At 42.2% G+C, this 60,948-nt stretch overlaps 1 protein-coding gene across 5 annotated transcripts; it reads right to left on the bottom strand.

Moving 5' to 3' along the window:
• Nucleotides 1–4,937: 4,937 nt before the first annotated feature.
• On the bottom strand, nucleotides 4,938–16,397 carry LOC101160871 (NLR family CARD domain-containing protein 3). 5 transcript variants are annotated; one of them, XM_011492862.3, is made up of 10 exons: nucleotides 16,311–16,397; nucleotides 16,082–16,144; nucleotides 14,508–14,627; nucleotides 13,232–13,351; nucleotides 10,913–10,983; nucleotides 9,026–10,814; nucleotides 8,438–8,611; nucleotides 7,584–7,757; nucleotides 5,659–5,811; nucleotides 4,938–5,319 (listed from the first exon to the last, which is right to left on the bottom strand). In XM_011492862.3, the coding sequence occupies exons 1-10, from the start codon at nucleotides 16,349–16,351 to the stop codon at nucleotides 5,289–5,291; spliced, it is 2,736 nt and encodes a 911-aa protein (XP_011491164.1). In that variant the 5' UTR covers nucleotides 16,352–16,397; the 3' UTR covers nucleotides 4,938–5,288. The 5 variants fall into 5 exon arrangements, with proteins under 5 accessions (XP_011491164.1, XP_020555670.1, XP_023819316.1 ...); XM_020700011.2 differs by having other exon boundaries at nucleotides 9,026–10,811; XM_023963548.1 differs by lacking the exon at nucleotides 16,311–16,397 and adding an exon at nucleotides 14,734–14,846.
• Nucleotides 16,398–60,948: the final 44,551 nt, after the last annotated feature.

Here is a 60,948-nt window from a genome sequence, read left to right as displayed (position 1 = left end):
CGATCTAGAGAAACTGAATGCCTGCATCAGAGACATCAAGACCTGGATGACAATTAATTACCGCCTCTTGAACCCAGAAAAAACTGAGGTCATTATACTTGGTCCTAAAAACCTCAGAGATGCTCTGTCTGCTCAGATAGTCTCCCTGGATGGCATAAGTATAGCCCCCAATTCCACAGTTAGAAACCTCTGGGTTTTATTTGACCAGGATTTATCACTTAAGGCTCACATATCTCAGGTGTGTAGAACTGCATTTTTTGACCTGCAGAATATTGCTCAGATCAGAAATATACTTTCTAAGAGTGATGCTGAAAAACTCATCCATGCATTTGTTACGTCTAGACTGGATTACTGTAACTCTTTGTTAGCAGCGTGTCCTAAGAGTTCCTTAAGAAGTCTCCAGCTTGTTCAGAACACAGCAGCTAGATTGTTAGCAGGAACTAGCAGAAGAGATCACATCACTCCTGTGTTAGTTTCACTCCATTGGATCCCAGTTAATTCTAGAATCCTGTTCAAAATCCTCCTGGTAACCTTAACCCTTGTGCTATCCTAGACACTTTAACATTGGGAGTTGGGTCATCTAGACCCACTAGACAGTGCTCTGAACCTTTTTTCTTCAATGATTTGTGATCTTCACTGGTGTCCATGGATTACATGAAATCTTTCCACCTTTATCCACCTTTGTCATGGTAGGGAGAACACATAAATGTAAGGGTGGGGTCATAGGATAGCACAAGGGTTACGGCATGACATGGTATGACCCTATCTTGTATCAAAGACCTCATAGTGCCTTACCACCCAAACAGAACACTTCGCGCCCTAAATGCAGGACTGCTTGTGGTTCCTAGAATTAGTCAAAGTACGGTTGGAGGTAGAGCGTTTAGCCACCAAGACCCTGTTTTATGGAATAAACTCCCAGCTCATGTAAGAGAGGCCGACTCAGTTTCTACATTCAAAGTTAGACTGAAAACATTCCTCTTTGGACAGGCTTATTGTCAGACTAGTTAGTATTCAGATAATATTTAACTTAATGTTAATGTGTTTACATTAAACTTAATAACAATAACAATTTGTTTTTAGTAGGCTGCTTGAAGTTGAAGTTGGGGTAACTATGGTGAACTGAGGTTCTGTCCTCTTTTCTCATCTACTTCTACCCTTCCTCTCTTCTCTATTCTTGATCATTATTCATCATTTAGTTCCCTCTGTTTGGTGCAGTGATTCATGTATTGTCCCTCTTTCCCTCTCCCCTCCTGGGGAGTGGGAGTGCTTCCAGACTCCAGTTGGCTCATCCGTGCTCCTGTACCTGACCGAGTACCTCGTCTCTGCTCCTGCTCCTACACCTAGTTCAATTTAGTATTTTCCCATTGAACTCTTTGTATTCATGATCCTTTTGAGTTCATGTTTTACTTCGAAGCCCATCGAGACGACTGTTGTTGTGAATTTGGGCTATATAAATAAAATTGAATTGAATTGAATCGACAGTATCATGCAGTTGCTGCAGATTTGTCGGCTTAACATTCCTGATGCCAATCTCCTGTTCCACTACATCCTGAAGGTGAACTATTGGGTTGAGATCTGGTGACTGTGGAGGCTAGTGGAGTCCACAAACTTATTGTCATATTCTAGAAACCAATCTGAGATGATTCCAGCTTTATGACATGGTGCCTGATCCTGCTGGAAGTAGCATCAGAAGATGGTAATACAGAGATGGACATGGTCAGCAACGATAGTCAAGTAGGCTGTGGCGTTGGAAACATTCTCACTTGGTACTAAAAGACCCAAAGTCTGCCTAGAAAATATGCCCCACACCATGACACCACCACCACCAGCCTGATACAAGGCAGGATGGATCCATGCTTTGATGTGGTTTATGCCAAATTCTGACCCTAACATCTGGATGTGGCAGCAGAAATGGAGACTCATCAGACCAGACAATGTTTTTCCATCTTCTATGGTCCAGTTTTGGTGAGTCTGAGTGAATTGTAGCCTCAGTTTCCTGTTCTTAGCTGACAGCAGTGACACCCGGTGTGGTCTTCTGCTGCTGTAGTCCATCTGCATCCAGGTTGGACGTGTTGTGTGTTCAGAGATGCTCTTCTGCAGACCTCGGTTGGAACCTGTGGTTCTTCTATAGGTTGGAACCAGTCTGGTCATTTCTGTCCACAGAACTGCAGCTCACTGAATATTTTCTGTTTTCAGACCATTCTCTGTAAACCCTAGAGATGGTTGTGGTTGAAAATCCCAGTAGATCAACAGTTTCTGAAATACTCAGACCAGCCCGTCTGGCACCAACAACCACGTTCAAAGTCACTTCAATCACCATTCTTCTCCATTCTGATGATCAATTCAATTCAATTCGATTCAATTCAATTTTATTTGTATAGCCCAAAATCACAACAACAGTCGTCTCGATGGGCTTCGAAGTAAACATGAACTCAAAAGGATCACGAATACAAAGAGTTCAACAGGAAAATAATAAAATGAACTAACTAAACTGACCAAACTAAAACTGTCATCCCTGCCCTTAGACCCCCCTTCACGGTAAGGAAAAACTCCTAAAAAAACGGATTCCGGAAAAAACGAAGAAACCTCAGGGTTATCCACATGAAGGAGGGATCCTCCCCCAGGACGGACAGGCGATTTACCAGAACTCATAGAGAAGAATTAACTTATCTAAATCTACAATTACATCGATAAAGTCCAGCAGACGAGCTTCATCCAGCCGTGGTTGGGGGGACAGTCAGGGGCGCGAGTCGAGCCGGAGACAGGAACCACAGCCAGGTGTAGGAGCGGGAGCAGAGACGAGGTAAACGGTCAGGAACAGGAGCATGGATGAGCCAACTGGAGTCTGGAGGGAAAGAGGGACAATACATGAATCGCACTGCACCAAACAACATGATCGCTTTGAACTGCAGCTGATCATCTGGACCATGTCTACATGACTAAATCCATTGATTGGCTGCCATGTCATTGGCTGATTTTGGAAATTTGCATTAACAAGTAGTTGGAGAGGTGTGCCTAATAAATGGTAAATGCTGTATACTTATATAGCGCTTTTCTACCTACAAGGCCCAAAGCGCTTTACAGCCACTGACCCATTCACCCAGTCCCACACATTAATAAAGTGGCCAGTGAGAATTTATGTTTACATGCACACCACATGCAATATCATTAACAGAAATATTTAACTTGTCTTAAATTGATTCTGCATGAAATGATTAAGTTATATTTTTGACCAACAACATTCAAATAAAATGCAAAAAAATGGCTGAGATTCAGTTGTTTTTTTATTTATTTTTATGTAACAAACTACAACAGTTTATTAACAGTCATAAAACCACAATAATATACAGGTCATACATCCTCTAAAGCGAATCCTTATTGCACTCAAGGTGTTATAAACTGGATTGTTTGAAAGTAAATTGTATAGATTGACTTTGGCCCTAATTTTTCTTTTTTTCTAGAACAGGAGTTTCTAAAATTAGAACATTTGTGTGTATGGAACCATAGTCACTGAATCAAAACTAAACTAAACTACATTAGTTGTAACAAACGTTACCAGAAAATATCTTATTTTTGGCAAAAATTTGTTGATAAAAGACTGTAATTAACATTTATAACAAAACAATAAGTCTACAAGAGGATTCAGTAAACTAATAAATTCCTCTTTTTTTTAAAGTTTTGTTAAAATCTAAAAATAAATATCGCTATTATTCTTCCATTTTCTATTACAGTGCTCTCTCTTAAATAAAACAGTAGAAACTTAACCCATATGTACCATCACATTTTTGTATGGTTTTACATTTAATGTTTTAATCATTTAGTAATTTGAGGAAAAATCCTGAATTTATAAAACTTGTACTTTCATGCTGGGAAACATGAAGCTAGAAGAGGTAGAAGAAGAAAACGGCAAGACTGATATTACTGTGCACTTTAAAATAGCTGGCTCTATAAAAGGACATTTCATTCATTTATTTTCTTAACTGTTTTTCCCTTTTGGGGTCATGGGGCTGCTGGAGCCTATCCTGGCCACTTGTGGGCGAAGGCAGGGGACAACCTGGACAGGTCACCAGTCTGTTGCAGGGTAGAATGTCCACAAACACACATCCATGCATGCACGGGGAGAACATGCAAACTCCACACAGAAAGGTCCCCTGTTGATGTTGTTTTTTCATGTCCCCCAGCCAGGACTTGAACCGGAGGCCTTCTTGCTGTGAGGCAAGAGCGCTAACCACTGCGCCACCGTGCAGCCCTAAAAGGACATTTGATGAGACCAAATGGGGCCACTAGAGGCTCCTATGTTCTCTATTCTAACAGAGAAAGACCCAGACTAGCAGTCTAAGTCAGCAGTTGGACTCTGCTGAAGTTCCCTTTAGTCAGAGATGCAGTTCATTATTCATGAAATATCTCATCACGGCTAAGAGGTAACAGTTTTGAAAGCCTCAGAACTTGGTTTCTGTTGGCAGATTATCCCTCCTGTTGGCCTCCTTAAGCAGTGATCTCCAGCTGGTTTGTACCGGAGTGTAAAGTAGCCAAAAGGTGAGATTAACGGATGAAGCAGACAGCTTTTGTACTAACTGTGCCCGAGCACCCATTGCATGGAGGAATTTTTTGGAATGTCGCATTTTTGGCAAGTTTAGGCGCACATGTTTTTGCCCTTTACAGTCTTTGACGTTTCCAAAGTTGACGTTTTTTTCCCCGCACTTTAAGGCGAACTAGTTGTTCACCTTTCAGCGTATCCCGTCAGAGCCTTTTCTTTATTCAGAAAATGTTGCTTCGTCTAATAATCTGAAACTAATAGGTTGAGATTTAGCGTAGTCACAGTAAAGTTTGTTTTAGCAGTTGTCAGTCTGTTTTGTGACGTGTTGCAAATACGGTTTGGAGGTACAGACATTAGGAATATGCCAACGTGGCGCCAAGTTTTCTTTATCATTTTTATATTTTACATTTTGCACTCGTTTTTTACTGGATAACCTGCTTTAAATCTCCTCACCTATGGAATTAACATTTTTAAGGCTCAGAATAAATTCAGTGATAAAAGTAAAACAAATGTTGAACAGACGGTTCATGAAAGGAAAAACCGCAGTTCACCACAACTCCAGAGAGTGGCACTGTAACACATTAACTGTACATGTGACAATTTTTGACAGTGAATTCGTTTACAGATCAGTTTGTAACGTAGTGTCATGAGTTATCCCCCTGTCCTCTGATCCTTCCATTGTTCTCCACCTCATGGAGAATGGTCCAGTGAGGACATCTCTGCAGAAAGGAGGCAACAAGCTGATCTTCCGTCAATCCGCTGACAATTGTTGAGACTGCCAGCTGCAAATATGGGATGGGAAAGTGAAATTAGTGTTTACTTAACATCAAGGGAAGCAGTTCAGCAAAAACATCCTCAGCTTCCTGTGAGATTTCGCATTAAATGAACACAACGTGTTCAAAGCTCCCACGCCTTCTCAGCTTCAACAGAGCTTCCTCTACAGATTTCACTCAGGAATGTTTCATTGCTGCTTAAACAGAAGAACTGGATTCTGATGCAGAACAAGTATTTTACTTCTATAACATCAAGTTCATGAGAAACAAAAAGGCTGTCTCAGTAAAAATGTTTCGAACAAACTCCTGCTCTCCCAAACACAGCCTGATGGTCTATCCTTTACTGACCTCAGGGTCTCCACTAAACCCCTGAGCTGCTGAGTGTCTTCCTCCTGCAGGTTGTTGAACCTCAGGTCCAGGTTTGTCAGATGGGATGGGTTGGACCTTAGAGCTGAGGCTAGAGCAGCACAGCTGATCTTTGACAAGCTGCATCCAGACAATCTGAAAATCCAAAGAGACCATTTAAAGAATGTTGCGTTTGTTGAATTAGTGTACATTTCAATCAAAGGGTTACATCATCATTATGTAAAAGAACAATACAATTTTGTTCTGCAGGTCTTTACTCAAGACACATAGGACACATGGAATGAAGAAGTGCCACAAGTGATGAATGTCTTCTACAAAACACACACAACGTCCTGGTGTGAGTGTCTGTCTATATGGCTCATTGGGGGGGGGGGTCATTAAGGGTGATGAATGATTAGTAATGAATCAATGACTTTATTTAAATGTAGGATTAACAGGAACATGTTAAAATGTGTTACTTTGACAAATAGAATGAATTAATGGTTGTTCAGTGCTCAACAGAAGTCCATAGGATTTAGATTTTTAGGGACCAAGGGGAACTTCCTGTTTGGCACACAGGGGGAGGGGCCACTCAGTCCAATCAATCAAATGATTTGAACTTGGCTGTCTGGTGCAGGTTTCAGAGAGGATACCCCACATACCATACAACCAGAAAAACATGCATGCTCTAGTGTAAAGCAAACTTTTACATCTTATGTCACACCAATCACATGGTGTCTGCTCATACAGTATAACGCTATTTTACTTTGTCCAGAGGGGCAATGTGGGGATCAGTGTCTTGCCAATAGACACTTTGACACATGGGCATGCATCCAGTTTGCCTGTCTCTGGTTTATTCTGCTTTGTGCGTCCTCACACGTGCTGAGGGCCACACAGGTTGTTGTGAAACATTGGGTTGGATAGCCAAAAAATGCAACTTCATGGTTGACTGTAACCCTTGTGCTATCCTAGGCACTTTAACATTGGGAGTTGGGTCATCTAGACCCACTAGACAGTACTCTGAACCTTTTTTCTTCAATGATTTGTGATATTCACTGGTGTCCATGGATTACATGAAATCTTTCCACCTTTATCCACCTTTGTCATGGTAGGTAGAACACATCAATGTAAGGGTGGGGTCATCTAAGATAGCACAAGGGTTAATGAACAAACAGCAGACTTCTGTTAATTCTTGTTTGGATTTAACAGGTAAAAAATGTAATTTTACAACACAGTTGACAAACTGTTGAGTAATAGACAAACGTAAAAAGATGTGTATGGTTGAAATCTCCAGACTTCATGGATATTTTAGCTTGTTGTGTTGCTAGAATCAGCCAGGTCAGGTGATGCTGGGACCAAGTACTTCCCAAGTTTCACATTACAGTCAGATGATCCACTCAGCGTGGCTTTTTCCTTTTTGTGCTCTGCCTTTTACATTCTGGTCTGCCAGTTCAAATGCTTGCCATGTGTTTTCAAAGACAAGGATGTGATAAACGTCCTGCTACAGACATAAAAAGTCTCAGTTAAGAGGACCTTCAGTTCCTCCGTTCTGATCTTCTTCATTCTCTAACCAGGGGGATAAACATTAACAACATTTAAAAATGAACACTTTATGTGTTGTTTCTCATCCAAAGACCAAACATAAGGTAGAAAGTACAAAATGGTAAATAGTGTATACGTGTACAGCACTTTACTGTGAGGCCCAAAGCGCCTTACAGTCACAGTCCCATCCACCCACCCACACACATTGATGCCAAACACTGGCGCCAGCCAATAATCACCAGGAACAATGTGGGGTTCAGTGTCTTGCCCAAGGACACTTCACCTTGGGCAGGCATTTCATAGGGGGGGCTAGTGTGTGTTCTGTGAAAACATCATTATGCTTACGATGCTCCTAAACATGTAAAAATAACAGCCACTGAACTGACCTCAAAGTCTTCAGTTTGCAGCTTGGATTCTTCAGCAATGTGCACAGCTGCCTGACTCCAGAATCCTGGAGCTTGTTGCAGCTCAGGTCCAATTCCACGAGATGTGATGGGTTGGAAATCAGCGCTGAGACAACAGTGGCACAGCTGTTCTCTGGCAGAAAGCATTTCTCAAAACTAAAGACACAAAAACACCGAAACTGCACTCATTATCAAGAACAGGGTAGATAAACCAACCAATGATTGCATGGAAAATAGAGATGGAAGAATACGGAAGCAGCAGTTGGGAATCATGCCAGGAAAGAGAGCTTATTCAAACATGTTTTTGGTGATGCTGAGACTTGGGACATAAGAAAGTCTAAAGATTGAGAAGGACATGTTGTAGTAATGTAACAAATGTGTGAGAGCTGTAAGTGTGACAGAGGAGTTCTAGGAGGACTAAAGGATAGGGCTTGAGCTCCTGCTTATTGCAGGACAGATGAGGATAAACGTGAATCTCTGGAGGCTTCAATTGAGAGAGGTAGAGATTGATTCTTGAAGAGAAATTAATATTAGCTGAAGAAGGCAGTATAGACATCTGTGAATAAAAGAGATCCGTGAGGATCAGGGAGGAGCGTAAATCTATGAAAGATAGCGGAGGCTGCAGCAGAAAAAAAACAGAAAATGCGGAGCTGAAGCTTGTCTTGAACCTGTGAGTAAAATGACTTGTAAGGCCTTTCATGACTAAATAGAAATGATCAAACATGTTTTATCATGTCAACAGAAATTAGGTTCAGTCATGACAACAAATAAGTACATACAGTTTCTCTTTTGTTGTTGCCACGTTGTGTATGGCAAAAAGCCCCCATTGTTTTTACCTTAGACTCTCCAGTCGACAGTTTGGACTCTTAAGTCCAGCAGACAGAATCTTCACTGTTGCCTCCTGCAGGTCATTCAAGGCCAGGTCCAGTTTTCTCAGATGGGATGGGTTGGACTTTAGAGCTGAAGCTACAATTTGACTGTGAGCCTTTGAGAGTTTACACCATGAAAGTCTGTAATGCAAACGCAAATCACATTATTTAGCATTTTGACTTCCAGGTGAATTTCTAATAAATTACCGCAGCTCAGCAGAAATGATGTACTAGAATACGACACAGGTTTGTTGAGTTTTGGCTAAAAACTGCATAATCATAGTTAAAAGTCAACTTGGAACACTTTTAAAGTAGAGCAAAAGATGATTTGAGATGGTCTTATTGACAAATAAAGAAGCTTACATCTTTACAGAATATAGTCTTCGTTTAGACAACAGAGGTTAAGGGTTTGGGGATGCTTTGAATGATTAGCACTACAGTTTAAACAAGGGGTTTCATGACATACTTTCATTACAAATTAGCTTTGGATGCTTAGACGGGTGATGCTGTAACAGATTTTTGTAGCTCTGTAAGGTAAATCCTTTACAAGCTCACCTGAACTTTCTGCAGTTCCTGATGGCGGGGATCAGTCTTAGTCGACCTGCATCTGTTGTGTTGAACTTGTTGAGGTCCAAATGGAGCTGAACTTCCTCTGATATCTGCAGCATGTAGGCCAGAGCTGAGCAGTGTATCTCTGAGAGTTTCCTTTCAGATCTGTCTTCCAACCTCAGGAACTCTTGAATCTCCCGATGAACTGTCATGTCCTTCATCTCCATCAAACAGTGGAAAATGTTGATGCTTCTTTCAGGACACATTTCACCAATGCTCATCTTCTTAAGGTTGCTTATGACTGACTGGACGGTCTCTGGACTGTTTTCTGTCTGACCCAGCAGGCTTCCTAAAAGTCTCTGATTGGACTCCACAGAGAGGCCATGAAGGAAGCGAAGAAACAGATCTAGGTGGCCAGTTTGACTCTGCAGGGATTTCTCCACGGCTCTGCTCAAAAACTCCTCCACAGATAAGTTGCACATTTGACCTTTCAGGAATTTCTCTACCTCCCCCTTCTTGTTGGTGTAACAATAAAACATGTAGACTGCAGCAAGAAATTCCTGAACACTTAGATGAACAAAGCTGTAGATTGGTTTCTGGAAGATCCCATTCTCTCTTTTAAAGATCTGTGTACAAACTCCTGAGTAGACAGAGACCTCCGTGACATCCAGACCACACTGCTCCAGGTCTTCTTGGTAGAACATGATGTTCCCTTTTTCTAGATGTTGAAATGCCAGCTTCCCCAGCTTCAGCAGAACTTCTCGGTCATCCTCTGTCAGCTCCTGCAGACTTGTCTCATGTTTCTGCTGGTACTTCTTCCTCTTGTTTAGCGTCTGAACCATCAGGAAGTGGGAATACATGTCAGTCAGCGTCTTAGGCAGTTCTCCTTTTTGCTCTGTGGTCTTCATGTGCTCCAGAACGACAGCAGAAATCCAGCAGAAGATGGGGACGACGCACATAATATAGAGGCTCCTGGAGCTCTTAATATGAGATATGATGGCGCTCGACACTCCTTCATCTTCAAACCTCTTCCTGAAGTACTCCTCTCTCTGGGAGTCATTGAAGCCTCGTACTTCTGTTAACCTGTCAATAGATGCTGGAGGAATCTTGTTGGCAGCTGCAGGTCTGGACGTTATCCAAACGAGGGCTGAAGGAAGCAAGTGTCCCTGGATGAGGTTTGTCAGTAGTGCATTGACAGATGACATCTGTGTTACATCAGACACCACCTGACAGTTGCTGAAGTCCAGAGAAAGTCGGCTTTCATCCAAACCGTCAAAGATAAACAGTAGTTTACAGACAGCCAGCTGCTCTGCACTGATCTTCCAGAATATTGGATAGAAAACTTGGATGAGTGAGAGGAGACTGTGCCGCTGATCTCTGATGAGGTTGAGCTCTCTGAATGAAAGCGGAATCACAGCACTGATGTCTTGGTTCTCCAAGCCCTCGGCCCAGTCCAGAGTGAACTTCTGCACTGAGAAGGTTTTTCCAATGCCTGCAACGCCGTTAGTCAGCACCACTCTGATGATTCCATGTTGGTCGGAAAAGGCTCTGAAGATACTGTGACACTTGATTGGAGTGTCATGGTGGGTGTTGATCTTGGAGACAGTTTCCAGCTGCCCCACCTCATGTTGGTTGATAACATCTTCCCTCTGTCCCTCTGTGATGTAGAGCTCAGTGTAGATCCTGTTCAGGGGTATTCCACTTCCTGTTTCATCAGTTCCTTGGGATACATGTTTGCTTCGGCTGCCTAAACTGATTTTATGCTCATTTAAAAGCTCCTGGAGACCAAAATCTGCTAAGAGACAGAGAGAAAAAAACAACCTTTTTCTGGTTCAAAGATACAGAAAGTGCAACACTTTTCAGAAATGTGTTCAAACAGATCCTCAGACTTACATTGAAGAGTTCTGCTCCACATGAATGTTTCAGCTCCAGTTTGTCTATTTTCTTCAAGACTTTTCCTTTTTCTGAAGACACGAAAAGAGAAATTGTAAAGAGAGCAACATCACAGCACAGAAAACGTTCTTGTGGTCATCGATGATCTGATGACCGAGGACATTGGACTATGTTGTCGGTACTTTCACTGCAAAATTAGGCCCCTTAGAAACAAGTCATACATTTTTAACCCTTTGGTAGATATTCTTTTAAAAAAATGCAAAAGAAAAAATGCCAGTGGGGTAAGAAAAATGGTCTTACCAATAATTTTTATTTTAAGAAAAAACAGTTTTTCTCAAACTAAGACTATTTTGTTATTTAAAAGCTTTCTGGACAAAAGAATTTAACTTGCAAAACAGAAAATAAGGCGATTTTTGATGAAAAAATGTATTGATTCCGTTTTTGCAGTGTTCAGATGTTAGTGCTGCATTTATAACAGTTGATCATGATTCTTGATAACAGAGGATAGATCTTGTAATTTTCATAACAAAAATTATCAATACTAGGATTATTCCAGTGTTTTAAGTCATTCAGTGGTGTAGAAAGTCATTCTGTGACCCAAGGTGAGTGGTTGCTTGGAGCTCTCCGAAACAATTGAATCGGTTAGTTCAAAAAGGGCCCAAGTCCACAATTTTTCAAAATAGAGATATTAAATGTTCTATGGTCTTCAAGGGAAAAGCTATCTGATTATGTGCAAAAGTCCCAAAAGTCTGTTGTGATGTATTGACTATGCTTGACATTTAAACTGCATTAAGTGCAAAATTCCTGGACTTGGGCCTCTCTTGCATGGGTTTAGCTTTATCTCATAGATGGCAGCACTAGTTATCCAATATGGCAGCACACCTGTTTAATTCAAGAAGGGCCCAAGTCCAGAGATTTTGGTTTGCTAGTCCTCTGAAATGATAAAAGTGAGGTGCTTCATATTATAAAATTTGTAAGCTATGAACTGGTGCTAAATCTGGTTAAAGTATTAATCATCTGGTGTAGGCTCCCTTTAAGCTATGCAATTAAAATCCTTTCCTGGAAAAACAAGCCTCTTGGACTTGGGCCCCTTTTGAACTAACCGATTCAATTGATTTAAAGTCCCACTCTGATCATCTTTAGATCTATCGTCAAAGTTTCCCAGTGGTCTTTTAAGTATAATTATGCTGTTTTTATCAAAAGAAAGACACTTTAAACTTTTTCCCATCGGCTTACAGCCCCTCACAACCCCAAGCTGGTATTGGCAGTGAAGCAAAGATAATGAGCAAGTTTTGAGCTATCTACAGTTTAAGAAAACAGAAACGTTCATGGATCTATTTGTCTGCAAGTGGATGCATCAGAAGGGAGCAGAGCTGGGAGTTTGTGGCCCGCAGATTCTGCAATCTTTTTCAAACAGGATTTTTTCGTCTGCTACTGATTTTCGACGATTTGAACAAAGAAATACTGAGAAATGCAATTTAAAGCTGAATTTTTCTTGATATATGTCCTCCATGGTTAAAAAAAATGCCACAATAATATTTGGACTTAGTTTTTTAAAGTTAAAAGACGTTTCACCTCTTATCCAAAAGGCTTTGTCAATTTTGAATTAGCTGGTAAAAGAGCTGGTTTATATGTGCTCATGTGGGAGGAGTCAGACCTGAAACTGGATGGTATTGTCAACTTAGCATACATGGTTTCGGGTGGTTAAGAGTCCTTTGTCCTCATTTGGGGGTTGGGGAGCCAGTGACTTCTCTTAATAAGAATGGTGGTCTCAGGTTGATTCTTCCATCTATCTACGGCAGTGCTCTGAAACCCAAACAAACCGAACCAGTTCCACCTGGGTCGTTAACAGCTGAAAGAGATGACCAGTTTGGGGAGGGAGTCACTGGCTCCCCGACCCAGCTGAGAACAAAGGACTCTTAACAACCCGAAACCATGTACTGTAGGCTAAGTTGACAATAGAATTGTCAACTTATTCAGAATTGACAAAGCCTTTTGGATAAGAGGTGAAACGTCTTCTAACTTTAAAAACTAAGTCTAGATGACAAACCCTAAACCTACTACTATGATGGAATCAACCTGGATGCATGAGAGTCTTCATAGACATGCTACAAGAATATGTTAAAAACACCAAAAACACAAATTTTCATGAAGTTGGTCTTCAAACATTGATCAATATAACAGTCTGAAAAAACTGAAATGGTTAATTTTGACACTTAAAACTGTTAAGTAATTTTTATAGCATCATGTCATGATATGTACTTTTTACATTTAGGGACTTTTGTGATGAAGACAATTGAAATTTACTGAGTTTCTTACTCTGTGTCTGGATCTCCAGGTTCTGAACAGAAGTCTGGAGGTTCTGGTTTGGACAAGTTGCTCCTCAGAGAAAGGCTGCTGGACACTGAAGAATGGTCCTTTTTTCTCAACTGTAGACTTCTACAAACACAAACAGAAGGCATAGTTTATTCTTTAAACATCAGGAGTTTTCTCAGAGTGGCTCTTATTTCCTGACTGTCAGAATGCTTACATCACACAGCAGATCAACCTTGGCAGGACTTGGCAGGAATTGTGTTTATTTCCAGGGTTGATTGATTTCTTTATTAATAAGCATTTTGTATTTGTATCCATTCTCTACATGCAGAAGTTGAGACAGCTCAGATGCAGACACCAAAAGCTTAGCTTTGGTGTTTTCCTTTGCTGTTCCTCATTTAGTAAATACAAACATTTCATATCTGCCTTTCTCTGTTTATTTTAGTGATGGCCATCGAACTGTATCACCGATGGTATTCATGATATAACAAGATCAGCTTTAAACTTACAGCTGCTTTTCTTCAAACTGCTGCTGCAAAGTGTTTTTCATGTGGCACAGGGCGGCTTTAGAAAGAAGGAACTGGTTTAAAAAAATGTTCTGTGACGTGGGTGTGGCACTTGATTTTTTTGTTCAGTAACCCTGGGGATCTTTAAAAAAATGTAAAACTAGTGATTTACTGCGTCCAAACCTCAGTAGTGATGGTGTGTTTTGAGAGGCCTTGCTTATGTAGATCAACAATCCAGCCACATTCAAGGAAATGCAGCTTTTTTTGGGATCAAGAAACTTTGACGGGATGATTACTTATGAGAAAATACAACTAAATGCAGATTTTGGCTGAAATTCTGTCCTTTAAGGGTTGTGGTCTTAAACTTTGGATAAGTAGAGGAACACTTCTTCTAATTTAAATAGTTATTTTCAATAAATTTGCAGCTAAAACAAAACAATTTTCTTTCTCCTCTTTCTTCCTTTTTGCATTTTAAAGCTGTATTTAAAACCTTGTTAAGGTCCAGCGCTAATAAAAGCAATATTTTGCATTTTTTTAACTGGTCTTAAGATTTTTGTTAATGAACTTAGAACAAGAAATCTAAAGACACACACACACAAAAGAGAATTCCCATCCAGTTTGTTGTTTCTTGAGACTAAAGCAAGACTCTGATAATCCTCCAGAGTTTCCTCTGCTGCAAAGTAAATGAGCCACATGAGAAAACGTCTGGTGAACATCTGACCAGCAGCCCTTTACCTTTAGCTTCAGTTCTATTTACGGAAGAAACGGGTTCTTACTGTGAGCGGGAGGGTCCACGATCAATACAGAAGTCTGGAGGTTCTGGTTTGGACAAGTTGCTCCTCAGAGAAAGGCTGCTGGACACTGAAGAATGGTCCTTTTTTCTCAACTGTAGACTTCTACAAACACAAACAGAAGGCATAGTTTCTTCTTTAAACATCAGGAGTTTCCTCCGAGTAGCTCTTATTTCCTGACAGTCTGTTTACTGAAGAAACTGGTTCTTACTGTGAGCGTGAGGGTCCAGATTCAGTACTGAAATCTGGAGGTTCTGGTTTGGACATGTCACTCCTCATGGACAAACAACTTGATCCAGAAGACGAGATGTCTTTTCTGAGCTGCTGGTTTCACACAGGTGGTGTAGCAGAGAGTTTTACACCGGATGCCCTTCCTGACACAGCTCTGTATAGCCCTCTTATGGCTACTGGGGCTGTAGTGTGAAGGGTCTTGCCCAAGGACCCACACTGGACAAAGCTCTTTGGGCCCCTGGGAATCAAACCCTGATTTTTCATGTGCCAGTCCTGCACTCAACAAACTAAGCTATCCAGCAGCTTAATCCTTATACAGAAGTGTTAGCCTTAAGTTTAGCGGAGTAATGATGAATCGATTAATGTTGAATCGATTTCTATTCCTACAACCAGATCAATCTGTCTGAGGCAAGTTGGTGATAAAATCGATCTACACCGTTAGAAAATCGATTAAAAATGAAATTAATTAATTATATCCTGGAAAATACCATTTGGATTGAGACATGGTAACTTTGTTTTACTATCATGTAAAAACGACCAAGTGTATTAGCGGACAACACACATGTGGTGTCATTAAAACTGATCCGTCCATCATTCAAGTCCAATGTGTGGACACACTTTTAATAAAGTCATGTGACCATCCAGTGTGCTAGAATGTTCTAAGAATGTCCCATTTGGATTCTTTGGATGTGATAAAAGAACAGTGGACTGAACTTTAGGAAACTAACATGTGAATGGATTTGACATTCATTCTAGTTTACTTGTTTGTTTGGACACAAGATTTCATTTCCACTTGATGATCTGGAAGAAATCCAAGAATCGGGAAAACTTCACTGTTCAATTTCTCTCTGAGTCTCACTGGTTGAAGTTTTGGATAAAGATGTCCTAAATCCATTTTAGATCAGTGAATCGGATTGTTCAGAATGAACCAATATTTTTTCCAGGGTTTATTGATTCCCTTTTAAATAAGCATTTTCTATTTGTATCCGTTCTCTATATGCAGAAGCTGAGACAGCTCAGATGCAGACCCCAAAAGCTTGGCTTTGGTGTTTTCCTTTGCTGTTGCTCAGTTAGTAAAGACAAACATTTCATATCTGCCTTTCTCTGTTTGTTTTATTTGATATCTGATTCATATACTAGGAGTTATGATAGGAGTGGAATCGTTGTTAAACTGAACCGTTACACACCTAGTTTCTTCACAATAGCAGTGACGTTGAAACCCTGAAACGCTGATGTGTCAAAGGTCAGTCTGATGAGGAGAGCTCTGCTTCCTCATCCTGTTATATGGGTTATCTTCACACCAGGTTGTGTCAGAAACAAACTCTTACTTTGGCTCTGAGGGTCCTGACTCAGGACTGACATCTGAAGGTCCAAGTCCATTCATGTTGGTTCTGAAAGAGACAAAGTGACAACGAGATCATGAAAAAGCCGGACTCATCATGACTCAGCAGAAACTCAACACAGACACAAAGCACATCTCTCTGAGACATTCTGTGGACAGTGACTTCTCTCAGACATTCTTACAGCAGAAAAAGACCAAAGTGAGACTGACTTTACCTTTGACGGCTGTGTTGTGGGTGAAAAAGGTCCAAGCTCATGTCTTTGTGTTGAGTCTGAAACTGCTGTCAGGAACCACCTGAACTGCTCCTCCCCTGTTTCCCATAACATGACAACAAGGAAACGGCTGTGCCTCCTGCAAACACGTCAGCCAACCAATCACAGGCAGACATGTTCCCAAACAAGGCCGTCTTTATGCACCTTTCTATGACAAACTGGTCCAACGACCCGTGACAAACAAAGCAGTGGAAACCAACCAATCCTCTACTCTTGTTTCATTACTGCAACAGTTTCTAAAGTTTAATCACAATAAAGTGAGTCCAAATTTATTGTCGAAAGATATCACAGAAACAAAATGTTTTTAAGGTGCTGAGATAAAACGGAATAAATAAAAAGCTAAACTAAATACAACAGAGACAAAACTGAAAGTCTTTTTGTGTTCACCTTTCCATCCCTTATAAGCGGATTCTGCAGGAAGTATCTCTACTTACCTTCTTCTCTAATGTCATTTTTTTCTAGTCGATCAGGTTAAACCACATTCAGTGCAGTTTAGTGCTGCACAGACCTTAAAGACGTCTATCAATGAGATCAAAAGCTGCTGTTTCTAATTGAGCAGGATCTGTCAGTCAAGACCAGATGTCTGCACCGTGAGGCTGCAGAGCTCCTCTGTCACTCTTTGGTTGAACAATTAAAAAAATTGTCTTTATTTTAAAACATAAACATATTTTTCAGACTATACAATGCATCAGGTGAAACAAATCAGTCAAATGAGTAAAAATGTATTCAAGATGCCCCTCTGCAAGGCTCCTGACTACAGTACCCACAATGCTCTAACAATCCATCAGGTGGGGCTCTGTAGTTGACCAAAATCAAACATTTTGACAGATTTTTGATTATACCACAGAAAATCAATTTGAGCTGAGTAAGTAATCAGAATTCATTCATGGGTTCTTATGGGTTAAGGAACACCAGATTTTAACCCTTGTGCTATCTTAGATGACCCCACCCTTCCATTGACGTGTTCTCCCTACCATGACGTCGGCCGTGGTGCAGCGGTAGGGCGGTCGACCCATGATCGTAAGATTGCAGGTTCGATTCCCGCCTTGCACGCCCATGTGTCGAAGTGTCCTTGGGCAAGAAACTGAACCCCACCTTGCCTCTGGTGGGAGGTTGGCGCCAGTGTTTGGCAGCGGAGCCGCCATCAGTGTGTGAATGTGTGTGTGCATGGGTGAATGGGACTGTGACTGTAAAGCGCTTTGGGCCTTCGTAAGAAGGTAGAAAGCGCTATATAAGTATACGCCATTTACCATTTACCATGACAAAGGTGGATAAAGGTGGAAAGATTTCATGTAATCCATGGACACCAGTGAAGATCACAAATCATTGAAGAGAAAAGGTTCAGAGCACTGTCTAGTGGGTCTAGATGACCCAACTCCCAACGTTAAAGTGCCTAGGACAGCACAAGGGTTACTCATTTCTGATTGGCTGCAGGGTGTCTATTAAAAAGTTTTAGGACGTAGCGGGTCGGGGTCTCCGCTGAGGCAATCAGTGGTTGCCTCGGCCGGTTGGCCTCCCTCGGTCCCGTCGAGGCCTGACCAGAGCTCATCTAGGGCCGGCGTCTGGGGGTGGGGGCCTGGGCTTGCTCCGGGGGGGGGCGACGCTTTCTGGCTCCTCTCTCTCTGTGTGGGGTGGGTGGTGCCGGGCCTGGGGTGTCGGCGCCTCCAGGGGTGGGGCCCCTGGGCTGGGTGGCCCTGGCCCCTTTGCTGGGGGTGGGCTGGGGGACGGCTGTTTGACCACCGGGGGACAGTCTACCAGCTGTCCCCAACTTACCCCCTTCCTCATGTAACCTCATATTAGGGTGAGGGGGTGGGGGGTCTAGCCTGCGATGCGCCTTGGGGGGGGGCTACTTGGGAGTGGCCCCCCTCCTATGGTTGCCGTATGGAGTGGGCCCCCCCTCTTTCGGTTTTATTTGCACCTTAGACATGTAGGGTCCTTGGTAGGGGGGGTGCTTGGACATCACTGCAAGCAAGCAGCAGATGTCCTCCTGGCACCCTACCCGCCAATTTTAACCGCACCTTAGACATTTAGGGCCCCTTGGTGTGGAGGGTGAGGGGACATCACTGTGAGTAATCAGGAGATGTCCCCTTAGTGCCCTACTCGCCAATTTTAACTGCACCCCCCTTAGTACACACACCCCTCCCCCTTCAATATATACATTCCAACATAAACACACACACATGCACACAAACACCCTCTCAAACACCCATACACGCACACACATTTTACAAGGAAGGTGGGACCTGGGTCCATCTGTCCCCTACCCCTTCCCTGGTGGGGGGTGTGGGCCCCTTGGCGATGGCGGCCGTGTCCCTTGGGTGCCGGCTCCCTGGGCCCGGCGGTGCTCTCTCCGAACGGTGGGGGGGTTCATATTACACCTGAGCCGGGGGTGTTCGTGTCCCTTGGGGGTGGGTCCTGGTCCTTGCGCCTGGGCGCTGGGCCCCGCCAAACTTCCAACATGGCCGAGCCTGGTCGGGCCATATTTATAACACCCCTTGTGGGCCGCCCTTTTTTCCCCGGGGTTCCCCCCTCCTGGGCGGGGGCGGCGGGCCCCTGCCTTGCTCCTACCTGGACCAACCGTGGGCCGGGTGGGTGGCTGCCTGGAGTGCGGAGCGGGTCTCCCTTGGGGGGTCCTGGCTCGTACCTGGGGTCGGGGCGGGGGGATGCCCGGAACTCCTGGGTGGTGGTGGGGTGCTCGTCTGGGGCTGTGGGCGTCCGTCTCCGGTGGGGCCCTGCGTTGGGCTCTTCCGGTGCGGCGGGGGGCTGCTTTCCTGGCTGGGCTGGGGCGGCGCTCTCTTTCCCTCTGCGCCTCCCGGCTCTCTGGCTCTGGGGGCCTCGCGGCGGTCCTGCTGGCCCTGGCCTGGGTGGCGGTCTTGGTCGCCCGGGGAGCGGTTGTTCCCTGCCTGTTCCCGTGTGGCGTTGGGGGAATTCCGGCTGCCGCTGCTGCTGCGGCGGGGGTCTGGGTGTGGGGGTGGCTGGGCGCTCCTCCTCCTTCTTTTCACATTCCACAATCCATTTTAGAAGAACATAAACACTCACTTGAGCACAGGTGTTAGCTCACCTTTGCACTAATAGTTTGCATGATTGAATGAATGAAAGGTTTCACACTAGTTGGTTTAAAGGCATAGGTATGCGTGTGTGAACACTATCTGTTTTGTGTACATGTTGACATGTGGACATTTTTTGCAGCTAGCAGGTGTGTTGATAATATTTGAGTGTGTGTGAACAGGCCCCGCCCTTTTTGTACTACATTTGAACCGTACCGTGGTGATAAACAACCAGTAAACCTGTCTGCTCTATGCTGCTTCATGGTTTTACCCCCCCTTCCCCTCCTATTATCACCCTCCTACCCCCCCCCTCTCTCTAACGTCCCTCTCTCTTCTTCCCCTCTTTCCTTTTCCGTCCGGTCCAACACCAAAGATTTTCAAACATGATTGAAATTAATAAAGTTTGGCCTCAATTACAAAAGGGGTTTATTCAGACATACCTTTGGTTTGTCTGAAGATGAATAACCCCTCTTGTTAAAATAAAATATGTCCAACACAAGAGGCCCTCAGCTCTCATCTGTTTGCCTAGCTGTTGGACAGGACAATTTAAAAAAAAATAAAAAAATAAAAAAATAAAAAAAGTTTTACGACATGGTCCGGGTGAATTGTCGTGAATTCCCTGGTGAGTTCTGTATCACTGCACCAGCTTATTTAAAACAAACTTTAGCTTCACCATCTGGACAAAAAAAAAACAGTAAGAGGTGAACTTTCTCTCTGAATTCATGCTTTATTTAAGCTATTGTGACCATCAGCATACATATTGCTTTGCCGCTGCAGTCCAGATTGGAGGTCCACGCAACAAATAGTTAGCTTTTTGTGAAAAAAGCGATCCAAACTGAAAAAAATAACAAGAATAAAGTCCTAATAATGGACTGAATATTTATTTATTTTGTAAAAGACCATGGTATGAGCAGGCGTGCGTTAATTTCTGATCTTGCACACTTCGTCGGCCATTAACCCTCACATAATGGACACCTATGAATGAGGTTCCAGTCACATTGCCTGAACGTTCTATATCATTGCGTCAGCCTAAACACCAGTCGGTTGCTGGAACAACAGACACTCAGAGCAGAGGTGGACAGACGTTACTCTGGAGTTCATCACAACAGATGACAGGATCTCTACGGGATTTGAACATCAACCATAATGTTGACTTTAATTTGAAAGAGTTTGTCGTCTGTCTTTCTGTCTGTAAATAAGAAATGAATGAAATGTTGTTGATCCACATTTAATGATCAAAGTCAATGGTGGACATGTCTTACACTGTAAACTGTTTCGTTTCTCTGGAACAAACGCTGCTGCAGAGTGAGGTTGGTGCAGGCTCAGTATCGGTCACCATGACAACGCGTCGCAGCCTGTGTCAAATAGTGTGCTTTTTGAGGAAAATCAATTTAAACAACAAGATCAAAGAACCAATAATTAATCTACTATTCCTTTCTTTGGTAAGTGACTGTGGTATAATCGGGATCATGCCCTTTGAGTTGTCCATCAACAGAAATGATTGGACTTTATGGAGGCAAACGTCTCTTTCGCTTCACGCCACAACTGCTGATCATGGACCCCTCATTTAGCATAATCCCTTCTGTATATGACAATGAGGGAATCCAAGACTCCCTGGAATAGACGTGGAACCTGTGCAGGGTGTACCCCGCCTTTGCTCAACAGTCACTGGGTTGGCTCTGGCAGGCCTGTGACTCCAAGGGGATTCAGCGAGTTAGGAAAGTGAATGGATGGAATCCAGCATGACAGAAAAAAACCTTCAAACTTGACTGGACTTTGACAGCTGCCTGGACGTGTATCAATGTGTAACTATTGTCCATGAGTGATAAAGAAACAGAACTCCATAAAGAAAATGTCATAAATGCAGTTCACTGGTACAGTTACAGATCATTTACATGTTCTGTTTTCAAACAGAAAAAGAAAAAAACGTTTTTTTTAAAACTGACTTTAGTAATAAATCAAAAAATGTCATAAAAAAGGGACTAACTAACTAACTAACTAACTAACTAACTAACTAACTAACTAACTAACTAACTAACTAACTAACTAACCGTGGAGGTTAGAAGGAAGGAAAAGCTGTAAAGCTGTAAAGTTTTCTACTGGTGAGTTATTTATGAATTTAAGTTCACCTTCATGTAAAGATTTGAATACATTTGAATAAAAAAAACATTTGAATAAAACCATCTTTCCCACAAAGATTAAACCAAATATTTAACCGAAAACTTTAAATACATCTGCCTGCATGGTCGTAAACTTTGATCACAGTTTTGTACATTAAATAAAAGAAAATCTGCATTTTGGGCAATGATTTGTTGAAATAGTATAATTATAATAATGTAAGTTCCCTTTCCCCCTTCTAAAAAACAGAAATGTTGTATATATCACGTTTTTGGGTTGTTATTAGTGAAATCCCCACAAATACAAAGAAGAAACTGTTCTAAAACTAAAACTAAAGAAAAAACAATTCAGATGTCAAAATTTGTGATCCAATTTCATCACATTCATAATTTTGTTGCCAATTGTTACCTACATCAAAACACCTGTGACATAAACCAGACTTTTCTTTTACTGTTCTTAAATTTATAAATTTAAATTTTTAAACTGCGTCTTATTTCTGGATCATCCTTCGTGAAGTACTGTGGCCGAAAGGTGCAAGACATGTTTATATTTAAGACAGAACAACAAATCCCAGTACAAATGAACAAATACTGATATACCCATATATATATATATATATATATATATATATATATATATATATATATATATATATATATATATATATATATATATATATATATATATATATATATATATATATATATATATCTGAAGTGGTAATTTATAAAAAATAATGCATAGAAAAATTATTTTTGATGATTATTATTTTTAGTAGCAAAGTCATACCTTTAGCTTTACATAATTCCAGAATCCATCCACTCACCACGGTAAACAATTCTTCCGCGTGCTTGGTGGTGTAAGGGCGCCCTCTGGTGGACTTTCCAAGCAGTTGCAGTCTGAGCTCCATCACTTCATTATAAAGCCTCACCAAATGGATTAGGTTACTCTCTGCTAGTGTTTGGACAAAGTTATGACAGCTCTAGAATATTTTTGAACCTAATATACTTTATTTAACTTGGCACAATGGCTTTGTCTTCATTGTGTTTTTTGCCTTTATTGTTTTTTTGTTGTTGTCTTTGTTGTGTTTTTTTGCTGTGATTGTGCCTTTAGTCTGTAGTGCGACACCTTGTACCTAAAACAACCTCAGGGGGTTTTGTACATCAAACCAAAGTGAAGTGAAGTGATCCAGCACAGCACACAAAACTGCTTGAAGTAAGAAAGGGCAAAACATGTTTCCCAGAATCCTCCTAGGGTAGTGGTTCCCAGGTGTGAGGCAGTGTGCCTTGCCCTACACTGTTCACTTTATTTGGTTGGGTGACAATGCTCAACTTCAACAATGCTCTGACCACAAAACGTATCCACTTTTCATAATTATGCTCTGATAAACAGCCACAGTAAGCCTCGGTGGGGACAAAGAGCCATTCTGCTGGCAGCATTTTGGAGACACGTATGCCTGTGAAGAGCTTTCTATGCGGCTCAACCAGCAACACGTTATCTACTGATCAAAAAAGTCACAGAAAAAAAAATGTTGTGAAAGACACCACAGAGTGATGATCACAAATTTTACTTAAAAAAAGTTCAAAGCACTGCCTGTGACCAGAAGGGGCAAAAGTACTACACAAGTCTACAAACACAAAGTATTTGTACTGTTGTTGGACTTTAGAATCATGTCCATTCAGAACTCATAACAGGGCGGGAACATGATAATGAACAAGACATTTGTCTCAAGAAAACCTGCCCTTTTCAATTGCTGCAATTGCACCAACTCGACCAGTAGAGGGCGCCAGAGGCAACAGAAAAGCTCAAACCACATAGATCTGTTTAGCATTTGTGCTATCCTAGGCACTTTAACATTGGGAGTTGGGTCATCTAGACCCACTAGACAGTGCACTGAACCATTTTCTTCAATGATTTGTGATCTTCACTGGTGTCCATGGATTACATGAAATCTTTCCACCTTTATCCACCTTTGTCATGGTAGGGAGAACACGTCAATGTAAGGGTGGGGTCATATTGACCCCATAGGATAGCACAAGGGTTAGAGAGAGCCATGCTGGTCTCTCTGTGTTGATGTTAAATGCTGTTATACAGTGTTTCTGCTTCATACTAAATCATTTATTTAGGAACAACAAAGGCCTAATTGCAGAGTTTAAAAAACATGTAACCCTTCCTGTTTTCAATTGTTTTGAAACATGTTTAAAAGACCCACTGAAATTTTTTTGATTGTTTTTAACATGTTCTTTGGGAATTTTGCTCGAGACATTTAAACATTTAAAAGAAAATTACGTTTTTCTTTATTTAATTCATTGTAAATCAGGAGCAGACAAAAAAAGTTGCAGTTGGAAAAATATCTTATTTATGATGTAGAAAATACTCTGGGCGAGCTACAAGTTCTCTCTGCTCTGCTCCATTCTGATCATCCACCTGCAGACCAATAGATCCATGAGCGTCCTTGTTTTCCTCGTCTGAGCTGGAATCTGGATCAGAACTGTGCGGCTGGATAGCTCCAATATCGCTGCCAATGTTGTTGCACCGCTGATGTTGGGTTGGTGAGGGGCTGTAAGCTAGCGGGAGAGAGTGTAAACAGATAGGTGACAGACAGGTGGTGGGGGCGGGTTTGCCCCACGCCAACAACCACAACCCAGAGAGGAAATTCTAATGAACGTTTTTGGCTAAAAACGGCATCATCATAGTTAAAAGACCACTGGGAACGCTTTGAAAATAGATTTAAATAAAGTGAGACTTAAAAAAGCTAAGTGCTTAAGACAAACAGACCTGTGCTTCTACTGACTGTGTTTCGCCAAACACTTCCTCTCTATGCTGAGAGAACTTTAAATTTATTTTAAACCTCATGAATGTATTTTGTTCTACCTGCTGTAAGGACCGAACAACTAGAACAATATGTAATTGTTAAATTAAAAGCAAAAAAGTGAATTCTTCTATCGTTTCTTTTTATCAGTAATTTTTTTCTTTATCCAGATGTTGCTGCAGTTTTTCTTGAGACGAACAGGCTTACATCTGTGGAATCAATTGGGGCAGATGGTTGCTCTCAGAGAGCATCTTCTCAGTGTCAGCACACAGGTTGAGTCACTGAGGGAGATTCTGCAGGATGCAGACTCACAGGATGCGATCAGTGTGATCTGTTATTTACAGATAAATTAGAATTCCCACTGTAGCAGATGCTGCCTGCCTCACCATCTGCTTTCACAGGGGGCCAGCAGATGACTTCCCCAGCTCAACTGTCTGAACTCCTGTCAGGGATGCTTCAGGGGTTGAAGGGGAGCCCAAACAGCAAAGGGGCAAAGACGCTCTGTAGTCAGCATTCAGTGTGTATTAGGAAAACATCTGGACAGAATCAAATGCTCATATTTTATCCAGGTTGGGGACCGGCACAGGGGGACCCAGACTCGTGCCCCCTTGTGGCTACATGGGTAGGCAGTAGCTTAACCCTTGTACTATCCTGGGCACGTTAACATTGGGAGTTGGGTCATCTAGGCCCAACTCGACAGTGGGCGGAACCTTTTTTCTTGAATGATTTGTGATCTTCACTGGTGTCCATGGATTACATGAAATCTTTCCACCTCTATCCACCTTTGTCATGGTAGGGATAATATATACATGTATATGTACATATGTTCATATATCTAAGGATAGGGTCATCTGGACCTCATAGGATAGCACAAGGGATAAAGGGTCTTGCCCAAAAACCCTCAGTGAATGAAGGAGAGGCTATGAGTCCAAATCCTGTTAAACATCAGAGGAAAAAGCCAAAAAGTGGAGAAAACAGCCTGAATGGCAAAGACGACAAGCAGTTTACTCAATAGTAGAAAATCAAAACTCATTAACAGAAGCAGAAGTCTTAAATACTCACAGAAAACATTAATTGCATCCATCTGGATGAAGCTTGTCTGCTGGACTTTAAATACATAGTTGTATAAATTAAATTAATTCTTCTCTCAGAGTTCTGGTAAATCGTCTGTCCGTCCTGGGGGAGGATCCCTCCTTCATGTGGATAACCCTGAGGTTTCTTCGTTTTTTCCGGAATCCATTTTTTTTAGGAGTTTATCCTTACCAGTTTAGATTGGTCAGTTTAGTTAGTTCAATTTTGTCATGATTCAGAGGAGCGACAGATCCAGATGCTGGAACCCAGAATGAGAACACAGGTAGGTGAGAGGTAAGTTAGGCTTTTTATTATCCTTCCAGGAAGATGTTAGTAGCTTGTTGGTGGTCTGAAGAGGAGCGAAGCTTGAGGCGTGGCTGGAGGTAGTAGCGCGGCTAGCGGAGCATGGCGTTTCCAGAGGAGTGAAGGAGTGGCTCGAACTGACTTCCACACAGGTGACACTTGAGGGCAGGAATCCTGAGGCAGGGAGAATAACGTTAGTTGCGAGACAAGACTTGGATTGCAAAACATGAACGAGACTGAGACCAGGCGTAGTCACCATAATGAACCATGAACTGGCGTTGATTTGTGGAGCTGGTTCTCCTTAAGAGCAGCAGGTTTGATGAGGGTGAATTGGTCACAGCTGGTGGAGTCAGGAGCAGAGCAGAGCAGAGGGGGGGGGCTGACAGAGGCACCATGACAAATTTAGTATTTTCCTATTGAATTCTATGTATTCATGATCCTTTTGATTTTATGTTTTACTTTCTCAATTACCGATACGAAGCCCATTGAGACGACTGTTGTTGTGAATTTGGGCTATACAAATAATACTGAATTGAATTGAATTCCCTTCAAGCAGACTTTCCTGTTTCGAACCAAAGCTTGTAAACAAAACCACGTGACTAAAGATCTAGACTAAACAACTAAAGATCATGGAAGTCCTGCACTTCAAGTCCTTTTCTACTTCTTTAAGCTTTATATTTCGCTGACCAGTTTTTAAAGCCTCTATCAAAATCAAGCTCAACACTTTCTACTTGCTACTTTGGTACGGCGGAGTCAAGCTGCAAGGCGACTACTGAGGAGAACAAAGGGATGAAGGTAGGCTGATAAATGTTTATGACATCTAGATTGTTGGGAAAATCAGTGAGAAGCAATATCTGCATTATTTATCTGATCACATTTCAATGAATTTCTTTTCTAAAACTGAGAAACCACCTGCAGAGGGTGAGAAGGGCATTTTTTTCTTCTACAGTGCTGTCTTTGCAGAAAACTACAGTTTTTAAAAATGATTCAGTCAATTGCATTACTGGTTATTAGCAGTAAAAAAGGCTAACGGTAACTCCAGTGAAACAATGTTTTCAACATGATAACATGACGCCACCACGTAAAAAGTAAAGCTGAAGCGACTCTAGATCTGCTGGGGTTTTGACCTTCGTCAGTCTGTTTCTCTCAGTTTAAACCATTTCTCCAGATTTTCTATCTTCCACCAAGAAAGACAAAAACCCCTAAGATGAGCTGAGTCCCAGCATGCTCTTTGACCCCAAACAGTGAGAAGAATGTTTATAAAATGATGAGTGAAACGCAAAATGTGAGCCAGACTTTGTCTAAAATATCTGCTTGTTGCTCTCGGATCTTCAGGTGCCTCATGGAGGAAAAGCTTTCTGCAGCTGTTTTAGCATTTACTAAAACGTTTGAGGAGGAGATACTGACAGAGCAGCTTTGTCATGGAGAAACATGAGCGGATGATCATCAACTCAACTGAAAACTGTAATACGTGAAGTTTAGAATTTGTAAATATACCTCCATCACTTCATCTTTTTGGAATTTATTTGGAAATGTATTCTGGGAAAAAGCACAAAACTGCTTGTATTGCTAAAATAGATTGCATACTTACTTTGCACTGATTAATCCATGCAGGCACCTTAAAAAAAACTACATTTTGCATGTTCTGAATCTATTTTTACAAGCAGTTAAAAGTAAAAAAAAAAAGACGTTTTTTTCTAGGTAAAAAATGTCCAATAAAGGTGAGGTTAAAAAAAAGTTGTACGTGTCAGAATTACACAAAAAGACCCCCTTAAGGAAAACACAATGGATCGACAATGTGTAGCTGTTTACATGCAGTAAAGGTTGAACAATCCTCACATGTCATTTCTACATGTGTTAGGACTTGAAGACGTACATCAGGGCTTTCCACCACCATCTGTGTCTGCATTACGGCAGAGCTGGAGACAAGCTTTAGCTGAACAGTGTTGAGCGGCTCAAAGTAGTTTTCTGTTTCAAAAGTGGCAAAGAGAAACATTAAAACAATGAGAAATAGAAGTATTATCTGTGGAGAAGGGAAGTCAAAGTATCATTTTGTGCAGTTTTGTTATAACATTACAAGGTGCTCAGAGACTGGGAGAAGCTGACAGGAAGAGGTCTGGCAGATCCAGCAGCTTCATTGTGGTCTGAAGAGAAGACTTGGAGCTGCAGACTTAGGCCGCATTTACACTGCTTGGTTCAAGTGCCCCAATTCCGATTTTTCCTCTCATGTGGCACAGATCGGATATGACCGGTGAACGTGTAAGCAGGACAAAAGCTCATGGATTCTGATTGTCTCAGATCGGATTCAGGCCTCATTCATATGTGGAAATAAATCAGATATGAATCGGATACGTGCGTTTGCGTATGCCATGTAAGCAGACAAATCGGATATTCCCCAGTAAATGCGAGTCGTGTCCTGTGACGTCAACTCAGGACACCACCAACGGAGATCACATGACTTATTAAGGTGCTTTTGTGCGCTGATTTTGCTGTTCGAGGACAGCTGGAGCCCCATCAGCGTGTTTCCTTTCAGCTTCAGACCGTAGTCGGAAACCGCTGTTATTTCCGATCCGGTCCCGGTCAGAACGCAAACGGTAACTAATCAAGCAGGACACCGTTGCTCTGGAACAGGCTAGAAGCCGTTTATTTATTTGCTTGGATCAAACTGTTAGTACAGCACAACGTCTGCAAACATTTCCTCGTTCAAAACGAGCACATTAGCCGGCCGAGCAGCCCCCCTTTTTCCTCTCCCGCGCATCCCCTTTGCTGCCTCATCCAGGAGCGCCCAAGGCACACAAAAGAAACACAAGAAGGGGAGGGTTTCGCCATGCTAAACGTTTGCCGTTTGGACCAACACGCATCTTCTAAATGTGCTTTTATTACTGTTATGATTATTATCAAGGGCCTGCTCGCACATCATTTTTTAAATCCATGCGGTCAGTGCTCAGGTCCGCGGAAGGCAGAAATGCTGCTACGTTACGTAGTCCTCAGAAGTTCTACGTTTGATAGTTTCAGCATTGTATAGTGTAAATGCAAAAATCGGTTACGGGTCACTTTTAAAAGATGATGTAAGCGGGTCATCAAAAAAATCGGATATAGTCAGAAAATCAGATTTGGGCATCAAGACCTGCAGTGTAAATGCAGCCTTAGAGACTCACCCAGTCCAGGAAACGCTGGACTGCTGAAGACTAGAAGACTCCCATTTCAAACACGGTTCATCTGTGTCAATGGACGGCTCCACATGGTGTGACACCAAGTGTTGCTCATTTTTTCTGTCCTTTCAGTGCATAAAACATTACGCTCAATACTTTTGATGGAAAAACTCAACACAGTGGAGGGTTCTAAAACCTCTGACCAGTAGTGCTGATAATAGTGTGCATTAAATAACATGTGAGGCTGTATACTTTTCTTTTCTCCAAAATACAAAGCAGTACTAAGGACACAATTAACCTTTTGTCATGTTTTATCTCTGATTGCTAATTCTTTTTGTGCCAGCACTCTGGTGTAAAGCCTTAGTCACAACTGCCGATGTTAGGAGTGTAGAACTCAAAATGCAGAAGACCAAGCTTGGTGACAGAAACTTAAACATTTCATAAATTAACTGAAACATGACAGATCTAAGGGATTTAAGAAAAAGAAAAAAGCAGAACAGATGACCTGAAAACCCTAAAAAAGACTGAGGGCAATTAACAGAAATGAAGACAGCTGTAAATTAAGACGAACCTGGAACTGGTGGGACTGACAGGGCAAGTCAAAACATGAGCCAAAAACAACATCAAAACCATAGAACCCTTACAACCGGGCAGTCTGCAGACGGAAAACACGCCAGCAGGAGTTGTTAAGGTTGTAGATCAGTGAGCCTGTAGAGTTTAGTTTGGCTTACTTTAGTTTATTTAACAAAAATATCATTTTTAAAAGGAGATGCTGTAGCTTATCAGAGCATACACCTTAAGACCATTCAACTGTGATAAAAAAAGAAAAAATTATATTGATGGCGATTTATCAAACGCCATCAGTCCCATTTTAAATATCAGGCATTCATTACAATCATCACACCAACAACAATCACATAGCTGTTATCTACAGAGTTTTGGTGTTAAGATGGAAAATTATTCAGATTATTCCAGTTTAAATGATTACTGTCATGCAAAATCTTTTCAAAGTTATTCCAAGTTTAATTCTTTAAAGTTCAACAACCCCATTAACCGGCATCCTCTTTCTCTTTCAAAAATAATTATTTTGTAAGGGATTTGGAAGCCAGTTGTATCTTATTTTGTACAGAAATTTGAGCATCTGGAATGATATGAAGTCAGAAAATTGTAGTATTTTAGATAACGAAAGGAGGATGGGTGTGTTGATGGTATTCAATGTGGTGAATTGTACTGAAACCCCTTTGTTGTAATCTAGACAGAGGATGGATAGAAGACAATATGGGAAATATGGCGATACCATAGAGTAGCACAAAACATGTAATGATTTTATGTCCAGGACATATTTGGCTTTGTTTATGATATACATACTTTGAGAAATTTTAGAACTGATGACAATAATTCCTCCCAGAAATGTCTGTTTACTCCATTAATCTGTATTTCAGATGGGGAAAATATTTGTTGTTACTTAATACTTAGAGGTTTCTTTTATTTAAATTAGTAAAATCAAACCAGTGACAATATCAGCCAGCTGCCCGAATGCCGGCATGACAAGTAAAAGAGCTCCGCGGCGGAGCTAGGAGCTATGTCCGGTGAATCGTATGGCAAAGCAGCAAGCCTAGGTATCAGAAATCTTATGATGTTTTTCTTAAAGTTATTGAGAAAATAATAAATTGATCATTCTTGTTTTTCTTTTTCCTTTCTTGAACGAATGTGGGTCACAGATACACTGAAGTTACCGCTGAAAGTGGCTTTTGCGGCCGAACGGAGAGCATATGCGTGTTTATGAATGACTTATGACGTGAATAATTATTGCGTTCGCACGAGTTAATTATTTCAAGGGAACGAAATAGTATTTCGAGCGTACGCAATATTATCTTGTGGGAACGGAATAGTAATTCGTGCGAACAAGATATTAATTTGTGGGATCGAGATATATTTTAATTTTCTAATGTCAGGACACGGGCTCCATTGGTTCAAGACTCCCTGTTGAGAAAAACTTTGGACTTTGTGTGGTGCTTCCATTTTTTTCTGTACAACTGCAGTCTCAGACAGACTAAGATTTCTTTCTCCCAATCCAACAGGCATGCTGAATGCTTTACAGTTACTGACTTTGTTGAGTACATTTTCACCAACTGACTGACTGGAGGCAGTGAGTCCGCATGAAGTTCAGGATTTGTATGCAAATCACAGTTAACCCTTGTGCTATCCTAGGCACTTTAACATTGGGAGTTGGGTCATCTAGACCCACTAGACAGTGCACTGAACCTTTGTTCTTCAATGATTTGTGATCTTCACTGGTGTCCGTGGATTACATGAAATCTTTCCACCTTTATCCACCTTTGTCATGTAAGGGTGGGGTCATCTAAGATAGCACAAGGGATAAAAATCCTTTTCTCCCCAAGATAAGTGGTGGATGATGGATAGATGTTTTTTTCTTGAAATCTGCTGAGAAAAAAAACTTGCTATGATGTTGAAAAGCTGAAACCATGATGAAACAAATTAGACTTTTCCAGTTGCAGATCCTAATTAAGTTCAATTAATGTACAGGATAAGTTCTCCTGTATGGCTTGCATTTAACCTTGTTTATCTCCCCCTGGGAAAGTGGCCTTGTGTTTGGGTTGGGATTTCCTCTCATCACCTACGCATATCTGGCATAAGAGGGAAACCCTGCCTTTCCTTCCATGGTGGTCTATGAACAAATATCGAGACAGCTTTTGGGTTTGCTGTGTTTATTTCGGTGCTGCTGCGCTTTGCTGTCTAACCTTTGGGCGGCAGGTCAATGGGAACAAGAATGAGTACATTAGTCAGGCCTGAAGATAGGGGTCTCTTTGTAAAACAAAGGCCACTTATCTTAAACTATGAAGAGAACAGTGACGTATGAAAGTCTGACATTCGGTATTTCCTGTTCGGTTTGTTGGAAAAATAACCTTTAGCTTTCCGGTTTAGGTATTTTATATGCACCTAATCCTTGAAAGACATTAAAGCGTGTTAAATAAAGCTCCAAGAGGTGGCTGATCTTTTTATCCTTTCAACCTCCTTGGGCGTCAGTTTTATTTTAAGAAGGAAGTTGGAAGATAATGGCAATCAGAGAACACTTGGAACGGTCACGCTTGTGTCAAGTTGAAACTGTGCAGTTAGAGGCTTTGTTCTTGTATATATATTTATCATCAAAGGACTTTATGTTAAAAGAAACCAACAGGATCTTTAAGATGAATGTTTTTTTAATAGATGACCAAACGTTGAAGCAGACCAGATGCATAAGGGCAGAGCTTTGTAATGCTAGATCTGGGAGCTGGAAGAGAATTCCCAGTGAGCTCCAAATGTTTGGAGCTGGAATCCTGCTAAAAAAGTAAAGCAAACATGACATGCCTCTTGTGTGAACAGGTGGTAAAATGTTGAACAGAGGTTTTGCCTGCATGACTGCTGAGTCATGAAGGAAATAGACCACATGGATCCTGTCACTACGGGGGAATATCTCCCCCATTGAGTGTGGAAAACGGCCCAGGCCTCACTGGCAGATTTAAGTTATAGATTCACAACATTTTGAAGAAAATTCTGATAAATTATAAGAAAGCAAGATTAAGAAGATCAAACCTAAAGAAAGATGTGTTTCAATTAAAGAAAAGATGAAAAGTTGCGACTTGGGTTAGAGAAATGAACATTCAAAGCTACCAATGTCTGTTTAAATTAACCACTTTTTATGAAGCTCCTTTATGCTGTAGAACACAACATGCTTGACAAAAAATGTGCAAACAAACTGGAGTTAAACAATAAAAAGTCACAAGACACAAAAGATTAAAAGCAACAACAAAAGACGACAAACATAAAGACGAATGAAACGCTGTGACTAAGATTTTAAAAGATAGAATGAAAATGTACAAATAATAAACAAAAAAAATACTTAAAAGTCAAATAGATAAATATATATACAAATAAATAGCGACTCGTCGCATTTCGGGCAGACACTCGGCAGAATTGCAGGTTACTCCCCTAGGGCGGGTCAGTTAATTAACCCACCTGCTTAGCGTCCTATTTAAGTCAGGTGTACAATTGTTCATTCTCTCTTACCTTCAGCGCTCATTCTTTGCCCCTCCCTCCTCCCCGGCTTCCACCTGTGGGCTCCGTTACGGGGGTTGTTACCCGAAAGTGTATGGAAAAAAATAAGTGTCTCAAGGAATTGAACGGAGCCTTATGCCAAAACGAAGTTGTGAATCAAATTGTGAATGTCAACCTAAAGATGTTGTGAAATAAATATTCTTCTGCAAGAGTTGTCTGACTGAAATAGTTTGATTAAATGATTTAACGGCTAAGTTAGAAAGATGTATTTAATTCACATTAAATTGAATTAGCGCACAAGTATTTTTAATTGATCAACCATCCCTTGTTAATGAAAACAACCTAATTTAGACTCCGGTAAATAATTGAAGACACGAGCTAGATGTGTTGTCAGTTATTTATTCTGTTTTAGCTAGTTGGTTATGGTGCGAGGTATAGTTTAGCTTATCTGAAGAACACGCTTCATAAAAACGTTGATTTTTTTAACTTAAAAGTGACCAATTTCCAACTCCTGCAGCCTTAGTCACACATACCCGTAAAGGTGCTGAAGGTTTTTGGGTTGACTGGGGATATGGGGGGCATGGAGAGGAGCAGCTGCATCTAAAGAGGAGCTCAGTTCCCTTGAGGCTCGTATGACCACCTTAAGGGGCGTCATGAAAATGGAAGGTACCATTGTCGTGTGTGTGGTAGGTGTATCGTGAAGTATTTGTAAGTCTAATGCAAATTTGACCCACTTATAAAGTACAATTGATGACATCATACGGTGCCTTTACGCTGCACTCTGATCATTAGTCAGGCAAGGCAATGAGTTCACACTTATTCCAGGCACAGCACTCACAAGCCCTTTGTGCTAGGGGTGGGCATTGCTGGGAATTTGGGTTTCGAACCGTCAATTACAGGGCTAGTATCACCGATACGATACTGTTACTTTTTCCCCGAAATGTTTTATTATGGAGTAATTTTGGAAATACACAAGTTTTTGTTAATTAAGTGTATAATAAAACACAGGACAGAGAATTTGGCAATTTAAAATGTTTGTTAACTAATTATAACAGTTAGAAATGAATATGCTTCAAATATGGAACATGCATATGCAATGGCATAATGCAATAATAGTAAGAAGGAACTAGTGCAAAAGTTTAAAAAAGCTACTACAATATAAAAAAACAGCAACACAAACATATATTTTAAAAATCAAAGTAGTATTAAAAACAAAACAAAGTATTTAGTAAAAAAAAAAGTCAATAATAAAGTTAAGTGATTAGTTGACATGTGTTCAAGTGAGCTGCAGACACAGCCACGCTAAAATCGGGCAGGTTTTTCTGCCCAGTCTGGCAATACTGCAGACAGACACTGAGCTTGCATGAACTCAGTAAGTAAATTCAATTACTGTGTATATAACTGCAATGAAAATACTGAAAGTATCAACCTAATCACTTTAGTATCAACACTTCACCTTGGTATCGATCCTACTGATACTCAGATCAATCCGCCCACCCTACTTTGTGCAGTCTGCATTGGGGGCTTGAAAAAATGAAAAACATGCCTGCATCCTTCCACTGTACCCTTGCATGGTTTTTAAGGATGACCTGTCGCCTGCAGCATGGCCGTAAAAAATTGTACTTAAACATTTTTGCTCTGCAGGTTCACCAAGTGGTCTACAACCTTGATATTTTGTGCTGGCCACCTACGTGTCCTGTATAGGTTTGCCCATTTTTCAGACAGCCCATATCCACTTTTAAGGACAGTTGAGACTAAGGCATGAGATCAAAACAAAACAAAAATATATTATTTTATCTAAAGAGAACGTTCCCAAGCTGAGAAAGGACCATAGAGAACCTCACAATGATAACATTTTACTAACTTAAAGAATGAAACTGTGCCCACGAAGACCAAAAACACGCCACCCATCTACTAGATGCATTGTGGGTAGTAAGGAGAATGGTCTCACATGAAAGAACATACGTCCTGGGTTTTGGACTCTGACCTTCTATCTGAAAAGATTGTTAATTCTTACTTCAGGATGGGACCACCACTGACTGTTTCAGACAAGACTTTCCTCTACTAGACCTTTTCCACCTCACACAACCATGAGCAACCATAAGGAGCAGATGCGACACTACTGCTATCTGTTCCAGAGAGACTGTTTCCACAAACCCACTCAGCTCTCCAACACAGGCATCACAGAGACAGAGCACCCCCACATTCTGATGAGCTCCCTTATGCTGCATTCACAACAGCTGCGTGTGGTGCGTTCAAGAAGGTGCTCTACACGGTTTCATTAACATGCATTCAGCCAGGGTGTTCACACCAGACTGGCGCCAAAAACGCAGGTAGTTTTAACTAGGTAGGTAGGTTTAACTTTTGGCTTTCTACTGTTTGCCGTATTTTCACTACCATCGGGCCATAGGGCGTGGTCTCAGTCACGGGGGATTTTTCAGTCTTTGACACATACAAAAGGCGCAGCGGGTGTTAAGGCGCTGGCATGTTAATGCCCTGTTCGGACCCTTAGAGCCTCCAGAGTGGGTTAATTAAAGAACCAGTTTCTGTTCTTTTAGAGGAAACCTTTTTTTTTACTGTTCTCCCTAACTGGGCAGCACAAACTGAATGCACGATGACAGACTCACTTGCGCTCAGCGCCCGACCCCCCTCCTTGTTCTTCACGCGGGTGCGTATATTTTCCTCCTTTTTTACACACGCTGGTGAAGAGACGGGTTAAGCACACACACAAACACTCAGTGTGTGTTTATAAAATGCAGCAGGAACAAATCTGACTTAGTTTTGATTTATTTTTTAGTCCTAAAACAGCATCTAAAAATCCATCAATCCATGTAGCTGATAGCTGCAGTTTAAAAAGGGCTTCAGCCATTTTATAAACAATGTTTTGGGGACCCGGGACTTAGCCACGCGCATGCCACTTAGACTCATGGGAAGTGTTGATTCCCACACCATGAGTTAGGGAGCTGTGAAGAAAAGTCGGGCTCATATTGTTACACTTATAGAGTATGATCAAAGCAAATAGGTCGTCTAACTGCACACAGGGGTAGATGATTTGTTCCTCTGCTCATCCACACCACAATGAACCTGTTGAGATTTGGAACATAAATGGAGGACTGGTATCTTAGCATTACAACCAGTTCTATAGCAGTTTCAGTCTCATCGCTGCATGAAGTTATAACTTAGGTTGCAGTTGGCCCATACTGTTCTCCCCATTCCTCATGCCTCCTGCCCCCCAAAGACACATTAGGCACACCGCCTCATAGGGCACCCCGTTTTGTTTGAAAAAAAAGAAAGACTTTTAAGTGCGCCTTATAGTTGTGAAAATAAGATATTAGCGCTAGTCTGCCACCTATAATAGGTAGTACCTCAGAGCGAAATGTCAAAGCGGTGCAAATGTCGCTCCAGCCTTTTTGTTTTCACAGCTCTTTTCTTTAAATGTTCGTCTTGGTGTCATATTAATGCGGCTGGGCACAAAACACAATTATTAATGTCTCCTTCATGATCATGTTTACAACGGTTGGTACTTTCGTGTTTTGAAGTGGACGCCACCCACACGTCACTACTAAATTTCGAGTCCCTGATTGGTCACAGCGCTGTGTTGCCACGATTCAGCGTGAAAAGTTCAACCGGTTGAACTTTCAGTTCGCGATCAATAATCGTCTGATTTGTTACGTAGAGCCTGCGGCCAGACTTAAAAACTTGCGTAGCGACGTGCGATCACCAGACGCGGCGGTTCGAAATTCGGGTGTGCGCGCGTTTGAATGGACGTTTCATTGAGAGAGGCTGCTTGAATGCGAGTCCACTCAGCCGGTGTGTATGCACCTTTAGAGTCACGTCGGACTGTTGTGTTCTAAAAACACTGAGTTGACCACGATATTCAACTGCATGTCTGTCATACCACCAGTGACTCAGCACTGGTAAATCGCGTTCAGCACTGAGGCTGCAGGCCCTAAATAGAGGACACAGGAACAATTGATGAGTGTTACACTAATATTTCATTTAATAAAGTAAACATGGGTTTAAAGAAAAAACAAGGTCTAACCATTGCATGGAGAACTTTAATTCTTGAAGAAATAAAAGGCTTTTAATAAATGACTAAAAGCATTGATTTTCAACAGCTGTGGATGATTCTCATACAGTCTGGTGTGACTGAAGGCTGAAAACACAAAGGACAACAAAACTGGATAGGATTTTACTAAACTATAAGATCAAGCTAAACCAAGAAAACACCACTACTCATGTGAAAAGTATATAATAAATGTATTAATATGAATTATTAACTTTATCTATTTAACAAAACTGGAAATGTAACACGCTATTCCTGACATAAAAAACAACTGCGTAAAACAGTTTTCTATCAAGCAGTGAGTCAGGAGCATCTGAAATATGTAATAAAGTATTGAAAACAGAACTTTTAAAGAGGCAGTCTTCACAACCAGGCCTGTTTATAACAGAAACTTTGATTATCATTTTTGGGATTTGTTTTGTAGTCCATATTTCCTGCCTTTCATGACAGAGGAAAATAACTTTGTACTCACAAAGTTAATTGGTTTCTGTCTGGAGTCTTTGAACCTGTCTTTGTATCTTCTCATTTCAAATGATTTCTTTCCATTTCCCTCGCTGACAGTGACTGAATCAGCAGAACACTCTGGACCATTAAACGTTTTCACATGAAGTTACTTAAGTGGCTGTGGAAATAACCACATGGTTGAGCAACTCTGCCCCCTGTCTGCAAATAAATGCTGTAATGATTTACCTCCATGAGTCTTTGACATAAACTCCATTCCCTCTTTTTGTTTTTTGTCTGCCTGCAACAAGCTAAGGACAGCAAACCCGTAGTTCTGTTCTGGGGTGCTTGATCTTCCCATCATCCTTGTGGTCTTGGTGTTCATTATCATTAAAAGGGAGCAGTCTGTTTAGCTGTACAGTGAGGGTAAAACCTTGGTCTGCAACAAACCCATGAGCTGCAGCGTGTAGGACAGACTTTGAGCTCTTTCCCAGAATGGGAAGCCCTTGAAAAGTCGTCTTCCAGACCACACTTAGGTGGCACTGTTAACCGGCAGCTGGAAAAGTCATCTGACTGTTTACTCTCTGTCTGCCTGGCCCCGTGTTCCCATGCATTCAGTACTCTTGCTAGGAAACGATCAAACCTATCAAACCTTAATCTAAATAACTTCTGAAAGTTATTAAAGCACTTGTGAGCCAAAGGCTCTGTGGAGATTTGCTATACTTCAGTTCAGGGAGTTACAGTGAGGTCTTCTTCTTTAAGTCAAATATTCTTGAAACTATTTTAGTTTCAGCCTTTTCATTCATTCATTCATTCATTCATTCATTCATTCATTCATTCATTCATTCATTCATTCATTCATTCATTCATTCATTTATCTTCTAAACTGTTTGGTCCCCCTTTCGGGGGCTGCCAGAGCCTATCCCGCCCACTTATGGGTGAAGGCAGGGGACATCCTGGAAAGGACATTTCTCAGTGGCCTTGTGGTAGAGTGACTGAAAGGATACGAATCCAAGAGTCATACCAAAGACTAAATATGGACCCCAAACCTCCCTGCTTGAGATTTAGCATTAACGGCTACGATTGGGGGGTTAAATGGTTCCCAAGTGCGTCTGTGTCTGCAGCTCACTGCTCCCCCAGGAGATGGGTCAAATGTGGAGAACACATTTTAAGCCTCTAGGTGTGTGAAAGCTTATGGGACTTTAAATTCACACTCCCATCATCTTTTGTTCTATATTCATAGTGTTCCCAGTGGTCTTTTAATTATGATCATACTGTTTTAAAAATAATCAAAGAACCTGTGTTGTTTTTTCTAGGACGTAGTTTCTGCAGAGCAGCAGGAGTTCATCAGAAATTCACCTCTGAGTTGTGGGCGGAACCACAGTTTTTTGTTGTTGTTGTCTTCTCCTGTTTAAGGAAAATGTATTTAAAGTAAAGATATACTCAAGCTTTACTTTCTTTATATATGTCCTCCATCATGAGAAAAATGCCACAGGATCATGATAAATACACCAAATACACCATTTTTATCGAAGTGGGGACTGTTTCCATAGCTCATGTAAATTTAAATTATAAACTTTAGAAATGTTTCAAAAGCCAAAATGAACTAAACAGGGGCACGACATAACCTATAAACATGACAGTCTACAGGGTTAAAGCAAGAAAATCTATGTTAATCAATCCTGTGATTTAAATAGACCTGGAAGTAAGAGTTTTTTAATTGTTAATAGTTTCATTGTTTCATGAACTATATAAGCAAACATGTTTATTTATGTTTAAGAGTAATAATTAAAATAGTGTAATTGAAAAAAATTGTAGTTTGCAATCAGTTTTTATGACTAATTATCCTATGTGTGATGTGTCTTTGCGTAAATTCAAACTTCTGCTGTTTGTCTAATTTTTGTGTAATTTCTGCTTTAACTGATTGAAATAATCGTTTCCAATCCAAAAAGTAATTAACAAAAGCAGCTTATTCTTTGCGTCTTCTACCATAGATGGAGGCTTTTGGGATTCAGCAATTTACTCAATCAATCACTAGATGTAGCCTAATGAGAGTAAAATTTTCTTAATCTCAAAGGAAAATGAAACCCACATTAATAGAGTTTAGGAAATGCTAAATTTGAAAAATCTTAATCCGTTTTGATATTGCATTACTAAACTAACTGGTTAGAAGACCTGAGATATTTAGGATCATAAGGCAAAGGGAGTACAAAGATGCATGACAGTTCCACAATAGCTGTGTTTCCTTTACACAAATGCGCCAAACTTTATCAAAATTCTAGAAATATAGAAAAAAACACCATTTCGCAATTGCTGTTTCCTTTAATTATGCAAACAAACACAAACCAACTCACGCGATAATTTATTAAAAAATGGCAATGGATGGGAACATGGATTTACAGCAAAGGCATCTAAATGTTTGCCACGGCGCTAGCGCTCGTCATCGTTTATCAAAGGAGACGCTGGTGTCGCATTCAGGTCCTTGAGCGGCGAGTTCCTTACACGTGGGAGCGGCTACGGGTGAAGCCATTTTGGGAACAAGTGGTTGGGGATTTTACAGAGGAGCTGTGGATCCAACAATTCCACATGACACGCTCAACTTTGTGATGCAGTGGGACAGCTTGTGGCGCCCGCTTTACAGCGCCCAAAGCAGCCAGTCCCATCCAAGAAGCACATTACCATTGGTTTTTGGTCAGTTACTCATTTAATTGGAAAAAAGTTTTTCCATTGCAGTTTTGCAAAATGTTAGTTTTAATTTGCCTCAAAAAACTCCTACTGCAGGCACAAAAACCTTTTTTTGTTTTTAGTCAATAGTCAATGGAAACACAGCTACTGTTTAAAGTTAAAAACAATAAAAACAAAAACAGTTCTAAATTCTGCTCTAAAACATTCTGCAAGCAAGTCATCTACTTTTGAATGCCTGGAAAGTAACAACAAAGACCACATGTCAGCTGATCTCTGTTGTAGCTAATGGAAGCTTTGCAACAATATGGGAATATTTATTAAATATAAAAAAACACTTATTTGTGTAAGCTAAAAACTGTTGTAGATATAGGCTCGACTTTGTGGTTTCAAAACTCCCCTCTTTGCTCTAAAATACAGACTGAAACAACTTTTTTCAATATATAGGTCTATTATGTGTATTTTTTATCTCTTGGTATGTCTTCATAGTTGAAACTTTAGATCTGTTCCATATGGCTGAAACTGGTAAGGATGCTGTGGAATGAAGATGATTAGCAACTGTCACTGATATTTTAACAATATCTGAATCTCCTTCTGGAGCAGCGATAATTTTTTCTGATTTAGATGTAAATGATAAGTGGTTGGAAAATTAAAAGAGCTTTATAATGAATGCCAGACTGCATTCGTGACACTGCAGTAAAGCTATTTATTATCTTTAAGTCATGACTTGGCTCATGCATGTGTACACCCAGAGAGGTTGTCTACAGAGCTACATGTGTCATCAATCAGTTTCTATAACAGTGTTTTTTCTCCCCAATATTTTGGTTTCATTATGTTTCAGGTCCGTCCATAGGAACAGAAGTGAAGTCAATCAATGTCCAAAGCCGCTACAACATTTATTTGGCAGGCAGAAGATGAATAATTCCTGCAGCAGCAGATTTAAAACAGATGTATCACTACTGTGCAGCAGTGGGCTGCTACATGTCTAACATTAAATATATTCTTCTAACAACAAGCCGTCAAAAAAACTGATAAAAGAAAGTAAGTAAATCCAAAGAAAAGAGAGACAACATTTTTGTAAAGAAACTTGATATAATTAATCAGTATGTTTTCTTTTTTCTTAGGCAGATGACAATTGAACTTTCCTATATGTCTTGAAAATGAAATAACATTCATTGTTTGATCAAGCCTTTCCAAATGCAAGAGTCAGATTCAATTCCTCTCAAATTTCTACACAGTGATAAACGGTGTAGTCTGGCTGGAATAGTCTGTCTTTCCGGACCGAGTCTGCTTAATTTGGTCCAGATCGAGTCTTGAACCTTGGGTTTGGTCTGTATTCAGACTGCCTTCAAGCTGACTTTACTGTTTTGAACCAAAGCTTGTTACACAAAACCACGTAATCAAAGATCTCTTCAGTCATTGGCCAGGACTTATGAGAATGGGGCAAAGCGAGAGAAAAATAACTAAAGTCCTGCACCTTGCAATCCTTGTTGGGATAAACTTAATATTTCGCTGACCAATTCTGAAGGTCTGTAGCAACACCAGGTACAACACTTTTTAAATTGGTCTGGTGGAGAAAGTCTTTAAGGCGACAGATATGAAGGTACGCTGATCAGTGTTTTTAACATAGAGATTGTCAGGAAAAAAGTGAGAAGCAATGAGTACCATGTTAAAAGTTGTTTTCATGAGCATGCATTCCTCCAACCACATTTCAAGTGTTTGCTGTGTCTTATCTCCATGGTGGTCTCCTTCCTACTCTAGCTACATCCCTTAATGCCCGGCTACGTTGCCCGTTTTGGTTCAATTGTTCCACTCCGAGCACAAACCCTATTTAGACTAAGGAAACTCAGAGTGAACAAGAGCTCAGTCTGATTGGAAACGAACCAAGACCACCTTGAAAGATGGGTCAGAGAGGTTATACTAAACTTCTACCATCAACACATGACTGCCCAATCTCTGTTTTAACTGTGTGTTTAACAACCAGTCAGTCCCATCATAACAGGCCGTTGTTTGAACTCTGCTTAAAAAGTATTGAAAGGTCTGATTGTACATATTCATATGTCCATCTGTATACTTTAAAATTAAGGTTGCATTGTTTGTTCACATCCTTTTAAAAGACTTCCAATGATTCATGCATTGTAGATGAGGTACAGGACCAAACTGATGCAAAGAAATTTAAAGAAGGGCTACAGAATTCTGGTCTTACAGATCTGATTCCTTACTTGATCTTTTGCTTTCCCTGTTTTACATGCTGATAATTTCTAAGATTATCTGTCTTCATTAAAGCCTTGGTCACATGCATCTGTAAGTATTCTGTGGGTTTATGGGTTTCCCGGAGCCCTTAGAGGGTCGTAGAAAGGAGCACAGGATCTTAAGAGAAGTTCAGGTATGTTTTGCAGTTCCCTGGAGCTTGAGGGTCCTGCGCAGTATCTTAGCTGTTCTTAGCACAGCGCTTTTCTGGACTGAGAGGTCTGAGGTCTTTCCAGGTATCTAATGGAGCCACTCCTCCAGCTTGGGGATTACTGCCCCGAGTGCTCCAATTACCACAGACACCACTGTCACCTTCACTTTCCAGGCTTTCTCCAGTTCTTCTCTGAGTCCCTGGTATTTCTTCAGTTTCTCAAGTTCCTTCTTCCTGATGTTCCAATCGCTTGGCACTGCCACATCCACCACAACGGCTTTCCTCTGTTATTTATGCACCATTAGAATGTCTGGTTGGTTCGCCATTGCCATTCTATCAGTCTGGATCAGGAAGTCCCACAGGATCTTTGCCCTCTCATTCTCTACCACCTTCGGAGGTGTTTCCCATTTTGACCTTGGGGTTTCCAGTCCATATTCTGCATACATACTGTATATTACCACTTGATTGTGGTGCTCCAAGTATGCATCTTACACCCTGCTGTTATGTGCTGGATTCTTTCAGGCGCCTCTTTGCACAGTCTACACCTTGGGTCTTGTCTGGTGTGGTAGATCTGAGCCTCTATTGCTCTGGGGCTCAGGGCTTGTTCCTGAGCTGCCAGGATGAGTGCTTCAGTGCTGTCCTGCAGGCCAGCCCTTTCTAGCAATTGGTAGGACTTCTTGATATCAGCCACTTCAGTTATGGTCTGGTGGTACATCCCATGCAGGGGTTTGTCCTCCCATGAGGATCTGTCCTCCAGCACTGTATCCTTTGTTCTCCATTGCTTGAGACATTCACTGAGTACACTGTCAGTTGGGGCCTTGAGCTTGATGTACTCATGCATCTTGGATGTTTCATCTTGGATAGTGGCTTCCACGCTCACTAGTCCTCAGCCTCCTTCCTTGCGGCTAGCATACAGTCTCAATGTACTGGATTTGCATGGTGCATGAATGGTGAGGAGCTTTCATGTTTTAACATTCGTTATCTGTATCTCTTCCTTTGGCAATCTTATTATTCCTGCAGGGTATCTGATAACTGGCAGTGCGTAGCTGTTTATTTTTATTTTTGCCATTAAGCTGTTTTCTCAGGACTTGCCTTACTCGTTGGAGGTATTTAGCTGTTGCAGCTTTCCTTGTTGTCTGCTCCAGGTTGCCATTTGCCTGCCGAATTCCAAGGTACTTGTAACTGTCCTCAATGTCTGCTATTGTTCCTTCTGGGAGTGAGACCCCTCCTGCGTGGACTACCTTGCCTCTCTTTGTCACCATCCGGCTACATTTCTCGAGCCCGAATGACATCCCAATGTCAGTACGGTAGATCCTGGTGGTGTGGATCAGGGAGTCAATGTTACGCTCGCTCTTAGCATATAGCTTGATGTCATCCATGTAGAGGAGGTGACTGATGTTGGCCCCATTTCTGAGTCGGTCTCCATAGCCAGTCTTGTTGATTATTTGGCTGAGGGGGTTCAGACCTATGCAGAACAGCAGTGGGGACAGAGCATCACTTTGGTAAATCCTACATTTGATGGACACTTGTGCAAGTGGCTTGCCATTGGCTTCAAGGGTGGTTTTCCACAGCTTCATGAGTTTCCCATGAAGGCTCTTAGAGTCCTGTTGATGCTGTACAGCTCCAAGCATTCAGTGATCCACGTGTGTGGCATTGAGTCATAGGCTTTCTTGTAATCAATCCAGGCTGTGCACAGGTTGGTGTGTTCGCCCTTCTGTTAGCCGGGGTGAGTCCCATCTCTTAGCAGCTCTTTCATTTGTGCTGCCAGGCGCTCATGGTTGTCATGACAGCCGCCGCCCCTCCCTCACCCTCCCTCATGTCCTGTCTATGTTAACGCTCCAGGTCCTCAAGCCAAACGTCTACTTACCTGTCACGCTTCAGGAAACCAAACATACAGCCGACGTTCTGACTCCGTGTTTTTCTCCACAAGATTGATACTCCAAATCAAATCCTCCCCAAGAATCTGTCATCCCTGGCACTGGCCTCTAGAAGACCTCCTCATTCAAGATTTTCACACTTCCCCCCCGCTTCTCTCTAAGTGACAGTTTTTCGTCTCCTTCCTCTCAGTCTGCTGGTGGCTCCCATCACTTGCAACGCCCTCCGGTGTCTACTCGGAGTACTGCAAGTTCGAGCTCCCCAGTCTCCTCGGCCAATATTAAGTTGCATTCCTGGGTCTGTCGTTTTTGGTTGGTCCTCAAGATGCTTCCTGACAGAGGAGTGCGGTGAGTTTCTTTAGCCAGTAGGCATGTATCATGTCAGGGCCCGGTGCTGTCCAGTTCTTCATACCTGAGACTCCTTCTTGGATGTCTGCTACTGTGATGGTTACTGGATTCTGTTCAGGGAGGTTGCTACAGTATGTTCTTTTCTCAGAGAGACCAACCACTGGGCATTAGTGTTATGTGCTATCTCTTTCTCCCATATACTTTTCCAGTACTGTTCAGTTTCTAGCCTTGGTGGGTCTGCTCGGCTGTTTTGACCCTGCCACTGAGCGTACACTTTTGCAGGTTGAGTTGTGAACAGCCCGTTTATCCATCTGGCTTCATTGTCTCTTGTGTACCTCTTAAGGCGGCTGCTCAAGGCTAGGAGCCTTTGTTTGGCAGTTTCCAGTGCCTCAGGTATGGACATCTGGCTGTATCTCTTAGGTACTTGCTTTCTCATTGTACCTCTTTGAGCCTCTGTCAGCTTACTCACATCCTTCGTAGTTGCCTTAATTTTGGCCTTTAACCGTTGCTTTCATGATGGGTATTGTTTTCTCCCATGGTTTCTCTTATAGCCAAGCATCTCAAGGATCACTGCTGCTAAAGTGTAAACTAGTTCATTGGTTTCTGTGATTGTTGTGGTAGGAATTGCCCTCAATGCTTCATTCAGAGTTTCCATTAGACTTTCAGGCGGTACATCACTTAACCGTTGTAGCTGGTGTTGGGGTTGCCTAGTGTTCATTCTAGACATGATCTTGTCTTTCAGGTCAGTTGCTGCCTCGCTCAGCGTATCTGTGGTTGTTGGGGCTGTGTACCCAAGCTCAGGGTGGGACTGTGGTATAGCCCCCTGTCTGACCTGCTGTTCTGGCTCTCCCGTGGTATTGCAATTGTATTGTATCGCTTCAATCTCAAGTTGTGATAGGAGTTGCCGTTTGTGGATGTTTAAGCATTGGGTTACCAGTTGTTTGGCAGTTAGCCTTGAATGTGGGTTTTGAAGCATCCATTAATTCCGCATTCTCTACATGTAACCCCTCTGGGTGGGATTACTTGAGTAGTAGCATTATAACAGAACCTTGTTCGCACATCTAGTCCATTTTCGTCTTGTTACAGTAGCCAACTTTCCATCAGGGTGCTCTGGTCCCCCAGCACCTGACGCAAACCTTGTTTGGCAGGGCGACATATGATGACATGTGGTTCATTGTCTCTAATGTTGTGAGTTAGGCAGTAGCGTTAAGGGTCTTGCCCAAGGACCCTCACTGGGTGATGTTAATTGCTCAGAACAACAATAACAGAACATTTCTGGATATTTATTTTCTACCTTTGTTCTAATGTTCCTACCTTTTTTCTAATTTTAGTGCCGAATTCACCAATGGGATGATGTCCCACAGAAAAAAACCTTCAAACTTAGTCAATGCTGCATTCATGTGGTGCTGGAATGTTTAAAAGAATGTCTGTCTCACCCAGAAAACACACATGAACGACAGAAAAAACAGTCTTCCAGTATCACATGAATGCAGAATTTCTTTCTGCACCTAAACAAATATCAATGTATTTGTTATGCACCATCTATGGTTAGACACCAGGGAAAATAAAACATTTACAAGGATTATCAATTTAATTTATTCCAGTTTGGCATTCCAGATGAAATAGTTTAATCGGTCCGTGATTTAATTTATATACTAATATGAATGTAACTGATGTGTCATGACTTGTAGGATGGACAGACTCAGATGCTGAAACCCAGGATGAGGACACAGGTAGGTAAGAGGTAAGTAAGAGTATTTATTTTCCTTCCAGGAGAGTTGGTTGTGGCTTGGCATGAGTCTGATGAGGACTGCGGCTTGAGGCGTAGCTGGAGGTAGTAGCGCGGCTTTGCAGAGCGTGTAGTTTCCACAGGAATGCAGGAGGGCTCGATCTGACTTCCACACAGGTGACACTTGGAGGCTGGAATCCATAAGGGGCAACGAACTGGCGTTGAATACTGGAGCTGGGTCTCCTTTTGAGCTGCAGCAGGTGATGATGTGAATAGACCTTTTTCACACTTCCGCATTGTTCGACCGGAAATACGTCAATGACGTGTAAAACAACTTCCTGTTAACATAGCGGCACATATGAAGAATGGCAGAGTCGAAGAGTTGCAGTTTCTGTTGTGTTCCAGGCTGTTCGTCTTCCAACCAAAAACAGCCCGGCCTTTCATTTCATTATTTTCCTATGGATCCAAACCTGAAACCCAAATGGATACAGGCAATCCGAAGAGAAGGGCATAGTTTTAATGTAAACACAGGTAGCACCCTCTGCTGCCGGCACTTCGCTCCGGATGTGGTGCGGCTGCGTCGTTCGTCGCCTGAAGAGTGGTGTCGTCCCGAGTATTTTCCCTTGGAAAAACTTTACTGCTCCTTTGAGAAGGGAGTCAGTATATGACAGAACCTCAAACGTCAGTCTATGCAGCTATGCTGTGAAGCTAGCAACATGGTGGCTAAGCTAAGGCAGTAAAGATGGATCACGACTACGTGACACACCCACCTGCAGGTTAGGTTGTTCATGATGTGTTTGGTTAACGTTAGTCAACTATGTGTACCGTCATTGGATAAATGCATTTCTACCTGAACAAATGAATGTTTATAATAAAAGCTGTTCACGCTCTCACCTATTTTAATTACATGTTTAGACTGATTTTTAATTTCTTTATCTTTACAGGTGCTCTGGATGAGGCTTTGGATTACATCCATGACTTGGAAGCCAAGTTCCTTTGCTGGAGCCAGGAGACGATGTCATGGCGGACAAAGAGTTCCTCATTGAAGACCTCCTTACTGACAATGGATCAAAAATCATGATTCCACCTTCTAAGCCAAGCCATTACCCGCCTCAGAATTTTGGTGGAAAGAGTGATCGGTAGGATAAAGTCCTTTCACATCAGGGACTCTCTCATGCCGCTCACACTGATGGGCAGTGTGAATCAGATCTGGCCTAAATGCCGTGTTTTGGCAAATTGTCAAGGACTTTTTTGTGTTGGAGAGTGAATTAATGTTTGGTATCTAAATAATGTATAATGTGCAAATAGTATGGAAAAATTTAGTGTTTCCACATATTCTTAAAATCTAATTAAATATAATTGTTATATTCGTAAAATATTCTGTTGAAATGTGACTTTGACTTCACACAAAAATTAGATGAACAAAAAACAATTTTGGTCAAAATTGCGCCTCATTTAATTTTTTGGTATGCGTAACAACAACTGATTAATCACAACACAAATAACATCAAACATTTACAATAAAAAATAACATTACAGATCATCAACAGTTAGACAGAAGGCTGAACTGATTGTTAAAGACAAGATAAGTGTAATTTAAGGTATGCATTCATGCATTTGCTATAATATATATCCAAGTTCTCTTTCATTCCATCTCAGAAACCCCATCCAACACAGCCATGAGAGGTTGGGGCTGCACCGGGCATAATCTGCTTCCAGATGCCATCATATATGGATCTGGCTGTGGTCCTACACAAGACAAACACAACACACAAAAGTTAGACAAAAGTGCATAACTACATTTAAATGTAATTCATTCAATCTGCTGTAACCATAATTTGGTTAGTCATAACATAAAAAAAAAATTTAAATTGCTGTCACAAAGCAACAAAAAGTTAAAATTAATCACCTGTAAATGCCTTGTACAGTGTGGACCTCAGACCGTCCCTGCCAACTGTTTTGGGCTTTTGCACCACCAGCTCACTAACCGGTTCAGGATGGATTCCCTTATAAGTGAAAGGCAAAAAGCAATTACAGTCTGTAGTCACTACTGGGGGTGTTTTTATAATAATTTATAGTTATGAATACAATCTAGCCACAGGGGTTGTAAGCCAGTTGCCTCTGTGCCGGTCCCAAGCCCGGATAAATAGAGAGGGTTGCGTCAGGAAGGGCATCCGGCGTAAAAATTGCCAAAATAACCATGCGAATCATCCACAACACTTTTGACATACCGGATCGGTCGAGGCCCGGGTTAACAACGACCGCCACCGATGCTGTTAACCTACAGGGTGTCGGTGGAAATTTGACTACTGTTGGTCGAAGAAAGAGGGGAGGCAGAAGGGTCCGTGGCCAGAGAGAGAAGGGAAAAGGCAGGAACATAGGTTTGAGAATAGGGACTCTTAACGTTGGCACAATGACAGGGAAAGGCAGAGAGCTGGCAGACATGATGGAGAGAAGGAAGGTAGATGTACTGTGTGTGCAGGAGACAAGGTGGAAGGGCAGCAAGGCACGTAGTATTGGAGGAGGATACAAACTGTTCTATCATGGTGTTGATAGGAAGAGAAACGGGGTAGGAGTGATTCTGAAGGGGGAGTTTGTAAACAGTGTTGTAGAGGTGAAAAGAGTCTCAGACAGGATGATGAGCCTAAAGTTAGAAATTGAAGGGGTGATGGTGAATGTAGTCAGTGGGTATGCGCCACAGGTTGGCTGTGAGTTAGAAGTGAAGGAGAGATTCTGGAGTGAGTTGGATGAGGTCATAGAGAGTATCCCCAGAGGAGAGAGAGTTGTTATTGGAGCAGACTTTAATGGCCATGTTGGTGAGGGCAACAGAGGTGATGAGGAGGTGATGGGCAGGTTTGGTGTGAAGGAAAGGAATCTGGAGGGACAGATGGTGGTGGACTTTGCGAAGAGGATGGAAATGGCTGTAGTCAACACTTACTTCCAGAAAAGAGAGGAACATAGAGTGACATACAGAAGTGGAGGTAGGAGTACTCAGGTGGACTACATCCTATGTAGACGAGGTCATTTGAGAGAGGTTAATGACTGCAAAGTGGTGGTAGGAGAGAGTGTAGCCAGACAGCACCGCATGGTGGTGTGTAAGATGACTCTGGAGGTCAGGAAGAAGAAGAGAGGGAAAACAGAAAAGAAGACCAAGTGGTGGAAGCTACAGAATGAAGAAACTTGTGAGGAATTTAGGCAGAAGTTGAGACAGGTCCTGGGTGGTCAGAATGAGCTTCCAGATGACTGGGAAACTACAGCAGAGATTATCAGGGAAACAGGTAGGAAGGTGCTAGGTGTGTCATCTGGAAAGAGGAAAGACGGTAAAGACACTTGGTGGTGGAATGAGGAAGTACAGGAATGCGTCCAGAGGAAGAGGTTGGCTAAAAGGAAGTGGGATGTAGAAAGGACTGAGGAAGGTAGACAGGAGTACAAGGAAGCGCAGCGTAGAGTGAAGAGAGAGGTGGCAAAGGCCAAACAGAAAGCTTATGATGAGCTATATGACAGGTTAGACACAAAGGAAGGAGAAAAGGACTTGTTCAGGCTAGCCAGACAGAGAGACAGAGATGGGAAGGACGTGCAACAGATAAGGGTGATTAAGGACAGAGGTGGAAAGGTGCTAACAACCCAGGAGAGTGTACAGAAAAGATGGAAGGAGTATTTTGAGGAGCTGATGAACGTGGAAAATGACAGGGAAAGAAGGGAGGAAGATGTGGTTGTTGTGGAGCAGGAAGTAGCAGAGATTGGAAAGGATGAGGTTAGGAAGGCTCTGAAAAGGATGAAGAGCGGAAAGGCCGTTGGTCCTGATGACGTACCTGTGGAGGTATGGAAGTGCTTAGGAGAGACAGCAGTGGAATTTCTAACGAGGTTGTTCAATAGGATTCTAGAGAGTGAGAAGATGCCTGAGGAATGGAGGAGAAGCGTTCTGGTCCCGATCTTTAAGAACAGGGGTGACACACAGAACTGCAGCAACTATAGAGGAATAAAGTTGATGAGCCACACAATGAAGCTGTGGGAAAGAGTAGTGGAAGCCAGGCTTAGGAAGAAGGTGGAGATCTGTGAGCAGCAGTATGGTTTCATGCCCCGTAAGAGCACCACTGATGCCATTTTTGCTTTGAGAATGTTGATGGAAAAGTACAGAGAAGGTCAGAAGGAGCTGCATTGTGTGTTCGTAGATTTAGAGAAGGCGTATGACAGGGTGCCGAGGGAGGAGCTGTGGTACTGTATGAGGTCGTCTGGAGTGGCAGAGAAGTATGTCAGAGTAGTTCAGGACATGTATGAGAGAAGTATGACGGTGGTGAGATGTGCTGTAGGTCAGACAGAGGAGTTCAAGGTGGAGGTGGGACTACACCAAGGATCAGCTTTGAGTCCTTTTTTGTTTGCTATGCTGATGGACAGGCTGACAGACGAGGTAAGACAGGAATCTCCCTGGACAATGATGTTTGCGGATGACATTGTAATCTGCAGTGAGAGTAGAGAGCAGGTGGAGGAACAGCTAGAGAGGTGGAGGTTTGCTCTGGAAAGAAGAGGCATGAAGGTCAGTCATAGTAAGACAGAATACATGTGTCTGAACGAGAGGGATCAAGGTAGAAGCGTTAGGTTACAGGGGGCTGAGGTGAAGAAGGTGCAGGAGTTTAAGTACTTGGGGTCAACAGTTCAGTGTGATGGGGAGTGTGGAAAAGAGGTGAAGAGGCGAGTGCAGGCAGGTTGGAGCGGGTGGAGGAAAGTGTCAGGAGTGTTGTGTGACAGAAGAGTGTCAGCAAGACTCAAAAGAAAGGTGTACAAGACAGTGGTGAGACCAGCTCTGCTCTATGGGTTAGAGACGGTAGCAGTGAGACAGAGACAAGAGGCTGAGATGGAGGTAGCAGAGATGAAGATGTTGAGGTTCTCCTTAGGAGTGACCAGGTTAGACAGGATAAGGAACGAGTACATCAGAGGGACGGCTCATGTTGCCTGTGTTAGCGACAAAGTCAGAGAAGCCAGACTAAGATGGTTTGGACATGTTCAGAGGAGGGATAGTGGATATATTGGTAGAAGGATGTTGGAGATGGAGCTGCCTGGCAGGAGGGCAAGAGGACGGCCAAAGAGGAGATACATGGATGTCTTGACAGAGGACATGAAGTTGGCTAATGTTAGGATAGAAGATGTTCATGATAGAATGAGGTGGAAAAGGATGATTCGCTGTGGCGACCCCTGATGGGAAAAGCCGAAAGACAAAAGAAGAAGATAGTTATGAATACACATCCGTTCTTAAATCATAATGATAATTTGATCACAAACCCACCTGTGTTCTTGGTCTGTGCCGTCTTTGCAAGCCACTCGTGCAGGCCAGGGGGGGTGGATCAGCCTGCTGACCCAGCTGTGAATAATGTGCGGTCTGGAACAGGATGGCAAAAGGATGTCATTGCAGAATCCTTTATCAGCCGCACAACTGCAGGAGAAAGCTTTCAGGTTGGCACTTTCTGCATTCATCCAGTGATATCTAACCACAATAAATTAAATAGGTTACAATTAAGACATACTTATGTTGCTACATCAATGTAACACGAAACTATAACTTTCAGTAGGGTGACCAGATTTGAGTTAGTAAAAAAGAGGAGTGAAGTGAGTTTGTGAGATATTTCATTTAGAGTAATTGGTGTTCCTCCTAGCACCCTACCCGCCAATTTTAACCGCACCTTAGACATTTAGGGCCCCTTGATGGGGAGGGTGAGGGGACATCACTGTGAGTAATCAGGAGATGTCCCCTTAGTACCCTACTCGCCAATTTTAACTGCACCCCCCTTAGTACACACACCCCTCCCCCTTCAATATATACATTCCAACATAAACACACACACATGCACACACACACCCTGTCAAACACACATACACGCACACACATTTTGCAAGGAAGGTGGGACCTGGGTCCATCTGTCCCCTACCCCTTCCCTGGTGGGGGGTACGGGCCCCTTGGCGACGGCGGCCGTGTCCCCTGGGTGCCGGCTTCCTGGACCCGGCGGTGCTCTCTCCGCACGGTGGGGGGGGTTCACATTACACCTGGGCCGGGGGTGTTCGTGTCCCTGGGGGGTGGGTCCTGGTCCTTGCCCCTGAGCGCTGGGCCCCGCCAAACTTCCAACAGTGGCCGAGCCTGGTCGGGCCATATTTACAACACCCATTGTGGGCCGCCCCTTTTTTTCCCCGGGGTTCCCCCCTCCTGGGTGGGGGCGGCGGGCCCCTGCCTTGCTCCTCCCTGGACCAACCGTGGGCCGGGTGGGTGGCTGCCTGGAGTGCGGAGCGGGTCTCCCTTGGGGGGTCCTGGCTCGTACCTGGGGTTGGTACGGGGGGATGCCCGGAACTCCTGGGTGGTGGTGGGGTGCTCGTCTGGGGCTGTGGGCGTCCTTCTCCGGTGGGGCCCTGCGTTGGGCTCTCCCGGCGCGGCGGGGGGGCTGCTTTCCTGGTTGGGCTGGGGTGGCGCTCTCTTTCCCTCCGCGCCTCCCTGCTCTCTGGCTCTGGGGGCCTTGCGGCGGTCCTGCTGGCCCTGGCCTGGGTGGCGGTCTTGGTCGCCCGGGGAGCGGTTGTTCCCTGCCTGTTCCCATGTGGCGTTGGGGGGATTCCGGCTGCCGCTGCTGCTGCGGCGGGGGTCTGGGTGTGGGGGTGGCTGGGCGCTCCTCCTCCTTCTTTTCACATTCCACCATCCATTTTAGAAGAACATAAACACTCACCTGAGCACAGGTGTTAGCTCACCTTTGCACTAATAGTTTGCATGATTGAATGAATGAAAGGTTTCACACTAGTTGGTTTAAAGGCATAAGTATGCGTGTGTGAACACTATCTGTTTTGTGTACATGTTGACATGTGGACATTTTTGCAGCTAGCAGGTGTGTTGATAACATTTGAGTGTGTGTGGACAGGCCCCGCCCTTTTTGTACTACATTTGAACCTTACCGTAATGATAAACAACCAGTACACCTGTCTGCTCTATGCTGCTTCATAGTCTTACCCCCCCTCTCACTATCACCCCCCCCTCTCTAACATCCCTCTCTCTTCTTCCCTTCTTTCATTTTCCGTCCGGTCCAACACCAAAGATTTACAAACATGGTTGAAACTAATAAAGTTTGGCCTCAATTACAAAAGGGGTTTATCCAGACATACCTTTGGTTTGTCTCAAGATTAATAACCCCTCTTGTTAAAGTAAAATATGTCCAACACAAGAGGCCCTCAGCTCTCATCTGCCTGCCTAGCTGTTGGACAGGACTTACTAATAGTAAGTGAAGAAAGTGCCGCAACTGCACTGCAGCAAGAAGAATGAACACGCACACGGGCAACTTAATATTTCTTATTTACAGCTTCGCCAAATTTTTGGGTGTTATGTTAATCTCATGCCTTTTCACTTAAACATACACACAACATATTCACTGCAATGTTATACCTTATATTACAAATAACACCAGGATTTACAGTTGACGTAAACACACAAAGTTACCGGTGATGCGGCTATGGCTAAGCTAGCTGAAGCTTACCTTGGTAATGGTGGATAAACTCTTCGTGGACAAATTTATATCCCTTGTCCAATTTGTTTCCTTTAGTGGACGAATGCATCTTCACACTCTTCATCACATCGGCGCTGATGAACTTCGGAACACAACTCAGGCTCTTCGAAAACACTCTAGCCTCTGCCATTCTCCGCCAGCGAAGCACAAACCGGAACTAAGTTTACACGTTGCTGACGTGTTTCCGGTTTTCGCGAAAAAGGTCTATTGGTCACAGCTGGTGGAGTCAGGATCAGAGCAGGAGGGGAGGGGGAGGAGACTGACAGGCACCATAAAATGATGTGCTTTTTGTAAATGTTATTTCTCAAAAGCTTAACTTTAATTTAGTTAAGTTGCAAGTACAGTTTAGAATTCTCAAACCAAAAATAAAATTTTATAAAAACAACAAAGTTAAAGGGTTTTATCATAAATATAATGCCATAGTATTTTGGACAAATTAAAATGGGTACAGATTGGTGCGTAGCATGTATGGCAAAATAATGATCAGGGGGACATATTTTCAAACATATCTCATTGACAGGAGTAGAAGGAACAGGATGTTTAATTTGCACCTAGAACAAGTTGATCCGCCACAGGGTCAAGCTTGGCTACATCGTTTAGGTATTTATAGTCACCAGACGGCTGAGAAGTGCTGCCTGGCAGATAAATAGGCTTTTAGAAGACTCCCCCAAGGACCCCAAGAATAGCAACTCCAATCTCCCTCTGGTCTGCTGGTGGAGTCTCTGCAAGTCTACCCTGAAAACTCTCCTACAACAAAATAGAAGATTAAAGCAGAGCTCAAGCAAGGAGCCAGCTTCAGGTTTCAAGCAGACGGGCCTTTAAGTTCAAACGGGACCTGAGAGTGGCGACAAAGGCCGAGCCACCAACCGGCCACTGCCATATCCTGCATTCCAGCAGAGTATTTTTAGCGTTGGCATTTAAACTTGGCAACACGTTACATACCCATGCCATCTGCAGTGTTTCCTCTTCCTGTGTTGAACTGGGCATTTACAGTAGACGCACACCACACCACACCAATTTTTTAGGAAAATGTGCATCATGTCATATTGGGTATTTTCATAAACACATTTTTTTAATATAAATATAAAGAAACTGTTTATTTGCTTTTTTGAAAACTACTGTTAAGTCGGATCTCACACCAATTCTACCTAAAGTCTAAAATTTTGAGCTCTGCCGGCAAAAGTTTTGTTGAAAATGGGAAGCCAAAAAATATGTTATCTCAATTCTAAAACTGTATGTCAGAAGGAATTTGAGATGTAATGATTTAAAAGAAGGAATCTATTTTCCAGTTTTTGTCAGAAGACTGTCTAGAGATTTAAGATAAAGATACTTAATTCGATCAATTTAATTGAAAAATCTATTTTCTTTTCATTGTAATTTTAAACAGACATTTTCACACCCTAACTGTTTGAAATGAGGATGTTACAAGAGCTTTGATATTTATATTCTGATCTTTCAAGAAAAAAAATACAAGCAAACAGAGAAAACCACTTTAAAAACAACTAATAGCCTTACAAATCAAACTCAAAAAAGGAGAGCACCCATATCTGAGTTCTGCGTGTGGTCAGTAGAGCTGTAGTGGCTGCTGTTGCTGCTTTTTATGCTCCTGCAGCATAAAAGAGGAATGCAGTGACACCCAAACAAATGTGCAGCAGGACATGTCAGCCATCTCACGAATGTAACTAGACCCTAGCTAAGAGAGACTGGGCACACAAGAACATTGCACTGTCCTCTGGTGAATACGTGTCTTTTTACCCAAAACAATTCCAGCAGCACAAATTTGAACTATTAGCTCATATTTTTTCTTCATTAAATGCGTTTATTTCATGCTAAACCATGTAAATTTAAACAAATAGTTTGTTGAATCAGTGCAGAGTCTACACGTATCTTTTATTTAAAATTATCAAGAGTTTTCCTTCTGTTTTGGCCGTAACCTTAAAAAATGTATTTTTTGTATTGGCTAAATAAATAAAGACAAAAAACACAACAACACAAATAAAAATGAATGGAGTAACAGCTTTATTTTAAAAGCATTCTTATTGTATAGAACTGTAACTTTTATTATTGTTTCAGTAAGCAGCCATCTCCATGATCCATCCATCTTCAGAGCTCGCTATATCCCTGTCAAGGTCATGCTGGAACCAGTCCAGCTATTGCTAGGCAAAGGCGAGGTACACCCTGAACAGGTCCACACAAACACTCACATGCAACCCTTGGGACAATTTAATGAAGCATGTTTTTGGACTGGGAGGAACCCGGAGAACATGTAAAACGTGTGAACTCTACACAAAAAGGACCCAGGTAGGATTCAAACCAGCCTTCTCACTGTGAGGCGAGAGTCCTAACCACTAGGGGTGTAAGATAAAATCGATTTGGCAATATATCGCAATACGTCATTTGGCAATACTTGTATCGATTCAAAATGCTGCCAGATTGATATTTATTTAATTATCTCTGAGCGTCCTTCAGCGTCTGACTCTTGTTGTCCACTTCACCCTCCGACCGCTAGTTGGCAGCAGAGAACACGGAGCCTCTTTGAGCAGCTCCACTCTGCACAAGACAACAGGAAAACTGCAGCCAGTGTTGCCAGATTGGGCGGTTTTGGTTCTAAATTTGCGGGTAAAAATGGCTTCGTGCGGGTATGCATAATTTGGGCAGTTTTAGGGTCTGTTTGGCGGGTTTTTTTCCCTCATGAATATATAATAGCGGACTACGTTAGGGTGGGTGGCTGTTGAAGTCTTATGTTCTAAAGCTCCGTGAACGCACCAGGTAGAGACGCTTAATGGGTTCTGTCATATAACCGCCCCGCCCCTCCTCTTAGAAGTTGCGTTCTTTAAAGCTGACACCGCGGTCGCGTGTGGGCGGAGCTACGAGCTAATGTTATGGTCTGATAGATATGACAGATAGATAGATAGATAGATATGATTGAGCTTTTAGACTGGACAGGTAGCTGTGAAAAAGCCAGTCGAGTAATATCCCCTTTCCACATCTGTGATTTGTGAATGTGTAATTCATTTGACTTGATCTTATTTTTTGCCCCCCCCGTTGGGAGGTTTTTTGCGGGGTCTGGCGGTTTTCAGATGACTTTTGGGCTGGAAAACTGTGACTCTATCTGGCAACACTGACTGCAGCCAGAGCAGAGGCAGCTTGTTCTGTTGTCATGAGACATGAACTATTTAGTTTTTACTTGGAATGGATACCAAACAGAAACTCTGAGCCATGTTTCTGCAAGTAAGATATGAAAACGTGGATTTCTGTGCTTTTTAGCGGCTCAGATGAATAAGATAGACAATGAAGCACGGCAGCAGCTAATAGGCTAATGCGCTTGGCATCTGCTAACATGCTAGCAAAGCGGGCTAACCCTCTATGGCATGATTTTTTATTTTAGGAGGAAAAAAATATTTCACCCCAGTTTTGGGACCTTGGGGGGGTCCTTGTAATATATCAATCAGAAAATGTGCCCCCCCACCAGATTTTGGTTTGTTGCCTCAGAGCAACAAGATGCTATGAAGGTACTAAAACGCCAAGGTTTTCTATATTATTTAATAAGTGGAATGAGGAACAAACAAGCATTAAATACATTACAAGAAGTTTTTTTTTCAACAACAACAACAATTTCAGAAGTTTTCTATCAGTAACAACAATTTGAAAAAGTTTCTTTCAACAACAATTTCAAAGTTTTCTTTCAACAAACAGCCACAAATGGTTTATCAATGAGTACATTAGAGATTAGCTGCAGTGTGTGTTTATGTTTATGAACTTGTGTTCCTGTGGGGTACTGATTTTTGACAAAACACAGTCTGCATTATTCTGTATGGAACCTCAGGAAGCAGTTGCTGGTGGACGTGAAACAGAGGCGAACGTCACATTTTTGGCACTTGGCTTTTGGTGTACCTTTGCATCCTGGTACCTTGCATCTCCCTTTCTTTTTATCCATGACCATCCAGTGGGCTGTGGCATCCAGACGCACATCAGGGACTGGAATAGGTGTAGCGGGTCCTCTTCTCCTCTTTTCTTTGTACTCCCCAGCAATTGTGGAACTGGGACGACCTCTCTTATGCTCCAGATTCTTGCCACTTTTGCATAAGCTTTCTCCAATATATGACTTGAACGTACAAAGCCTGATCTGTTCCTCTTTACTCATCCCAGTGCTGCTGCAGTCTCTCTTGTAGAGCAGCCAGGCAGTCACAGTGGTCATGTCAATAAAGTGGAACATCAGTCGGTGGTACCACTTCTTCGACCTGATTTTGGTGCGGTACGGTGCAATGAGAGAGTCCAGCAGATCCACTCCACCCATATTCTTGTTGTACTCTCTCACCACAGCAGGACAGGGAACTCTGATGACCTTTTTTTGCTTGCCATCCCACCTATCAACATCAGTGACCGGGTGTGCTCCAATGTAATCACTGAGAAGACTGACTGAACGGTTATCATACCACTTCACAGCATGCAAGGTGGTTTCTCCAACCATGGCCGTCTTCTGGTCAAAGGATCCACGTCCAGTTCTCTTCAACTCAGCATCACACATCATGCTCACACCTGGTAGTCTGTTGCTACGGACAGTGCCAGCACAGTGAATTCCCTGCTGAGCAAGTGTGAGAATGAGAGGAACACTCGTGAACCAGTTGTCAAAGAAAAGCTTATGTTTCTGGTGTTTAGGTATTGGCTGGGCCAGGTGGAGGACAACGTTGCCACTTGCTCCTACATCTGGCAGCTCAGGGGGTTGCACAACTCTCCCTGTATAGATCTCAAAATTGTGCGGGACACCATCAGAGCCAGCCAAGACAAGTATCTTGTAGCCCCATTTTTTTGGTTTTGCTGGCAGGTATTGCTTGAGTCTGTTTCTTCCCTTGAAAGTGACCATCTGCTCATCTACAGCCAACTTCTCACCCATTGGGATTGTCTGCAGCTTTGAGGTGAGATGAGTGACCAGTGGTCTGATTTTGTGGAGAGGATCAACATTTTCTCCTTGTCTCACTTTATTGTTGTTGAAGTGCAGACATCTTTTGATGAACTCCCATCTGTTCAGTGCCATGGTGTCAGCTACCTGGGAAACTAGGGTGGCTTTGTTCCAAAACATCCGGGTGCCTGGTAATCCAAACAATGACATGTACACTGCTGTACCCATGAATTGCTCCAGCTCTTTAGTGGTGAGGTTAAGGGGCTTGTTGGTGTTACACTGAATGGCATATAAATTTGACTGCTCTACAACTACTTCCAGAATGTCTTCAGAAAAAAACATCTTGAAGTATTCGTAGGGGGACTTGATATCGTCTGATTTTGGAAGGCTGGCCTGCCATTCTGGGTAATTAGTGATGTTGGCATTGTGGGGTGTTCTCCATCGGGGTAAGCGTGGAACATGTTCCTGTGATGCTTCATCCTCATTTTCTTCTTCATTCAGTGACTCATTGTCATCAGGTGTGCCAGCTATATGTTTTCAAAAGAAACCAGTAAGCATAAAATTAGAATAAGTCATAAATACCTCTCTAAACGCACAAACACACAGACGCATGCACACACGCGCACACACATGCACAGATATGTTCATTCCATACAGTATATTACTCTGCTGACTGAACCCTGATCTCCTAACTCTCCCTCAAACCTGATTCTGGAGTCCACTCTTCCTCACTGTCAATCTCCTCGAGCTCACTATCCTCACTGTCGGAAGGGATGAGCCTAACCTCTTGATCATGTTTCTTAGACCGATAAAATGTTTGTGCATCCATTTCCTGTGAATAATAGTAGATAGTACAGCAAAAAAATGATTATGTTGATAACCATGCATCCCTGCACATCTCCATCCATTAGCATGTTATAGTTCACACAAAAGTGATCTAACTGCACAATGTTGCCCTGAGGCAACGAATGAAAAACTGCCATTTTAGTGTATAAATGAAGACAAAAAGTATCTTTACTCAATCAAATATGGTTCTCTACTTATTCATGCACATCATAGATATTTTTTATAAAAAGTAATTTAAATGTAAACATGTTAAAAAGTGAAATTTATCTTACCTTCTGCTAGCAGTGTGTCCAAGTCGGCTGTGGTCCCAAAAAGGACTGTTTCACCCCAAGACGAAAGGTCAAAGCCACACCCAGCTCAAATTTCTTTGGTCACAGACAAATCAGCAGACTTTCAGTGTAGTGTTTTGATTTAAAAAAATTAAAGGGGTGGAGTGTGGGCCAAAATAGTGGTTTGTTGCCTGAGGGCAACGCCATGCCATAGAGGGCTAAAGTTCTGCAGAACCTCAAAGCAATGGATTCTAGTTTAGGGACCTGATGGATCAGAGGGATGTGTACAACGCTCTGAAAAAGGCTGACATTGTGGGGATCAGCGTCCCCCACCCTTTATATTTAAAGCACAATTCAGGCTCCTGAACTGTTTAAAAGCACTAGAGAAGCTACATAATGCTGAAAATAAACAGCATTTTATTTCCCCAATAGAAACTTATTGGTTAAGGCTCATTCATTCTTTGTTTTTTCTTACACTTAAAAAAATATATATATATATATATATTTTAAATCAGACAATGTTGACTGTTCCCTTTCTATATTTTAACTTACCAAAATAAAAGCACTATGAATTTCCTTTGGTAAACGCAACTTATATATGGGATACAATTACAGTGCTTAACATTGTTATCATTAAACCGAATTTGACCATTTTATGACAGTGGAAGACATTAAAATTCAGGTTGAGTTTTTTCAAAGTTATATTTAAAAAACAGAAAGAAATCATGTTTCGGTAAAATATCGGGATACGTATCATATCGCAGGGCGCGTATCTGGATACGTATCGTATCGCCAGACTCTTGCCAATACACACCCCTACTAACCACTGTGCCACTCTATATGTTAGGTCCTCCTAAATTGAAAGAAGCTGCTGGTATGCATTTTCATGTCATGTGAGATTCATGTGTCTACATCTTTTACAGTAGGTTTTATATAA

The sequence above is a fragment of the Oryzias latipes genome, chromosome 15, assembly GCF_002234675.1.
Source record: "Oryzias latipes chromosome 15, ASM223467v1".
Taxonomy (NCBI): domain Eukaryota; kingdom Metazoa; phylum Chordata; class Actinopteri; order Beloniformes; family Adrianichthyidae; genus Oryzias; species Oryzias latipes.
The sequence above is the reverse complement of the archived record's forward strand: the minus strand, read 5'-3'. Positions and strand labels throughout refer to the sequence as shown.

What these genes read in the sequence shown, in the direction of transcription:
- LOC101160871 (XM_011492862.3), bottom strand. Translation starts at nt 16,351, where the DNA reads ATGAGCTTGGACCTTTTTCACCCACAACACAGCCGTCAAAG. An exon ending in TCAGGACCCTCAGAGCCAAA is followed by an intron (nt 14,628 to 16,081) that starts GTAAGAGTTTGT and finishes TTGTGTTTGTAG; the next exon opens with AAGTCTACAGTTGAGAAAAA. An exon ending in GTGGAGCAGAACTCTTCAAT is followed by an intron (nt 10,815 to 10,912) that starts GTAAGTCTGAGG and finishes TCTGTCTCTTAG; the next exon opens with CAGATTTTGGTCTCCAGGAG.